General features: G+C 42.4%; 1 protein-coding gene and 1 long non-coding RNA gene across 3 annotated transcripts; both read left to right on the top strand.

Moving 5' to 3' along the window:
- Nucleotides 1-5804: 5804 nt before the first annotated feature.
- Nucleotides 5805-27991, top strand: valopa (vertebrate ancient long opsin a). The gene is made up of 5 exons (XM_056609732.1): nt 5805-6713; nt 9489-9699; nt 19754-19871; nt 20689-20922; nt 25207-27991. The coding sequence occupies exons 1-5, from the start codon at nt 6338-6340 to the stop codon at nt 25441-25443; spliced, it is 1176 nt and encodes a 391-aa protein (XP_056465707.1). The 5' UTR covers nt 5805-6337; the 3' UTR covers nt 25444-27991.
- A 15009-nt stretch (nt 27992-43000) lies between these two features.
- Nucleotides 43001-45277, top strand: LOC130404861 (uncharacterized). 2 transcript variants are annotated; one of them, XR_008904273.1, is made up of 4 exons: nt 43001-43020; nt 43171-43234; nt 45044-45107; nt 45214-45277. It is a non-coding gene; the product is annotated as an uncharacterized LOC130404861 (long non-coding RNA). The 2 variants fall into 2 exon arrangements; XR_008904272.1 differs by lacking the exon at nt 43001-43020 and having other exon boundaries at nt 43092-43234.
- The last annotated feature ends 18809 nt before the right edge of the window (nt 45278-64086 follow it).

The raw sequence follows: 64086 nt of genomic DNA, 5'->3' as shown, positions 1-64086 counted from the left end.
CGTAGCCGCAACCACGGCGTTCCTGCATTGTTACTAAAGGTTAGCAGCGCTTCAACTGGATCGGGGGACAGCTTGGGGTGCTTGGCTCAACCACAATGCTGCAATTACAACAGGGCAATTAGCATAGAGATGGGATTAGTATGAGGTGGGGGGTTGGGGGGGGGGGGGCTACCTTATTGAGATGTCCACGCATAGGAGGAATGAGGAAGGTCATGGATGACATTTATCATCCATGACCTAATGGAAACATTCAATTTAGTAAATTGCTACTTGTTGTAGGTGAGTGAATGAACAGCACTGGTGTTGCTGATAGTGACATCAGAATCTGAATTTGAAACAGAAACTGATTTATTGTAAAGTAGGTTTTTCACCTGCAAGGAACTTGTTTTGGTCTCGGGGTGCATCACAAACAACCCGTAATGGGACAAGACAGGCGAAAACAAGGTGACTAGTAACACCAATAATAACACCAATGATAATCAATAACAGAAAGATGATAAATAGATAATAATGGAAGAGATGAAGTATTCATAATGGAAGTACCATAACAATAATAACGGCGCAAGTGTGACATGGGAGCAGTGCGATGAGACGGTATGTAGGGTGTAACCAGTGGTTTACTGGATACATGACAGCCAGTGTCAGTGTCAGCAGGGGACCGGGGCCTTGTCACTGAGGAAGAACCGCTGTCGGAAAGGGGCTGTTGTTTTGGCGGGAGGTGTTTGGTCTTGATGGACCGTCCGCAGCCTCCTTCCGGAGGGGAATGGTTGGAAGGGTTTGTGTCCAGGGTGGGAGGGGTTGGCCACAATCCCACCTGACCGCCCCCGGGGGCGTGCGAGTCCTGGGGAGATGGCAGTTTGCAGTCACTCCGCCTCGCGGCGGAGCGGATGATACATGGCAAGCCGATGGACCCGAGAAAAAGGGAATGCATGTACTTGTGGGTTTAGCGTCCCATTATTCATGAAGGACATTTAACCGGTGAGCCAGGCACAGGTTCCTGTCTGCTGAAGTGAACATGGGCGAGTATCAAGATTCTGCCCGGACGCGCACCCCTGTTTGCTTCCTTGACTCCCCTATCTGCTTTTGCTAATACCAACAGACTAATGGGAGGAATGTCCTTAAAGGCCAGTCTGTCTGCTTTACCTGCATCTCCTCCTGCAGTTATCAACCGCTGGTGGGTGGGATGGGGGAGAGAGAGAGAGCGAAAGGGAGAGCGAGAGAGAGTGAGACAGAGAGAGAGAGACAGAGAGAGAGAGAGAGAGAGAGAGAGAGAGAGAGAGAGAGAGAGAGAGAGAGAGAGAGAGAGAGAGAGAAGAGAGAGAGAGTTCTGTCTGGGTCTCTCATGTGGAAGATAAGAGACTATGAAATTAAACTACCCAGGGAGAGAGAGAGAGTGACTCACTCACACATGGACAAACACACAAACACATACACACACACACACACACACACAGGCAGACAGAGAGAAATTTACTTTTAATGCCAACCAGAAGGTCCTGGGATGAGTGGCATCAGAAACAAGGAAGACAGAATCACACACACACACACACACACACACACACACACACACACACACACACACACACACACACACACACACACACACACACACACACACACACACACACACACACACACACACACAAACACGCACACACGTATAATCAAACAACCCTAAACACAACTAACACCCTCATTGGAAAAATTGCTATGTCAGTACACAGACAGCAGACTGGGGCCACTGCCATTGATGTGCAAAAGGTATGGAGGGAAATTAGCTGAAGTTTAAGGTGACACTTGTGAGTCAAAGGTCAGTTTCGCCTCACGCAATCAAGGGAAAAGTAAAGTCAAATAGAGTTCCTTCAAAGGATCAAAAGTCAGTCGCCGGTGTCCCTCCTTTTATCTCCCAGGGACCGGGGAAGGTCTCAGTCTTTTCCAATTCTGGTTGAACTTATGAGTTGTTGGTGCAAAGGTAACCTAGGGATACTCTTTGGTGTGTACGATTTAATGTTCCCTCCCTTCATGCGGCTCATGTTATCATTATCTAATGACACAACACACGCACACCCACCCACACAGCTATGATCTTACAGTAATTGCCTAATGTCGAAAACCGACGCCAGACATTATTCACATTTGAAACTGGTTAAATGGTCTTTTAATATTTGGCACTCTGATTTTGTGTTTTCACAAGGGAAATCTAGCAATTGGAAGATATGATACACCAATGTGTTCTGCCATTTCCACATTACAGAATAAACAAGTAACGCAATCAGTGTCCCAGTTGATGCATAAAGCAACAAAAAAACACTGTTCTGCCGCGGCTGCGGGGACTACATCTGGGAGGATCTCATTATCTTAGGATCTCCTGCCCATTTAAAGCCACTATATCAGCCTCATCTTTTGGAGGAATCAATAGCGGGCTGACCTCTTCATCTATCATCCAAGTATCGACCGATCCAGGATCGATGGGGCACACACTCGATTGACTCAACACACAAATCTTGCGCCCCCCTCAAGGTCTCGTGTTTCAAGACATATCGGAGGGGATCCCATACACCTATACACGCTACACTTTGCGCATCGACGTCCATCTGAGAATACACAGCATGCCCCCGGGAGCTTGCTGAGGGGCCTTCGGGTGCAATCAACATGGATGTGTCCCGTCAGGGGGTTGGGGGCTGGGCAGGGGCTGAGGCTCGGCTGGGCCGAGCTGCGCTGGATTTCACCTGAGCTGGGGCTCGGGAGTAATCAAGCCCAGGCAGCACATGCAATTCTCCACAGCCCCGACCCGTAGCCCTGGCACGCTCCTCCCTCCCTTAGGGGTGGTAGTTCATCAGACTCTGGAACTGGTCAATCTGCCACCCAATTGTGGTTCTCATCCCGCTGACCCTCATGTGCTTAGTTCTTCCTCTTTATTGCACCAGGTTGAAATAATTCTCACTAACAGCAGGTAGGCCTCGGGCGGACACACGCTGATGAGGTTCTGGTTCGGATTGGCAATGATATACTTAACTGTATAGCTGACACTATCTTCCAATATGTATTAGTACATACATACATACATACATACATACATAGTACATATTCCTTTGTGAACAAGTAAAACAAAACAGGGTTGTTTCTTTCAAGGTGAAGACAATTCCTGCAGAGGTGAGCCTGAAAGTTCAGAAACAAAAAAATGATCGAATCAAATCTGAAATTAGTTTGTTGAGTTGGCGCCCTCTTTGGCTATAGTAATAATAATAATAATAAATTAAATTTATATAGCGCTTAATATGGTACTCTAAGACGCTTACTTGCTATGAGGACCGCAAAACACACTACAGCCTATAATTCTCCCGTGGGATCCATGCCTCTTGCCGCTGCTGTTCAGAAGTTTGATCAACAGATATTTGATCCCAACAGCCTTCCAGTGAGGAGGCTGGATGGATCAGTCCTTTTTCATTCCGATTGAAGGGGCTGCATGTTCAGGGAGAAGTCAGTCAGTCAGTTTAGAGGATAGGCTAGGTGAGGGATCGGGGTGCTGGGGACCATGAGAGTTTTTGTTTGACAGGTGGCAGAGGGTGAATACACTAGTCCTGGGAACATCAATGGGCTCCTGCTGGTACCCCACTAGCATGTTGAATGGATGTGCACTGAGTGTGAGCGAGCTATACCCTCTGAACCGCTTAAACCCAAGCCTTTTTGAAGTGAGAAATTAGATGCATGTTTCTCCAACTGTGTGCGTCCAACTGAGGGATTTAACAGACGGAGCAATGCATTAAACTTCCTACAAGGCAAAGAAAAAAGGATGTTCTGTCGTTCTCTGCTTTCAAGATCAGGGTCAGTCTTCCGATACTTAACATTAAAACAAATATCTCAAATCTCTTGGCCCAAAAAATTAAAAGCCGTTCAAACGGTTCCAAACAGCCAATAACTTTGGACTGTTTGCCCGAGCTAAGCAGAAGGTTGGGCACTTTTAAACCGTCTGCCAGACCAAGGCGGTCAGGAGGTATGGAACCATCGCAGGCGATAAATCTCAATCTAAGTGGATGACCGCTGAGGTGTGACAGGTTGGCTTCCAGAAGAGGGAACCCGATCAAAGAAGGGGAGGAACGGAGGGAGAAGGGCCTGTGTTTCACCTCCAAAGAACAAGATATCTTCATCTGTAATGATCCAGATACATCATCTATACAGTATATATATATATATATATATATATATATATATATATATATATATATATATATATAAACACAGCTTTATCAACTTTTTTTTTTTCAGATATCTTTCTCAATTTGAGTTTTTTGTGAGTAAAACTTCTTATTTTTTCTGGTTAAGAAAGGCCTGTTAAACCCTGAATTTTTTTAGTCCCTAGTGTTCCATAAAGTGGCAAACAACAATAAGAACATCAAACACATCTTTTGAACTGATTAAAGTTTCTTCAAGCTGCTCTATTTTAATAGTGTAAAATATGAACTCCTAATAGACTCTTTCACAGAGACTCATTATGGGTCTGCTTCTTATATGCACCTGGGCTCTGGAACTACATTTACCTTCCCTGGATTGGAATACTTCAGTGCCCTGAACATAGAAAGATGCCTACGATGACGCCTCAGAGAAAAGGGTATATAGGACAAGCACACGTGCCACTCATGACACTAATGATGGATCTGCTCCTCTTATGTACGAGAGAACAGAGTACACTACACTAGCTTTACTACAAGTTCCCTGGTGCATAACATGAGGAGACCCATAATTAGTCTTATGAGCGACACTCTTGTGCGTCCTAGGATGACAGCTTTGTCAGGTTCATTGGTGTTAGTGATGGACACTTCCTTAGGCATTCCACATCACATTTAGAGACACATTCGATCCCTTGATACTGGTAATGGTGTAAACTAAGGTTTAAACGAACGTAAACCGGTTCAGGTACAAATAGCGTAGTCAAGATAATCCACCTACCTCATGGTGGCCGATAGACATGTTTGAAACTGCTTATTATTGTTATTTAAAATAAGTTCTGCTAAAAGCCTGAAAATAGAAAGACAGAGGATTTATTTTCTCTAAACCCATCAGAGCCAAAGTTATCCGGGCCAGAAGCAACATACGGAGGCACTGTGTTTGCATAGCCACAGCAGAAAACACTAGATATCGTGCAGTATGTCTGTGGTTATTAAACACCTGACCAGTAATATCAAAGCGTCGTTAATTTTGGAGAGGTGGAACATGAAGCAGATAAAAAACGTCTTGCTGAACTATAGGAGCATTATGTTCTCTAGTCATGGTTGGAACAAAGTCTTAGCTATGCTTAGAGCTCGAAACAACTTTTGATGTATTTCTTTGTCATACTGTTATTAATACATTTATAATCCCCTTTAGATTTCAAACATGTTTAATTGTGTCATGTTTCTTACTTTTGTTTTATATAACTGAATCCATTTCTTCTAGAGTAACAATAGGTTCAACTGCTTTTTATTGCAAAATGGAAGCCAGCTCTAGTTGAAATACTCGAATAGTAAGCCTATTATCAAACAATAGAGAACCTTTCATTGCTGCACAATAACATTACATTCCTGCTCCATACTAACTCATTAATGGGACACAAGAGATTCAGCGCAAACCAAAGATGAAATACAAAGTTGCAATTTTGTGTACTTTATGGATTTATAACTAATCACGATGAAGCGTGTGTGGTTCAGTGAAAGCAAAACAATAACGAACCACGGCCAGTAACACATGATATGTTTTTAATTGAATCGGAGCGCGGAGACCTTGTTGTCCGGGCATCAGCGTGAACGAGGCTCGGAGGGGGGGGGGAACGGGAGGACGCACGCGCCTCGCTCTTCCTCGAGGGCAGAGGGATGCTCGAGCGGCTGCGACTCTAAGGCTGTGTATATAAGAGCTTCCAAGATGCCACTAAACAGTCGTTTGTTCTGTTGCAGATATCGCTTTTCGAGACTTCGTTTCGGTCCGCCGCACCAAAGAAGGCTTTACTCTCTAGGTTTCGCGTTTAGTTTCCCCACGCTAAGATCTAAAGATCTGGACTGAGAAAGAAGAAGAAACGCGGTGGGTCTGCGGACTCCCGGGTCCACCATGCGCTTCATGAGACGCCCGACTCCAAGCGAGGAAGTTATCCAGACAAAAAAAGTCCTACTTGCAAGAGTGTCACTTTTTTAAAACATAGACTTTAACCTGAAGCGTAATGCTACGGCTTTGTTATGCAGGAGTCTGCTAAAATGAGAAACATGAAACAAGTAGCCCTAATTGCAGGTGCGTTTATGGTTCATTTCTTGAGGGTTTGAACTTCATTTAGGTGACTCAGGCAAAGTCCAGAGCGTCTGGATAATGAACAATGGATACCGTGAGTCTTTCAGTGAACGGCGTTTCCTACACCGAAGCGCCCAAGATCTACGAGGCGGCCGACCTGCCGGACGACCCGTTCACCGGGCCCATCAAGTCCCTGGCTCCGTGGAACTTCACCTTCCTGGCTGTGCTCATGTTCGTGGTCAGCTCGCTGAGTCTGAGCGAGAACTTCCTGGTCATGTTCGTCACCTTTAAGTTCAAACAGCTCAGACAACCGTTGAATTATATCATCGTCAATTTAGCCATCGCCGACTTTCTCGTTTCGCTCACCGGCGGACTTATAAGTTTCCTGACCAACGCTCGCGGGTATTTCTTCCTCGGGACCTGGGCGTGCGTGTTGGAGGGCTTCGCCGTTACTTTCTTTGGTAAGTTGATGGAGTTTTCTGTATAGATTTTCAAATGAGCGTGCTGTTTGTGTGTGTTACTGCTGTCAGCCTACTTATTTGTTGAAGCCCCTGTTGGTGTCATCATCAGGGCCGTTGAACATGAAAGAAAAGTAAAGCATCTCGACTAACACCATATATTATCCAGCGTTAGGACAACTTCTGCATACTAGATTGTAACTTCGATCGCAGCCTGACGTCAATTCTCTGTCCATTAATTAGACGTTTGGGAATGGTCTAATGGCATTTTTCAAACCGTGCGCTTGGGTTGCAGGAAGATTATATTTATTTGACAGGGACTGAATACATTTTATTTTGTGTGAATGCATAGCCCTAACATGTATAGGCTGTGGCAGATCAGAGAGAGCGAGTGGAGTGGTAAGGATTATTTGATGACAAGTGGTGCATAAAGGGGTCTACCACATGGTTTGGCGCGTGTTCTCAATGTATGCTCATGCCGAATGTGTGAGAGCAGCATGGGCAAAGAGAAACACCACCAATTAACCATTTTGCAAGGGTGAATTATCCATGCATCCCGTATGGAGCAGCATTTATGCATATCCCAAAAAACAGTTGATTGAGTAGAGCCTATTTTGGCCCTTTATTAAATTGAAAGCGATGATAAGGTTGGACTGCACATATAGTAGGCTATAGTATTAGCCTGGCTATTGCCAGACCAAGCTCCATCGTAGATTGCAGCATGTTGGTCTGAGGAAGCTGCTGTCATTTTCTTTAGCACAAGAGGCGTGATCAATGGGCCTAGTTCAAATGACTCAGTACGCAATTGGCTGCTTGCCGTCGATACTCTGTCGCAAAAACGTATCGAAACTAGTAAGAAAGGTTGCCATATCTCCGTGTGGTTAATTAAAATGTGGTTATATGCTATAGATCCTATAGTATCTGTGGTGTAAAGGCTGGGACGAATTCTTAATTATAAATATTATAAACACTTTATGTTGAAAGTATGGACGTCGCGATTTCCGTTGAAACGATGGCGCGGTGATTATTCTTCAAAACGAGAGCTGGTTAATTGTGAAAAATGAATTAAACTGTAATCAGACAACTCGGTTATATGCTATAGACCCTAGGGTATCTGTTGTAGAAAGGCTGGGACGAATTTCGAATTATAAATATGTAGGTTGAAAGTATAGACGTCGCGATTCCCATTGAAATGATGGCGCGTTATTATTCATCAAAACGAGAGCTAGTAAATTGTGAAAAAGGAATTAAACTGTAATCAGACAACGCGGTTATATGCTATAGACTCTAGAGTATCTGTGGTATAAAGGCTGGGACGAATTTTGAATTATAAATATGTACAATCCATAACGCTAGCTCTCTGGCTCATAGGCATAGCTCAGCAGACTGAGCTATGCCTATACCTCCCGTTGCCAAGTCGTAGCAAGAGTCCTTCCTATTTATAAGAAAAACTTTATATTTGGATTTTAAAACGCATGAAAATATAAATGAATTATCTCAATTTCTTTTCTTTGGCAAGTGACCATGGTATAAGCGGGATAATGCCCTTCGAGGTGTCTACTGCACTACTTTTTGAGGGAGATGAACTCAAACAGAGTATACATTTAATAAGCATGCAATACGAATAATAAAAGCTTAATTATGAAAGTATTTGAATTGTTTTATTGTGTTGGCAAGCAAGAAGTAGAATAAATGGGATAATCAATCTTATTAAAAGGGTTTGTGCAACCAACCGCACAACAAGACATGATTGCGGCTCTTGTCGCACTGTCTCTTTCTGCAAACGACATGCGCGTAGAGCGGGGAGTGACGTTGAGTGACGTAGACTGATAATCCTTCTACGGAGTGGCGAATTCACGCCCCTTACGGTAGAGCCAATGGGACCTATGAGATTGAAAAATATGAATGGGTTTCAATGGAGAGAAAGTAATTTTCTTCTGGTCCTAGTCTCAATATGCCCGGATTACACATACGTTGTTTGTGGATTTAAATGATCATTTTTCATGTCAAGAGTTTGACCATTTATTGTGCAATTGTTCTGTTAAAGGCTGTAGCGAAAACACAATGAGAAGACTACACGACTCGTATGTGACGTCACGCTCCATGCGACTGGTGTGGACAAGACAGACAATCTCCCCATCGGCATAACTTAAACTCTCCACATGCCCCGATTTACAATGGTTTTCATCTCTTTCGATTCTTTTATCCTCCCTTTGAAAAAAATCGGAGCAGAGAGATCGCCATGTCTGTACCGGAGTTCCAAGTGAGGGTGGTGACGTATATCATTCGCGTCGAGAGCAGCGAAGAGCTGTAGTTCACAAAGCGGCCTCACACAAAACCTAACCTTATCAAACTTCTTCGCGTTTCTTTGAATGGAAATTTTTAATTTAAATCCACAAACAACATATGTGTAATCCAGGGCATATAACGACAGGGACCAGAAAATAATTACCTTCTCTCCATTGAAACCGATTCATATTTTTCGATCTCATAGGTCCCATGGGCACTACCGGAAGGGGCGTGACTTCGCCACTCTATAGGTAGTAGACCGTGATGGGGTTTTCAAATTGGCAACTCATTGCTTGCAATTATTCAATGCTGCTGACAACATGCCAGCCAGCATACCGCTACGCCGTCCACCCTTTGGGGCAGAGACCGGGGTTGGTCAGTCCAATAAACATTATGTGGTTTACTGATAACATTCTTCACGCTTCGCACAAGTCCAACCCAAAGTGGCAGAGACAACCATCCCAGCATCCCGTCTTGTCTCTCTTCCAGGGATCGTTGCCCTTTGGTCCCTGGCCGTGCTGTCGTTCGAGCGCTTCTTTGTGATCTGCCGCCCCCTGGGGAATGTGCGTCTGCGGGGCAAGCACTCGATGCTGGGCCTCCTCTTCGTCTGGACGTTCTCCTTCGTATGGACCTTCCCGCCCGTGCTGGGCTGGAACAGCTACACTGTCAGCAAGATTGGAACCACCTGCGAGCCGAACTGGTAAGCAGGGGGACACAGTGGGAGGCGCTGATTTTAGGGGTGAGTGGGAAACTATCTAACTTTCCATCTTTCGCGTGTGATCACAAAGTGGGCCACCTTGGATTGAAGGGGAATTTGGAGAAAAAAACGGCGCTGTTTCATTTCAAGGTTGTCATGAATCAAAGCTGTGACCTGTTTGTGGAACGAAACCTTGGTTTCACACACAGAGCCACATGGATACATGGCACAAACACACACACACACACATGCACACTCAAACATACTCATTCACAAATGCACCCAAGCACAAACAATGCAATAGATCGAGACACATTCTTCTTCCTCTCTGTTTAAGCTGTGTTCTAACACCAATGGTGTAAAAGGGCCTTGTATATATTTTTAAGTATCTCAAGAATCATGTCAGCGTTGACCTTGGCCTAAGGGTGCATTCTGGGAAATGCCATTGAACCGCCAACAACCACAGATAAAGGAGAAAGAGGGTTATTGTGGCTGGTGGTTATAGGAGGGGACCCAGGTGCTGTCGTTCAGTTAAGGAGAGCTATTGCACAGATGAAACACAATGGGGGAAACCGGTTGAGACATCAGCATTAGGGAAGAGGAAGCTGGTGGATTGTATGGATGACCCAGTCTGCCTCTGGCTACACTACACACCGCTTGGCTACTGTCACCAATCATTTAGCCATCATTGACTCCTCGGCAGGTTCTGCAAACAAAACTGGTGTTCCGGGAGGGGGAGACAGGGGGAGAGAGTTACAATGAGCCTAGCCACACAAAGAACTGTCTGTGACTGTTGCTGATCCAATTAGAATTTGTCCTTTCATGCCGGTCGAAGCGTCCATATGCCGTCTGTGCAGAAGGTAACCGGAGGGCAGGTGAAGAGGGCAACAGCAGAGGCACATCTCCCTTTTGTGGAAGCTTTGAAAGGGTGAAACATGTGAGGGACAGAACGAGTGACATCCAGTAATAATAATTAGGAAGGGGCCGCGATTGATATACGGTCTCACCCCCAGGGTTTCCTATTTGCATCCTCTTCAAATCCAATCCATCACATTTGACCTGCTGATTAACGTTATTGTCACATTTGAAAGAGCATGTTGATCGCACACTAACATGCATGCGTGTGTGTGTGTGTGTGTGTGTGTGTGTGTGTCTGTGTGTGTGTGTGTGTGTGTGTGTGTGTGTGTGTGTGTGTGTGTGTGTGTGTGTGTGTGTGTGTGTGTGTGTGTGTGTGTGTGTGTGTGTGTGTGTGTGTGTGTGTGGAGTAGATGGGGTAGATTAACACTTGTTTTATTTAGAAGTTTATTGAGCAGGGACAAATACATTGTACATTGTTTCATACAAAATATAAAATAGATGCCATGCATGCAGGTTTCTAGTCAAGACTAATTTGCAACCTCTTTCCCTGGTTAGGCCTTTACTAAAAGTTACACATGAATAAAAATACAGAAGACATCATATACAGGAGACATGAAGACAAAAACAAGGACAATGATTGCGTGTGCGGACACGCGCGCCCATGTGCGTGCGTGTCAATGTTCACAGGGTTTATTCAGTTTCAACCATTGTTTTACTTGTGTGTTAAAAACCTTGAGCTCTGTCAATGTTTTGATTTCTGATGGTAGTGTATTCCACAGTTTAGTGCCTATTGCTACAAACGATGATTGTCCGAATGTGGTTTTGCGCTTCGCTGTTCTACAATTTCCGCTCGTTGCACCCCTAGTTCTAATTCTACTGTTCAGTTTGTTTATCAATTGGCAGAGTATTTCTGGAGCAAGGTTGTTCACACAATTGAAAATTTGTTTTAAAAATGAAAAGCTAACAAAGCTGTCAAATCCCAGTAAATTGTGTTTCTTTCAAATTTGGCAATGATGCCATCTAGTAGGTTTCTGATCCATTGTTTTAAGTGCCTGTTTGTATAATGGTTTTATTGGTGTCATTGTTGTTTGGTTGGCTTGACCCCTAACGGTTATACAATATGGGAAAATATCATCTGGCATGCATAAATTGTTGTGCTGCCTTGAGAGGTATATATTTTCTTATAAGGCGAAAGCAATTTAAGTTGGTCTTGACAGTCTTGCATAGCTTCTTAACATTTCTGTTTAAATTAAGCTGGGAGTCTAAAATAATACAATTTGAACTCATCTACTTCGCATCAATCTTAACTCTGGAATTTTCATTGGCTTTTCTTTTAATTGAAAAGCACATTGACAGTGTCTTTTTATAATTTTAAGTCAAATGATTGTTTCTGAGCCACTGGGATACACCAGACATCTCTTCTGACAGAGTTTTGGCTGCCAACTGAGTCGTTTTTGCAGACACAAATACCACGCTGTCGTCTGCATCCATTTGGCATCTGGCTTTTTTACAACTGTCTGGTAAATCATTAATATATAAGCTAAAAAGTAAAGGGCCTAAAATAGAACCCTGTGGAATTCCCATTGAACAAGTCTGTACAGTTGACAGGGTAGAATTTGATCTAACTAGAGCTGTCCCAAACGATTATTTTTCAAACGATTAATCTAGCGATTATTTTTTCGATTAGTCGACAAATCTAACGACTAAATTTACGATTCATCTAATGATTATTTTTTCAGTTACCGATTATTTCACATTACTTCATCAATGTAACTTTTCACACAATATGGATATCAAAACATTTGTTGTTAAAATATCAACATTTATTAAACATTTCTTTAACATGCCACTTTTTTGTGCAATAACATTGTGCAAACACAGCACTTAAATTGTGCAAACTGCAAAATAGTGCTTTTTGATGCCATATGTAGTATCTAACAAATGAACAAAATAAGTCAATCAGGAGGAATATACCAAATATAAAAATACTCCCTCTCTCATTGTGCAAACTGAAAAATAATGCACTGCCACCTCAGAGACCCAACTTCGAAAAGGATTTATGTAATTTAAATTGTCAACTTGTAGTGTGTGTTTACTACTTAGAACTTGTTGATAGATCGTGGAATTTCGACAGTCAACTGCTAGACTAGAACTACATAACATGACAAAAGTTCTCTTACTATTTAGAACTGGTTGCTAGATCATGGAATTTCGACAGTCAACAGCTAGACTAGAATTACATAACATGACAAAAGTTCTCTTTTCACCAGAGTATAAAATCCGAACCCGACAAAGTCTATTCATAATATTGTAATGACCACGGAAGAGGCAGTGAATGAAGTGATTAGACAGCTTATTAGATACCTAATAAACCATTGGAACATGCAAGACCGGTCACCATAGCAACGCTGGTAAACAAACCCTCGGAGCTCGGCTTTTGGCCGAGTTTTATACCACCAGCCTCTGTACTCCTGCTACTGCTTGCCGCCGCCATTGTTATGAATATAAACGATTGGCGACTATCGTTCTGGTGCATATTTACCGCCACGACTGGAGTGAGTGGGGGGGGGGGGGAGGCGACGCGTCGACGCAAATTATCCATGTCGACGAATTTTTGAAGTCGATTACGTCGACTAGTCGTCCCAGCTCTAGATCTAACCCAGTGCTCTCTATGTTTAAGATATGATCAGAACAAAGCAATTGGCTCATCTGAGAAATTAAATGTTTTGAGTTTATTAAGGAGAATTTCATGGTACAGTGTCAAAGGCTTTTTTCAAATCCAAGAATACTGCCACCACTACATTACCCTCATCTAACAACTGTTTTATAGTTTCTGTGAGGTAGCAGTTTGTCAACTCTGTTGAGTACCTTGCTCTTAACCCAAATTGTTTGGGGTGCAGTAGATGTTTATTTATTTATCAAGTAATCAACAAGTTGTTTAGCAACTTCCTGCACATTAACATCCCCACCCGTTCCCTTCGATCCTCCTCCTCCATCCACCTCTCTGTGCCCCCTGCCCGCCTCAGCACTATGGGGGGCAGAGCCTTCAGTCGCTCTGCTCCCCAGCTCTGGAACTCTCTACCACCCGACCTCCGAAACTGTGACTCTCTCCCCATTTTCAAAGCACAACTAAAAACCCACCTGTTTCGGACTGCCTACTCTCTCTAACCTCCATGCTTCCTGCCATTCTGCCCTATGTATTTTAACTTATTATGTTGTCCTTTCTATGTCTATTTTATCACGTTTTTTGTATATTTCATTGTGTGTTTTATTGTGTGTGATGTACAGTGTCCTTGAGTGACTTGAAAGGCGCTTTTCTAAATAAAATGCATTATTATTATTATTATTAACTGTTTTCTCAAGAACTTTTGAGAGTGCAGGCAAGATAGAAATCGGCCTATAATTAAAAACCAGGTCAGGTGAACCAGACTTGTGAATGGGAGTTAGAATTGCCTTTTTCCAGGGCTCAGGAAATGCATTACTTCTGATGGAGCAGTTGACAACATGAGTCACTGGCACTTGGACAACAGAACTGTGTTTTTTAATAATTAAAGTATCCAATCCAAACTAATCCTTAGCCTTAGATTGCCGTAACTCCTTAATAACATTACCAATCTCACTTTGATTTACCTCTTTAATATGAAAAGAAGTTGAGAGATCTCTCTGTATATCATCAAACTCCATTGGTCGAAATTTAGTTGCCAGTTCCCTAACTGATTTAGTGAAAAATGTATTAAATTCATTTGCAATTTCCAATCCATCATTATTAACTGGTTTTTGCCATACACAACTCCTTTGTTACCTAATTTCTTTAACCTTTGAACATAAGTGTGTCTGAATTAATTCTGGTTACCAATGACTGTTTAAGTGCAAGATCCCTTTTCTTCATTAGTCGGTGAATATCCTTATTTAACCACGGTAAAACCCTGGGACGACGTGGCTTTCTCAATTTCTGAGTGTATTTCTGGATCAGATTAGTAAATATTTTCATCATTGTATCACAACAGGGGTTAACATTGTGAGATTGTATAGCACCATCCCAAGAAATATTCCGTAAGTCGTTTTCAAATTGTGTTGTTTTGATCTTTGGAATACCTACAAACTCTGGTTTACCATTGCACCAGGATTTTAGAACTTTTTTGGTTAGTTTTCTAACTATTAAAACCATATTGTGGTCAGACAGGCCTGTGATTAAATTGTATGTCTTTGTCACTCCCTCAATTCTATTTGTAAAGACCAAGTCAATGAGGGTTTTGCTGACTTTAGTTAGTCTCGTTGGTCCTTTGATCATTTGCTGAAAATTATGCTTTGAAGAGATTGTTTTTAATTTTTGCTTGCTGCCTTTGTGCAACCAGTTTATATTATAGTCTCCCAAAAATATAGTTTCACAACATTATAGCAATACACTCCAAAGGTGTGTCCAGATTAATTTCCATACATTTAAAACTCTCTCCTTTATAAATCATTGCTCCACCCCCCCTACCAATCAATCTATCTTTCCTAAAGCATACATAACCTGGTACATCAATCATATGTGTTGGGATATTACAGTTAAGCCAAGTTTCAGTCAAACATAAATAATCTAGATTGGAGTCTGTTAATAGGTGTTGAACCTGATCTTGTTTTGAAATAATACTTCAAATGTTCAAGTGTCCTCCTACAATTCCCTTTGGTTTGGTCTTTGCATCCCATATGACCTTTGCATGATTTACAGTCTGGAAGAATCTAAATTGTCTCTGTTTACCTTCAGCGCGACCACTGTGTTTGCAGGATTCACTGATTGCATGTTTCACTGCATATTTCCTCCATGTTGTCGTGTGTTGGTATGAGCAAGATGGTTCTGACACTGTTGGTAAACTAAAGTCGGCAGCATGATGAGTGGAATCCTGGGTGTGCTGTTGTGGGTCAGGCAGCAGTTTCAAATGAAGCAGGTCCGTGGGTTCCTTCTCTCCTGTGGAAACCTGCTGCACCTGCATTGTTTCAGCTTTGTCCAATGTTCCCTGATGATTGATTGATTTTCTGGGTGAGAAGTGAAGTCACTGTTGGCTCTTGGTAGATCAGCAAACGACTCCATGGGGAAAAAGTCCATTGGTTCTGTTCCTCCGGTGTTGACATGACGCACCAGCGTTGTTTCAGCTGTGTCCAGTTGCACATTCTGAACAGGGCTTAAATTTGTTGCTGGACCAGGGTTCAGCTGGATATCCCCACTTAGTAGCTGCAAAACCAAGAGAGTGCTGTAAGCATGCCATTTGCTCCTCTTCGTGATTTGTTTACTGCCTTTTCATTGCTGTATAACTTAAATTTTGGTGTGTTATTCAGAGGAGTAGGAAGTCCAGAGGTAGATGACTGATTTCTAGCCAAACAAAGACCTTGAACAGGTGGAGCAATCAGAAGCCACAGGCAAAGTAACAGTGTCCAAACACATCCATTTTCTCTGTACCTGTTTATGTGAATCTTGGCTTGGATTCAGGTTTTTCTTTGAGGTAGAGCATTTTTGTTGAAACACATTGGTTAAAACTGTTAGAAACTGATTAAAAAAGTAAGGAGAGGTGTGGAGCCTAACAAACCACACCTGCTCTTGGCCGCGATTTTTTCTGATCCCCAACTGGACTTACTGTTCATCTTGTTTTTACATGCACACACAGACTCACCAGTTCCCCTTTTCCCGGGGAAGATGGATAATACAATTTGATCTATTTTGGTTGTACATAGGTTGTCATGGTAATTACATGATTAGATTTCATCATTCCCCCTGGACCTTTAATAGTGTCTGTGGGGTTTGCCACAGTTGTTAAAAGAGGCGCCTTGGTTAAGAGGTTGACTGATAGTAGGGATGGGCGGTATGGCCTAAAATCCATATTGCAATATACATTGCAACCTATTGCGATAACGATATATATCACGATATATAAATCATAATAGAACCATTTCAGAACAGGTTACATAGACTCTAAGGAAAGCCAAACTGCTAAATGTATAAAACAAAAGAAAGAAACTTAGTAGGCCTATGTCGTTTTGAGAACATTTATTGTGCAAAACTGTAATCATACAACATAATGTTGTAGCTGCAGAGACTTTAACAAAGAAAAAAATCTTCTGTGTAATGACGTATACTTCTCTTAATTAAATTAAAACTGGTGGTGTCTTGTTAATATAGAAACGGATACTGTGAATTAGGGAAATATGTATTAGGCATGGCTATTTTAAATAAAGAAAAATCTTCCAAGTGTGTGCACAGATACTTGATATTAAAACATAAAAGTGCAAAGTGAACGCATACAATTTTAAAATGAACATGAAATGAGGGCAATCAACAGCTCCTCCGTTTCGCTTTCAGCCATATTTGCTTAGATGACGATGATGCGTTGAAGCCGGTTGCAGCTCATGGCTCTTTAAATTTTGCGGGTCGTGGATGATCCGTTGCAGCCGGTTGCAACTCGTGGCTCTTTAAATTTTGCGGGTCGCGGATGATGCGATGCAGACGGTTGCAGCTCGTAGCTCTACCCATGACCCGCTCTTTATATTTCGCGGGTCATGGTCAGGTTTGCAAAATAAGACCCGTGCAGGACTCTGGCACTGGCACACTAACCGCAGGTCGGAAGAACGAGTCAATAGTTTGCGAATTGTTCAAATACACATAGCAGGTTGTGAAATCTTTCTCCTTCTCACAGAGATGTTTGCGCTCGCTCGATATTTAATCTCTAGGACCCTCCCCCTCCACACATTGGCCACTAAGAGTGGCCATTCCCTATCCTTCTCACACTCATTGGCCTGCTACAGATTCCGGATTCGTTGACGCACCCCTTACCCGTTTAACGTGTAAAAATAAATCTTAGGCGTCCTCTACCCCTATAGTATAACACTACGGTGTGATGAAACGTTATTTTAATCCTTTATGGTATCGTTACGTCTGGATAGGTATGACTTGGAGAGTGGTTAATGTTCAACACATGTTTTTTTATTAGAGCAGGGGTCGGCAACCCTAGGCACGCGTGCCACCACCTTAAAAGAAAATATATATATTTTTTTATAATTATTATTAAAAATGTCACAGCACAATGTGGCAGCATGATCATTACTACCGATTTTTTTAACCTATGTTGTGAGTAATAGAGAAGAAAATATTTAAAATATTGTTGCAAGTGGCCTGTATGCATCGCCTTCACATGGTTTTACAAAGCTGTACATTTCTTAAAGATATTGATGTGGATGGTTCCAGCATTCTCATATGTTCTCGTTTTTTACATTTCTCACGGTGCAAATATGTTTCTGAAAATTGTGTTTTAAGATGGGACATATGTAATTATAATTTGTAAACCGTTGTTGCAAATATAACAACGAAAAAAATAATTAAAATGTTGATGCATGATTGTGGACTATATGGAAATAGTAAAATTCCAGGTCTTCCAAATGTTTTTGGTCGCTGTGTCATAATTCAGCTTAATTTTTCATATATTGTTGCTTAAGGCACACCCATTAACGAGAAAATGTCAAACTGGCACTGCATGTTGAAAAGGTTGCTGACCCCTGATTTAGAGAAACAAGGTTGCACTCTGGAGGTGGTTCATGAAGAATCTCTCGTGGCTGCTAGAGAAAGTGTCATGCACACAGGTACAAGGCCATAGGCCAACAGAAAATCTAATACAAGGCAAGATATTTACAACACAAAACATTAGAATGTCGGCATCTCTAAATGGACCGCGCCTTCAATTTCTGTGCCAAAGCTCATTGGGTCAATGGAGGGCTATACTAAAAGGAGAGCATCACTTTCTTGTATTTCACACCATTTCGATTTCTTTTCTGAAGAATTTTGGTCTACAATGGATGATGTTCTGTGGTTTATCCCTGGCCAGGATCGGATACTTCTGTTGTGTGTCCCGTTTTATGGTTACGCCATTTACAAACCATTAATGTTCCCGGGGAACATTTATTTTCATGAATGGATTGTTTTGTGGCTGGGTTATTTGGAAGAGGGGACACCAAATTGTTAAGTCAAGTAAAAGTTGAATGTTTGATTTTTCCTCCCTTTCTATCCGTTTTTTATCTTGAACAAGGAGCTGATAGTGTTGTATATTCGAGAGATGACGTTTGTGGTGGGAAATAAACTGAAAACAGTTCAGAAATGAATTTACTTGAATAAGCCCACATTTTCTAACCCTATCGCCAGAATAATGCGTTGAAGGTTTTTTCATTAAGTGGAGAATTTCCTTCTGAAAAAAAGATCTCTGATGTAGCCTACATTGAAAAAGTAATTCAAAGTCTGACATGCATTTTAAGCTGCCCCACTCCCAGTCAGGTCCACAACTATAAAAAACTCTTCTCAGGTATACAATGACTATACACAATGCCTTTGTGTATAGAGCCTCCATGCAAAACGGAGATGAACGTTCACAATAGTTTGTAAAATGTCCCATCTGTGCTGAATAATCGGTTGAACTCTAACTCATTTAATCCAACTCAATTGATGTGCAACACAATTGAGCTCCTCTTTCTAACCAGCTAAAGGCCATAATTGCCAGAAATAGCCTCTCCGGTCCAGAGCTGTACTGTAGGAATCACGGGTTCTATAAACCGGCTTTCAGCCCTTGAAGGAGCTGTTGATGAGGAATGTGCTTGCTTTCTGGGGCTGAAGCAAAGAGATCTGAGGACCACATCGTCTCACGACATGTGTTGCGTGTGGCATGGTGGAACAGTGGTTAGAAGTTACATCACCGATGGCCTGGGTTGGAGACCTTTCTTTGTGGAGTTTGTCGGTTCCTCCCTTGTTAAGGTGGGTTTCCTCCTGGTGAGTCAGTTTCGTCCCACACCCTGAAGACACACATGTTGGGTTCATACTCCTGCTTTGGCACTTGACCAAGGCAGCAGCTGTAGACCTGCAGTGGGTCGCCAGGTCTGCAGTATGAAGAGCTGCCCGCTGCTCCGAGTGCTGTAGCTAGTGCAGGGTCAAATGCAGAGCACTACTACATGTGAAATCATCATTAAATTATAATTGAACTAAAAAGGTTCAAATACACACAATATTACAAAGAGAGTTTTATCACTTGTCTTTATGCTGTAGTGCGTGTGTCTCTCCATCTGTCGAATACTCCAAATTCACTGCACATTGTGATACCGTCAATGATGCAGTTGACCATAAATGACCATTGCATTGAAGCGCAATTATGTTTTTCTGCTCCCCCCTTCCCCGCCCCCCTAACAGGTACTCAACCAACATGGTGGATCACAGCTACATCATCACTTTCTTCGTCACATGCTTCATTCTGCCTCTAGGAGTGATCATTTTCTGCTACGGCAAGCTCCTACAAAAGCTCAAGAAGGTCAGTCCACAACATTTTTAGGCTATTGCTTATAACTATTACAGAGATAAATGAGGTATTTTCAACATGGGCCTCTATAGTTCAAAGTGAAGCCCTTTTTTTGGCCAGTTCAAGTCTAGTTTAAGGTTGATAAAGTGTAACCCTATTTTAATTGGTGTAACTCTGAACAAAACAACTTGTATAGATGAAATGTCAGTCACAGAGAACTATGTTCTCTGAACAAGGGTTTTCAAAGTCAAAGTCACCAACTGGTGACAAACAGTGTTAGTTTTGCTGCTGGCATGTTTTAAGTGGTTCTTGTTCAAGATGTTATCTATCACCTCAAACAAATGTTAGAGATGCTGGACCACGTTTCATCTTGATGTTGTCCCGATTCAGAAAGCGCTCGCAAAACAATGTTTTGTTGACCTCAACTGTTATGGCAAAAGCATGACAATAGAATACACAGTAGCAATGACAGACTCTAATTCACCCCCATTTATTACAACAGACTATCTTTCTATCGACTATTTACTACGAAGTATATACATTTATTGCAGACACGATTTATCTTAAGCGACCGAAGCAAATTCAGTTGCAGTATAATGAACCCTTTTTGTTCATTATACTGTGTCATCGATGGACAATCACAGGTGTCGCTCATAACTCTAATCACGGGACTGCTCCTATGCACCAGGGCACGGGTAGTAGGCTCAACTAGTAAAGGTTAGTCTCCTCACCGTGCCCTTACATTGAAGCAGGTATGGTAGGCCACAGAAATCGGGATGGAGCCCACCCTTCCCTGTCCCACCCGCCTGTGTCCCGCCTTCCCCCCCAGGTGTCCCATGGCCGCCTGGCCACGGCCCGGAAGCCGGAGCGGCAGGTGACGCGCATGGTGGTGGTGATGATCGTGGCGTTCATGGTGGGCTGGACGCCGTACGCCGCCTTCTCCATCGTGGTGACGGCGTGCCCCACCATCCAGCTGGACCCCCGCGTGGGCGCCATCCCCGCCTTCTTCTCCAAGACGGCGGCCGTCTACAACCCTGTCATCTACGTCTACATGAACAAACAGGTAGCTGTGGCCCGGGGGCCCGCGCGGCGCTCTGTGCTTGTGTGTGTGCTGTGTCCCTGTGTATGCGGCGGGTCTGTGCGGGTGGGTGTAGCTGTGTGTGTACGAGGGGGATTGCCTGTATGGGGGTGTGTGTGGCAAATGTCATCCACGAGTAAATGAACCTGTAGCCTTGGGGTTAGTTGTTTTCTCTCTCTTTAGTTGTATGTACGTTTGTACCTGTGTGTGTGTGTGTGTGTGTGTGTGTGTGTGTGTGTGTGTGTGTGTGTGTGTGTGTGTGTGTGTGTGTGTGTGTGTGTGTGTGTGTGTGTGTGTGTGTGTGTGTGTGTGTGTGTGTGTGTGTGTGTGTGTGTGTGTCAGAGACAGTGGAGGGAGTCTGTGTCCTACATCCTGAAAAAAGAAGGACTGGAATGAGGTGGGAGGGTGAGGATGCTGTGTGGCCTTAACCCCTGGCTCCACAGCTGGTCTCGTGATGTCTGTTCATTAAAGTATGGAAATGTGCTTTGCCCCTTGTCCATGACACCATTTGCTGCCTGGCTGGAAACACTGTGTGGATCGGTGCACACGTACACACCAGTGTACGTGTGCACCTAGTTTACACGAGTGTGCCGGATAGAGAGGGCGAGACAAATGCTGACCCAAGGGAGGCACGGTACCACTGTTTGTACGGAACACATTAAAAGGCCTGTATGGAAGGTGTCGGTTGATGGATTTTCTTTTACGGTAGTTGCTGAGTTTTAGGTTGTTTCTCAATAATGCATGGTGTATGAATAAATGAAATGTGAAATCCAGAGAGTACAATTGTCCAAGCCTGGTGCTTTAATAATATATTAGATCCCTCTAGTTTGCTGCGGAGGTTTGGAGATTGTAACCGAATTGGTGCTCACGGTCTGGTTCGATAATTACTGTGCATTATTTGAGCTTGTTGGCTTGTTCAACGTTAGGACGCCAAATTACTCTGAACATTTTAATTGGGGGAGTTGAGTGCCCCGACAGAATCACCTGCAGTTCAGATTATGCTGAAATACAACCGTGAAATGTTTTACCTCCAAACCAAATAATGCTTAAATAAGTTCAAGGCATTAGAAACGGGCACGCTATTGAAACAGGCTTTGTCAACGCAAAACAGCATATGGGACAAAGTCATGTAGTTTCCTCTTTAAAACCACATTAAGGGTCTATAAAAGACTTAAGTACAAATACTGTGGATTTGGAACGTATTTAATCTCCCCACTGTGTACTAGTGGCGCTCACTATTTATCCCCGAAGGCTCCCAGATGTCCTTATTAAGGAGCAAATGGAATTCAGACTTAAAACAGGCATTAGGATGTCTAGACAACACTTAATTGACAGGGGAAGTCCCATGTCCAGGTACAGTGTCCTTGAGAAGACATCCTAAAACAAGGGCACTTCTGCTTTGAAGCGCTGCCACATAGACCCTGACCCACATGGTAGAAACACACAGACACTCGCACACATGCACTCACACAAGCATGTCTCAAGGACGATGCAACACTACTAGAGAGCACAGCGCTATCGTGTCGACGCGTGTATTTCAGCCGGTTTGAACACTGCTCCCCGGTTGTGAGGCGTGTGTGCATTGCAAGGCTCCCTGTTTTATTCATGAGCATCCATTATAGGCTTCCCAGGGTTTGCAGTCACCAAGCTGTCAGAGTTGGTTATCAGAATATAGCGAGAGCCCCGCACATCCCACGGGAGGGTAGAACAGGGTCACAGGGCTGCCGCTGCTTGTTCTATTTCCTCTTTATTGGACATGTGTGTGAGGAGTGGGTGCCATGTGAATGGTACCCAATCCATTGACTTCAGCGCCGCTGAGTCCATTTAAACAATAAGGGCAGCGGGAGGGAGGAAGATCTTGGGCTTCTAAGCGTGGTCAGAGCTGGCCCAACTACTTACCACAGACAAAGGACGTAAATTCTCTCTTTCTTTCTTTTTTTTCAGTCTCCTCTTATCTTTCCAGCATCTCTATCCAGTGCGCCGCTTCACGTTCTCTACGCTGATGGAGTTATAAGTATAGGGCTGTCAAGTCCTGGTCGATTGGTCTCTTGGTTCATTGAAATGCCTTTCTTTAATCAAAATTTCATTGATCAGACAATCGCTGGTGTTACAGTCACAAGGAGAAAAACGCTTCTTAATCCATGATTTTTCTGGGGCGGGAGGGACATAGTCGTACTCTGACCAAGAGCGGATCCGAAACCCACATGACATCCTCCTAACAGCACCTCCCTGATATTTTGGGTACCAGCCAGAGTAGATGGAACCATGGACAATTTAGTTAATCTACAGATAACGTGCAGATTGTTTTTTATTTTTATTGCATCCAATCGATTGGTCGAAGTGTTGGCCGACTTCTAATCGACCAAGATTTTCTTTGGTTGACTCCAGCCCAGTTATGTACCAAGGCTGGGGGTGGGCGGGAGGGGGTTATTCTGCATGCTGCGATTGTCCCGAGGGTTTCCATGTTGTTTTGCTGCCCGCCTCCCACCACATATCTCGGTACTGTTGTTGTTTACTCCAGAGAGTCTAGCTGAGCACACCCAAGCACACACACACAAACACAAACAAACACACACACACAGCAGGACATCTACCTGGTGTCACACTGATGCCAGCAGGACAGGAGCCCAGATGGAAATATGAGGTCTGCTCCTGAAAAAATGTATTTGGGTCAATTCTGTATTTGCTTCAGGGAGGAGGCTAGGAGCTGCAGAATAATGCTGTGAGATCTGCTGGTGCCTTGCTCAATTTGCTGGGAAGGCTCAGCGGAAGACGTACTGCTAATCTGGGGCAGGGCTGAATGGCTCTGCATTCACCTGGTGCCAGAGTTTTTCCTGCTTACCTCAGAAGAGCAACCCATGCATATTTTCCACTTCTACTAACATGCTTAGTTTAAAAGTAATTTGCATACTTCTGTATGCACAGAGGAGTCGACTACTGATGTGTTTCTCTTTGTTTGTATTAAGTTAAAGTAAGGATTTTATGTCTTTTGGCATTCCTCATTGTTCTGCCTAAGTCTATTTTTTTCTACGAAATCCATTTGAACCATTTGACCAATAGATTTCCTTTAAAAGGAAAGTGTGACAGACACAGAACCAGGGCTCTCATTTATCAACGTTGTGTACAAAGAAATCTGCGTACACCATGTGTTTTTGACAAAGCTTTGAATTGATAAATTGGTTCAATTTGTTCTGTTCAGATAATGCTTTTTAACCAACTTGTAGAAATACAATTTCCTGTAAGTAATGAGAATTGTAATGGTAAAATTGGCGAAGTCCTATTCCTCAAGTAGGCCTGTACAACAATTGAATCAATAAGATTGATAATTGCCCATTTATTAGATAATTTGAATATGCTGAATCTTAAGTTGTGTTTGTGTCTGGGTGTGTGCCTGGATTTGCGCGCGTGTTGCGTGTGATTGAATTAACATTGTATCAAATGAGAGCAGAGAGAGAGCAATGTGACGGGAGGTGGTGGGGACTGGCGGGACACAATTGCAAACCACTCTGGCTTATTTTTTAGCTTTGATCGTAAGTGTTACAAGAAACGTCCTACTTTCATAATAACTTATATCGCACTCTGTGATAAATGTATTTTCTATAGTTATCATTTGCATTTTACCGTCCACATCCATTTAATTAATCAACAATTGAATAGTCTATTTCCATTTTGGTCATATTCATTCACACATTTCCCATGACGTTTAATGACCATTAACGGTCATATATAACGTCATTAGGCGTGAATATATGGTAATGAGCTAAGCCGGGCATGAGCATATAGGATTTAGAACGAGTAGCGATTAATATATCAAGGGTAGTTGTGCAAGCATAAGAACTCCTCATGAACGCCAACTTTTTAGTGCGTACGAACATTCCTAGTTTAGGGATTAAGAACTTCTTATACAAAACGTTGATAAATGGGGGCCCAGATTTGGTCAATGCCTATTTTGGAAGTGTTGTTATGCAATTGTGTGGCATTTCTAGAATGCTGTTTTTCTTGGCGATCTGAGACAAGTAGTTTTTTATGTGTTATTGGCTTCATTGCAGCAAACCAGCAGTAAGGTTCTTAATCAGAAATATTGGTGGTCAGGTCATCCTAGCCTTATAATAGTAGAATATTTTGATTCAAACAGTTAGAAAAAAAGACTACACTTGATATCTTTGTTCTGTTTTTTCTACATGATAAATTGTCGGGCATTTGTCTAACAACATCATCATTTCAGAGCGTTAGATGTTAATGTTCCCAATGTTCCTTCTCTCATTCCAGTTCAGGAAATGCCTCATCCAGCTGTTTACCGGCAAGGGAACCATCCCGGAGAACAACATCAACCAGACATCGGAGCGGCCCGGCTTCACCGCCGAGAGCCAGACTGGAGAGATGTCGGCAATCGCTGCCCAAATCCCGGTGGGGGGCCGGGCCGGGTCCTCGGGCGAAGACCCCCCCAGCCCCTGCAGCTCTTTCGCCCAGCTGCCCATCCCGGAGAACAAAGTGTGCCCTATGTAGCGGTCATCCCCACGGGACACCTGCATCCGTGTGTCTTATGTGTGTGCCCCCCTCCATTGTTAACCCCATTGTTGCCCCTGCCTTGCCGATGTTCCCTCTGAACTGCCCCCGCCCAAGCTAGCCGCCACAAGTTGTACACTACACTGTTAGCCTAGTCCGCCTAGTCGTACCTGTAGCCTGTCATCGTTAGCAGAGAGCCGCGCAATGGTAACGAGTGGCGAGGGGTTTCTTTAAGTCAGGGAATAAGGTTGGGGGAAAGCTGGCTTCAGGCTCACCCTGCCCACTATCCCCTAACACCCATCAGAGACTCTTAACGGCTGGGCTGCGTGTTGAGAATTGAGTTTATGTACGCACCCACACACGCACAAAGGAAACATAGATAAGCTTTGATTCAGCCTGCCAACAATGTTAATGGCTTGTCCTACTTGATGTGTGGGTACGGGGGGCGTGTGGGGTGTAGGGGAAACCGCTTTAAACAGAAGGATTTAAGGATCTATCAACAAAATTCCAGGGATAACCGGGCCTCTTCTGGGTTCTGTGTTTGCGTAATTCCAGATAAGATTTGAGTAACAATCATTATCAAACAATAATGTGGGGCAAAGCCCCGTTTATTAGCGAGTGTGGAAAAAAGGTGACAGACACACGGCAGAGCAGGTGTTACATGCCCACATGTCAGAGTTCTTCATTGAGTGTGTGACACGATGGCTGGTCTATACTGTATGCCTCGATTATTCTATGCACCACCGGTGTGCAACCTCACCAGGTGAGGCTGCTTTAACCAAGCATAAACCACACACTACACGAGGAAGGATGGTTGTCCAGAGGCAGCCACTGTAAATAGTTGCCTGCCAGCATGAGTAAGAGAGAGGGAGACAGAGTACAGTTCCTTGTTGTAAGGGCTCAGCTCTCCCTGCCCAGCATCAGCCTGCAGTTATCTAGTGTTCTTCAAATGTCTTCAACCACACTTTTATCTCACCATGTCTTCTCTTTTGAAAAATCCGCCCCGTCCCCTGGCCTTCACAATGGCAGTGGCAGAGGGAGGCATTGTTTTGCTATGCTCTTTCAGTATCCCCTGCCTCGTCAGAGTTTGCTTATACATCTCAGCAGAGCGCCAAGGCGGAAGGAGGTCACTTTGTGAATCTGGAATGAGGCGATGAGATCTGGAAATGTCCTTTACCTGACTGTGTGCTCTATGTGCTCCCTGGATGTCTGTGTGCACACAAGACTCCTTGTCAAATCCTCTATACGCGGTGATTGGAAAATGTTTTGAATATGTAACACTGTTGTTTCTGCGTTATACCAAGACCCCCTCCAACTGTGTGCGAATCTAGGGATATTTTGATGTGTAACTATTGGATCTTGCAAGTACGTGTGTTCTGGGGAGATGTCTGATCAGGCCGGTTTCGCTCACAGAGTTAGTCAACTTAGTAATGGATTTCTGTGTTCTTGCCGTGCTGAAATATGTCTGTGTAGCATGTGTTGTCTTCTTTTAAAAAAAAAACTGTTTTCTTGTAGACCCTCACCTCAATCCAACTGCTACCATTTTGGATCCCAGGTTTAAAGAAATGTATATTAAGTAATTGGTTGATTGAATTATTATCCAATTGGTTCATTTAGAAACAAATGGTTTGTCAGTTGCCATAAAAGGGTTAGATGATGCAAAATGTATCTATGATGGAGACTTAAATATGTCTTGTATATCAACTAGAAATAGAACAGCATGACAAACAGTCAGCCAACCTGCGAGTAGATACATTATTGTATTCTCCCAATATTACTTTTTAAAGGAAAACAGAAAGTGGTCAAAAGTTAAGGTTACAGCTTTTAGCCATTCTAATCATAGTACAGGACATGCAGAAAATAACCGAATAGCACTTTGGTGTCCCAAATAACATTTCCATACAGTGTTACTGTCCATAAATGTACCCATTATCCAAAACCCAAATGCACAGTGCACTTACAAACACGCATACACAAAGCAGACTCGCACGCACACACGCACACACGCACACGCACACGCGCGCGCACGCACGCATGCACACACACACACAATGAAGCTTAAGTCAGGGGGAGAGTGGTAAAGGAGTGTAGAAAGATTACAGATTGCACTGCATGTTGATAAGTGGAGGCAGAAAATCCAATATGTATAGATAGGTAGAGTTCCCATAATTCTCCCATTCCTTTCCCTGCATATCAACTTCCTCTGAAAACTGGTTGATGTGCTGTACTTACAAAGGCATGTTGAGAATTGTTCTGCTGTACGTTTTATGTATGTTTTGTTGTTTTTTCTTTGTGTAAGGAGTATTTCTTATCATGAGATTTATTTACAGTTCCTAAATGCACGCTGGTAATGATGACCATGTCAGTATTAAAGTATACATGTATAGATATATTTTTAAAAAAACAATTGTGCTCTGTGATTTCCTTATGGAGTTGGAGAGTTGGATCCAGACCTAGCAGTGTTAATTGAGCTAATGTGTAGCCCTCACAACATATATTAACATCGGAGGAGGGGAGCTAATGTGTAGCCCTCACAAAATATATTAACATCAGGGGAGGTGAGCTAATGTGTAGCCTTCACAATGTGTGTGTGTGTGTATATATATATATATATATATATATATATACACACCAGGGGAGGGTTGTCCATTCATTTTGCAAGTTTAATATTCTGGTAACACACAATTATGTTCGGGACAAATTTTACCCATTTAAAGTTTATGTATCATAAATATTATCCAGGTCTTTTCTGGTACATAGAGCTCTGTTGACAGGACCTTGGGAAAGCACATATGTAGAATGGGGGAAAATAGGACCCTGGGAACATAGGAACGTCTACCTGATCCCTCTGTATTGAAAATATGTTAACGTTAGGGGGAGGGGTGACCATCGACCGAACATGGGACCAGTGTATAGAGCTGAAGCAGGGCTGTCCGCGTTCACAATCACGTGTGATTGTGAACGGTGCTCATGCCCTCCCATACGGTCTCCCGATCAATACCCGGCCCAGTCACATGGTGTATGTTCAGCCTTGTTGAGGGCGCCACTCAGACATGCATCACAAGAGATCGAGTGGTCTGTACATTTACGTCACAATATCAGCCTTGACTGGAGAGCATATTTGTGTTGTCTACATTACTTTATAACTTTGTTTCTGTTGCACTGAGTTTGTGAGGCTAAATAAACATTATTGCATTTTGTATTTCAGCTCCTGATCAGGATTTGTACTGCTACACTAATGCATTGACAGGCCCTATTTTACAAAACACACAGTCACACACACACACACACACACCCCCATACATACAAACAAACAAAGTACCACACGCATGTATGTTTTGATAGTCTTGATATGGACTACTTTGATATCCTGTAATTCTAAAATAAACAAATTCTACATAGGACTATACTTAGTCCATAACCTAAGTATATATTTTCCATTTGATAACTTTTTAACTAAAATGTTAATTTCATTCAGTTAGCATTGCAAACAACATAAAACAGAAATTCACACTTCATCGCTCAGCCTTCAAAATGATCGGATGGATTAACTAGAGCTGAATCTAGGGGTCATAACAAGTACAACTAGTAGCTCTGGCCTCCTTGTAACTAATGAGCATTTCCAGAGTGGATTAGCCATGGCGTTGTGTTTGCATAGAGTCAACCATACAGCTGTGTGTATTACACTCTACTCTAAAGACGCTGGGCTTGTTGAAGTGTGTGTGCAGAAAAACCTGAAAAAATACCTATGGCCACACCATCACGTGAACAAACGAGATGCAGAAACACAAAGAGATCACTAGACATAGATAAAACAAAAGTAGGGATCAAACATAGAAGTATGTTAGGTGGTGAAAGAGAAGACAGTTATTTCATCCCCTTCAACAAGCCCATTCAAATGAAGAATTTAGCGCAGCGATCGAAAGCTCAGTCTTTCTCTTAAGCTGTGTCTTTATCGTGGTCCTTCAACTCCATATCCTTGAAATCTTCCAGAGGAAGATTTCTTGATAGGAGATCTTAAGAGGATATCTTGAGAGGATCTTAAACTCGTAAATCAAGAACTCTACTAAAGTTTGAGCTGAACATTGAGGCAGTGAGGGGAAAGGGATGTCCTTGGAATAGGAAGAAAGGAAGCTGCCAAGGCTGAATTGAAGAATAGTTTGTTTGACATGCAGGCCTTGGTATAAATCTTAAAAAACATATTTCAGGACGGAAAGGTGGAGAGATTTGATCTTTAAGATACAGAGACTGAAGCAGCAGAGTGGCAACCAAGTATTCCATGGCTCTCCAAGGGCCTCATGACGACCTCATGAACCCATGGCCTACAACACTCACTTCATACAAGCACATCAACAGTTAAGTACACAACAGTTATAACTGTGTTTGGGATTAGGCAACGACCTGGATGACATTTCATAAGGGCAAATTGGATTTATGGTGCCTCTGAGCTGGGGTCCCAGCCTAAAATATCTGAAATCTAAAATATATTGCTTACCCTAGTTTAAATAAGTATTGAGAATTGCTTGCTTGCTGTGAAGAAACTAAGTATGTGGCAAACCGCTGATGACTGGGCCCACCGAAGATCCCAATGGTGCATTATTAGGACTGTATTGCGTAAATCAATTGTTTTCAGAGTTTTCATCTCCCAGGGAGATATTTAACTTTATAAAAACATCAAAATATTGTTTTTTGAGGTTTTAAATCAGAGTTGTACGGAAGAGGATTAGGGCCACACAGAAAAAAATAATTAACTGACTTTAATCTCAGAATTCTGAGAGTCAGAACTACGGGTACCTGTAAGGACCAACCTCTGAGAATTCTGACTTTAAATTCAGAATTCTGAGATTAAAGTCAGAATTCTGACTTTAAAGTCAGAATTCTGAGATTAAAGTGAGAACTATTTTTCTAATCCTTTTCCGTAGAGTTGCCCCACACATTTACATTTTTTAAGAAATAATCAAACAGTTAGATAAAATAACACATATAACTACACAACCCAATGACAATGATCCAAACACCTTGCAAATATGTGGTTTCATCGGAAGTAGCATCCATATCAATCACAATAGCAACGATAGAAAATGTTACATTAAGTATAACCTGAACAGGTTGACTGGGTTCTTCGATGAGCACTGAGTATTGAATCTGAAACAGGAAAACGTACATTTGAATAAGAAACTCCTGGAACAATCTGGACAAATTAGTTCTGGAACCAAGATAGTACAATAACTAATTTAAAGGAGGATTGAGCAGTTATGATACTAGCATGTCTGGATGTAATGGCCCCCATGTTGTCACCCAGTCCTCACCCTGCCTCCGAAGCTATAATCTTTTCTGGTAAGAGATATGCATTATGTGTGATTGCCTTATTTTAATGTCAGTGTTATGACCATGGCTATGTAATATTTAGCCCTTCTCTTAGACTATGTCTCCCTGTGTCTGTTTTAGACCTGAGCTGAAAAAGTGTTCATGACTCTTCTAATATCATGAAGCTTTTGGAGATGTAGGAGAAGAACAAGCCAATAGTATTTATATCACTGTATATGTCCTAATGTATCCTAAGTGGATACAGTGGATAAAGAATTTTGTCCGTCTTCATAATGTCTCTGTACGCTTCCTTCACAGGGACAGCCAACGCGGGGCGTTCTTTTACACGTGTGGACAGTTGATGATGCAGTGGAAAGAGATGAAAAATTAAAGAAGAAAATCCACCCTCTCAGGCTCCTTGCACTTAATAATGTATCTCGGCGTTGCTGACCTTCTCATAAATCACTGTGGATGTCCAGACTCTTATTTATTCAAAGAAGTGACAGGTGCCGTCCATCAACCACTGTGGTTTATTACCATGGCAACGGTGTGGTTATGGGATGATGGTGAGAGCTTATTGACAGCACTCAGAAGGAGTGACTGAATAATGAGCCGCCACGAGCATCTATCAACCCCTCCCTCTCACCCCCGCGTCCCTCAGTGAGGACCAACACAAACAGCCGCTCAACACTGGGCCGTCCTTCGGGAGTTGATGAAGGTCTGAGACTTAACACCAATGTTGTGGAGCTGAACATTTCCATACGCACACACACACACACACGTGATGGGTGTGTGTTCAGAGAGACTTTATGAGGGCTTCTGGCAAGTTTTCCCAACAACGTCCCACCAACAAGCCTAATAAGCCGATGCTCTACTCTAAACCTCCATTGTCTGTTTGGATGAAAACGGAACATGTTAACTTCATATTAAAGGTCCAATGGCATGAAAATATCTCTTTATGAGGTTTTCTAAGAATAATATGAGTTCCCCTAGCCTATCTATGGTCCCCCAGTAGCTAGAATTGACGTTAGGTGTAAAACGAGCACTAGGTATCCTGCTCTGCCTTTAAAAAATGAAAGCTCAGGCACTCCGATTTCGAATTTTCCCCGTATGTCATCATACAGGGCCATGTTACCTCCCCTTCTCTGCTTTGCCCGCCCAGAGAATTTGGCCCGCCAGTGAGACAATGAGCTCAGACTGTACACTTCTTTATTATTTGGATAACCATTCTGCTGTTTGTGTTATGGCACATAACACGTCGGGTTCTCTGACGTCTCTGGTATTACCACAACGAGACTCGCAGTGGGGGTTGTCTCAGCCATGGTTGAGAAGGAATTGGGGAAAAATAACTTTGGCTTTGTCTCTCTGAAGTACATGAACCACCACATGGAGGAGAAAGGGATTGTTGCCCGTGATTGTCTCCCGCTGGAGCCCTGCTGCCCGCTGCCCACCGCCGCGAGGCACCACCGCCGCAAGGCACCACCGCCACGCCCGCTGCCCACTGCCCGTTGCCCGCTGCCCACTTCCGATAAGGCGTGCCTCGGCAGTGGGCAGCGGGGCTCCAACAGGAGACAATCACGGTCAACAATCGTGGGCAACAATCCCTCTCTCGCGGTTCAGTCTATTTCCGATTGATGTGGAACTGGAAGAACCAGAGACGTCGGAGAACCCAACGCAGTCGTTATTATTTAGATATAGAGCTCCAGGACTCTCGCCGGAGCACCTGGAGTGTATTTACAGAACACGGCCAAAAGCTGTGTGTGCCTCGCCATTGTGATACATCCACTGTAAACACAAGCGCAGGGCCGCAAGCTGCTTAGGGCCACACCCCTACCCTACACCTTGAACCACCTGTAAAAAACTGCACGTTTGAAGAAAGCTCATTGTGGGACTGGCTCGTAGTGGCTGTAATTCTGCACCAAGGCTGAATTTCTTGAACTTCTTCAAATACTGTATTAAGGGCCCACTAACACATATATAAGCATCCATGAAGTAGCATGCCATGGGACCTTTAACATGTTCAACCCGGCTCATCCAAGTTTACTTTGACATGAATACACATGAACACTCCTCCTCTTCTTCTTTCCCCTCTGCAGCTCCTCTTTGTGTACCCAGGCAGGGGGCGTGTCTTGAAGGACTTGTGGGTAAGACAGTAGTGCTCCAAGGTGCACTTATTCTTACTTGAGAATTTATTGACTAGAAAGATGATTAAAGTCAAATAGGAGGGAAAGCCTTGTAAATACCAGTTCATATTATTTTCCATGTTGGGTAAGAATCTGAATAGATATTTGACCTCGCTCTATTTCCAAGAATGTGGTTGGCTTAAAGAAGTGATTGTTTTGTCCAATTTTATTAGAGCAAATAATAATCTATCATGGTGAGTAAAGCAAAAACAATTGGCTTCAAAACATACTTTTAGGATGCTATTGTTGGCAGCAGATTCCAAGTGTTTGTATGTTGCGTGATTATCGATGCACAAAAATATATGCTGCAAGGCAAGTTCTTGCCTTGAACCCAAGAACCCCATTTTCTCATTGTGTTATTGAATTTCAACCACCGAAACAGTATTATCCGGGACTGTACTGCAACCAAGATTAAATCTGCTTTCAACCCCGCCTCTATAGGCGTTCTCATATACATGTCGTGTTTGTTCCGGTTATAGATCTCCGATGAGGCTTGAACCTAATTTCATAAATGTTTTTTTCTTATTTTTTTATGTATGACGTTATCATTCCTGCGCTTGGAAAGTGCATTTTAAAAACCCATGTAATTTTTCTGCCACAACATCCTCACTCTGTGCGAGAGAAAGTCCTTCAAAACTGGTTTCTCCTACTCATTAACTCTCTATTTACTCTCTAAGGCTGCATTAGAATACTTAGTACATACTATTTCTGTCCAGTGTCTACTACTTGACCATACTACACTTGACTGTGTAGTACGGTCTACAGCTATGCGTAGAACGCCTCCGAACGCTTCCGAACACCGCCGAAACACCAGCGGATGTTTGGAGATGACGTATCTCCCCCCAGATGGCGGCAAAATTTACCTGTTTTCCGTCTTGTTATCGTTGCTATTAAATAAAAAATGTCTCTTTCTACGCGAATGGCTCTTGAAATGGATATCGCTGCTAGAAGGCGTCGTCGTCGGTCATCTCGTAGAGCGACTTACCAGCAGGTTATGATGTATATATGTGGACATTTGGTAAGTCATTTTTTTGGAATAATAATACATTTACAGTTATTTGTTACTCCGTGAAAAAGACGATTGAAGTTAATTTTTCCTTTTTTATTGAACACACACACACACACACACACACACACACACACACACACACACACACACACACACACACACACACACACACACACACACACACACACACACAAATAAAAAGCCGCTGTTGGTGGTGTCGGGTCAGCCATCTCTTCTTCGTTTGTTACCAGACTCCGGTAGCATTGTGGGATAGCGTAGTGAGGTCCGTGGTTTACTTTGGCGGTAGTACGCATTCGGAAACGTCTTCCGTACTACAGAATGCGTACTGAGTATTCGGACGCGCTATATTTTTCGCATACTACAAAATGCATACTATATGTATGCAAGTATGAGTATTCGGATTCAGCCCAACTCTCTGCCCTTTCAAGGTGCAGAACAGGCCGCCCTTCCCTTTGATAAACTCACTCTGTTGATTTGGGGATACTTCTTCAACAGCTATTAGTTTCCGGTCATCAGCGTCAAAGTTAAACCCACTGGTGTTTCTGGGCGCATCATGATAATCACATAGCTGCGGCCCAATGGCAGTTGTGTGTCGCTTGGTAGAGACGATTCCTCATTGCCAGGCAACACAGGGATATTGTGAGCAAGCAGCCAGTGACCCAAGAATCAGCGGGTGGGAGAACGTTTACTGCAGTGGTGTGTCCTATAGGCCGAGAGCAGGCCATGGATTGTATGGCGTACAGGGTCTACAGTATCTCAATTTCAGTTCTCTTACTTCCGATAAGGGTACATCTGTTAGCAGTCCACAGAGCGAGAGGAACAAGAACTCAAATATGAATTTGACGAGGCAATGCCGAAACATGTAATGAAAACGGATATCCCTCGATTGAAAGTCATAAATTCAAATCCCATCAACTGCCAGATTAAGTTGGGTGGCACGCAGGGTGATTTGTCACCCCGTTACATGTGTTAGAGGGAGTCACCCAGGACAGGATGGGAGATATTGACCAAGACATATGAAAAGTGTAAGAAATCATCCATCATCCAGTTCCCTGATCAATGAATATTTCCATGTGATGATTTGCTTTGAATGTAGCAGCACAGATGGGATGAGACGCTCATCTGATCACACAGTATTTGATGTGTCAAGAGAGCAAGGCCGGGTTGAAAGGAAAAAAGATGTGTGCTTAATGGTTGAAAAGAAGATTTAGCCTCTTAAAAGTAAAGGCAAGGCATGTTTATATATACAGCCGCCTTCAAACACACTTTTTAAAAGTCATTCAAAGCAACAACAGCCAATAAAAGACAATGCAATCAACGACAATGCAATACAAAAATGGGAAATTGAGGTTATTAAAATACGAGATATGCCGATGCAGACAGAGAGGTTTCGAGCTCTGATTGATTGAAAAGTCAATAGTGTGGAGGTAGACCTGATCATGTTCCAGAAGTTTGTTCCAGATATGTGGTGTATAAAATCGAACTTCTGTACTGAAATGAAAGCTCTAGTGGTTTACGATATCCAGGATGTTTTACAAAGACTAAGGCCCAATCCCATTTCTACCCTTTACCCTTACCCCTCCCCCTTGTTTTGAAGAGGTAAGGGGAAGGGGTAAGGGGTAGAAAGGCCCAATCCCATTTCTACCCCTTACCCCTTCCCCTTCCCCCTTCAAAACAAGGGGGAGGGGTAAGGGAAAGGGGTAAGGGGTAGAAAAGGAATTGGGCCTAAATCATCAGTCTCAGCGGTGTTTGAACATAGTTATCTCGGAAACCATTCAGTAGATGGCAGATAACCAAGGAAAAAAAGAGGAAATTATGGTGGCAATGTTTATAATCATACTGATTATGTAATTGCTTAACAAGCGCCCTGGTTTTCTGTGGATTAAGGATTCATATTATCCTCCAGTATGGATTAAAAAAAAATGAGAGCCAGAAATAATCTTCTCTGATCAAACCATAAATGATGTACATTAAACCCATCGTCGTCCAACTATTTGTATGAATGCGGGAAAGTGAACAAAGCCATAGAAAAAAGCCTAGCACAGACGTTTTTTCGATCTCCATGTCATTTGACAGCTACAGATATGCTCTCTCCCAGTCCGCAGCATCCAAGGACATAATGGCTTTCATTTCCCCGGCACTTTTAAAAACATCATTAATGGATAGGATGTCATGATTTTTTTTGTCAGGACTTTGCGTGTTAATATTTTATCTTGGAGGCGTAACATAAAGTGACAGGAATTTGTTATTTTTGCTAAATGGATGCCAGGCTGCAAGGCAGTTGAGACACACACACACACACACACACACACACACACACACACACACACACACACACACACACACACACACACACACACACACACACACACACACACACACACACACACACACACACCACACACACACCCTTGCATCAAATACACGCACACACACAACCTCGCATCAAACACGCACATGCGCGCAGTCCCCCTATTCGCCGTTGCATTAGTCATAGGACTAAAAATAAAACAAGGTGATGTCCGTGATGAATTTGTCCAGGAATAAATTATAAGGTTAACTACCTGTCTGATGAATTGGGCTCTAAAGTAATGAGTCCTTAAGGATCATTAGAGTAACAGCCTCCTCACCGACACAGGGCCGAGGAGGTGGCATCAAGCAGCAGTCTTCTGATCTTTCATGGACTATGTTTTTCCCTGTGCTGTTCCTCCCCTTGTTTTTAGTCATCTCATCATCTTAGTTTTCAATATAATTGTTTGTACTAATCCTTGGATTACATAATCAGATCACAAAATACCCTGATCCCCTTCTGTGCCACAAATCCTCTGCCGCAGTTTTCATAATATGCATAATATAACAACGTTTGTTTGCATAAGAGAAAAAGTCAGTCGGAGCAAGATTAGCGACATTATAATGGGTTTTAATAGAGACATATGCATATTGAATGAAGCTAAGCGGTAGACTCCACCCAGGGTAATAGGTCTTTATATATAAAGTTGATGAAGATGTATCACCGTAACCTGGACCAAAATAGTCCCATCATTTAGATAGTCCCTTGCTAACAATAGCCCCAGTCTAATAGTTCCTCCCTAAAAAGACTCCAGAACTCACTTTTAATTAGTCTCAGATTCCATGCATTCTTGAACTTTAGCATATCATTAGATTGGCTTAATCGATATTTTGTTTATTTCCACAATCAAATATGAACGTAGACAATTGAGACATTTGAAAAGACCGTCGGGCTATTCTAGAGTTATATTTGTTATGTTTGGAGCAAGGATTCTATCAACTATCTGGGGACAAAATGTAGAATTGAAATGCGTCAACTGATTTATAAACGTGTGTATATTGTCTGATCACGTTAGAAAACTCCAAAAAGGCAGCCAACAACTGACCTTCTACCTCCCCTTTCCCCTCTCCACGCCACGGACCAGCACCAGATCACCTGTCACTGCGACCGACAGACAGAACCTGACCTGACACACATCTGGCGGGAGAGCACTTCTGAAACAAATCATCTGTTGACAACGTCGTTGACAACCTCACAAACAACCACCAGCGGAGAGAGAGAGAGAGAGAGAGAGCGAGAGAGAGAGAGCGAGAGAGCGAGAGAGCGAGAGCGAGAGAGCGAGAGAGCGAGAGCGAGAGAGCGAGAGAGAGAGAGAGAGAGAGAGAGAGAGGGCTGTGACCTGTGGCCGCTCAGAGCCTAATAGAGATCAATCAAAAAGCCAGGCGAGTCACTCCAGTCGATTAGCAGAGAGGCTGGGGCGCCTGGCTCCCTGACTGACGCTCGCTGCTGACTGTAGGGCGCTGCTCAGACAGGCAGCCGGTGTAGTATATCACACCACCGCCCCGGTCACAATGTGGTGCCCGGGCCAGCTGGTGTACCATGCACACACACAGACACACACACACACACACACAAACAGCTTTATCACTCCATTTGTTTTCTTTGGTTGGTGGTTATCCCAGATTGTCCTTGTGATTTCCTCCCTCTCTCTCTCAGAGCTCTGCTGGGAGCCTATGGTGACTAGACGAAACCTAGTTCATGTTTCATCCTCGTTGTGATTCTGTGTATTCCTGAGTAGAGGAAACGTGACCACGCAGACACTGTACATCACACGGCCGATATCATACACACAAAATACAACCAACCCGTTTGAGCCGCTTTGTCAAGCCCAGTTCTGGCCGAGGGCCCTGGATACACCCTTGCCAAACGGTGCCCTGGGATCTGTCTCTGGGGCCAAGTGGGGGTTGGGGGAGGGTGGGGCCCCTGGTCAAGTGTATAGCTAGGATCACCTATAGTGTGTGCGCCGGGATTGATGGCTGTGACAATAAGGATTGGCAGAACCTCCATGCTGATTTGTTTTACACACCCGAACCACCCAACAAAATGTCATCTGATATGATTTAAGTCTCAAGGCTTGATTACATTTTAACCCCTTTTCAGGGAGGGTCTGTCTCCCCCCCCCCCCCTCTCTCTCGCTGTCTCTCTCACACACAAATGGTGGACTGGTGAGCAGGTACCTGGTGACAGATGCAGGCAAATGAAAGGCATCTGTTCAATCGGCTGGCGAGAAGGTGGCCAGAGAGCAATGAGGCCACTTACATTGCAATTATTTCCATGAATCACCTGCGATCACACAGAAAGAGCCATGAACATCAGAGCGAGCGTGTTGCATCTGAATGGTCAAGAAGAAATTAATGAAACCACTCTCCGCCAAACAATCTTATCATACATTTTCCCTCAAGACTGCAGATGGAAACGTCTTTCTTGGCCTGAAATCATCGTCAGATCAATATCTTTTGTTTGGAGGCCGGGCTGTAAAGTACGTTGCTATGCCTGTGTATACTAGGTCACCAGTGATGCAGCCAGTTATAGCATTGTTCTATTGTGCTGAAATCCTTGTGTTATACATGAGTGATGCTGTGGTCTGTCTTTGGGTGCCATTGATTAGTGTCGAAGTTGAAGAAAATAATGGCTTTAGAATGAGTTTAGTTGAGCAGTACTTTAATAATAGTGTTCATAATCATACAACAGCAATGTGTGGAGTAAATCTTTAATGTGATTTTTGGACCACATTTGTAGCACACAAATACAGACAGATTGTCATAGTCTGACTATTACTTTTGTTATTTAAATTCCATTACCCACCTGTCCACCAGATGTCCTTTTGTTCCTGCTGCTCCGCCAGTACAGAATATAACCGGATACAAGCCAGTCATAAACTAAAGCCTGAGCACATTTGTTCGAGATCCCAATAGCTGATTTGATAAATAAGGACCTAAATCCTTGGGAAGACATACAGTAACCAGAGCCAAAGTTACTCACTGAGGTGGCTGAGAGTCCAATAAAACAGGCTTTACTTTTTAAATGGGTGTTCCTTTGTACAGATAGGAGAGCTCTTAGAGACTACCACCTTAAACTACGGACTGATTATCCATGCACCAGAGTGCCCAACTAGGTGATCAAAGTTAAACACTTAACCCTATAAAAGTGGACTAAAACCCCTTTATCACCTTTACAAAAACGTAAGAACAACCTTTATCTGGACTTCTTATGATTGGAGCTTGATTAGCTATATTGAAGTTCAACCAATCATTGTTATTGGTCCAAGGAGAGTAGGAGTGGGAGAGCCCTCCCTCCGGTCTTTTAAGAAATATAAAATATAAATATAAAATTATCCTTTTGAAGGTTCAGAGTGAGCTCCAGGAATTATTCTACTGCTTCAGGAACTATTCTTGGCCATAGGAAAGACAATGCCAAAGATTTTGGCGAAAAATAAGATGATGGTGATTACGCAAATAGTTTGGTTTACAAAACATTATTTTAGGATCCTATGGTTGGCAACAGCTTCCAGGTGTTTGTATGTTGTGTAGATTATCTATGCACAGCAAAATATTTGCTGCAAGGCAAGTCCTCTCTAAGGTGGGAGATGATGAACCCCTTCCTTGTTGATCATATAGCAGTGGGTTACCAATATGTTGCCCTTAAAATACATTCTCAGGTAGTCACATACATATAAATATAAAGTAGTTAACATCTTCTCTTTATTTTCATTTGCTGGAGGAAATGTTACAGGAGTGGATGTATTTAAGGTGGCGATTATGGAATGCAATGTTCTCGTTGTGTTATTGAATTTCAATCACTAAAACAGTATTATTTGGGACCGTACTGCAACCAAGATTAAATCTGCCTTCAAGCCCGCCTCTATAGGCGTTCTCATATACTTCACGTGGTTGTTCCCGTTATAGACCTTGGTTGTTGGCTTCACCCTAATTTCATAAATGGTTTTAGCTTCTTTGTTACGTTTCCATTCGTCACCTGCAGAAAAAGCTTAGATTCCCCAAAGTACGAGCAACCTTTCTCTTGTCTTCTTAAAGATTTGAGCTGTATTAGCGATATTGAAGTTCAACCAATCATTGTTATTGGTCCCAGAAGAGTGGAAGCAGGAGAGCCCTCCCTCCGGCCTTTTAAGAAATATGAGGCTTTAAACTAGACTTTTGAAGATTCAGAGTGAGTTTTAAGATCTGTTTTGAGTCTGATATGTTCTGGCTGGATTAATGGCTGAGGAAGAAAGGAGCATTCAGGGTTAGTCCTTCAGTGCTTCAGCTACTTCTTTGGCCAAAAGAATGACAAGTGTACGCCACATTTATCCCTCTTGAACGTTTTCTTGAACTGTCTGGATTAGGTACAATTGTATTAGTGGGTTGGTTAGTGAGCCGCTCAATGACGTGGGACCAGAACCCTCAGAGTAATGGTTAATTCAGGGGGGGGGGGGGGGGGGGGGTCAGGTTCAAACCATGTGTTAAGCATCATACACCATCAAGACACGCTTACCCTGCTGAGTCCGCCAGATTCCCCTCCTTAGACCTACAGTGCAGAAACAACCGCCACCAGTGTCTTGTATTATATATACCTTCATTAATAACCCAATACCCCTAATCCAACCCCCAAGCAAATGCTAAAATGCATATTACGGCATTAACTAATATTAACTTATGGCTAATTCATTACCAAATGGAACCCCTGTGTGTGTGTGTGTGTGTGTGTGTGTGTGTGTGTGTGTGTGTGTGTGTGTGTGTGTGTGTGTGTGTGTGTGTGTTTGTTGATCTGCAACCATCTCCCGCCTCACATCCCAGTGACCAGAACAAGGGTATCCTGAGGACAGATGTGGCAGTGAAAGGTCTCACACACACACACACGCACACACACACGCACGCACGCACGCACGCACGCACGCACGCACGCACGCACGCACGCACGCACGCACGCACGCACGCACGCACGCACGCACGCACGCACGCACGCACGCACGCACGCACGCACGCACGCACGCACGCACGCACGCACGCACGCACGCACGCACGCACGCACGCACGCACGCACGCACGCACGCACGCACGCACGCACGCACGCACGCACGCACGCACGCACGCACGCACGCACGCACGCACGCACGCACGCACGCACGCACGCACGCACGCACGCACGCACGCACACACACACACACACACACACACACACACACACACACACACATAAAGAGACACAGTCATTCCATTTTGTCCCCTTCTGTCCTCATCAGTCCTGTAAAACCCAATTTGGATGCAAAATCTAGACATGATTTGTTTTTGGCAACTATATATTGACATCCTGCCACTCTGGATAAAAACCTCACCAATTAGCCCATTCCTTAAATGGTTTTGTTAATGAGATGATAAGCTAAAAAACCTACTTCTAAATTAAAAATAAAAACATATCTAAATCGTTGCAAAGAAGTTGTAGAAGAGTTGAAGAATAGTTGGTAACCCTTCCTTTTACAGTCCCCTAATTACTAGGTATTTACCCGGTAAAAACTTGGTAAATCATAGTGTATTACTGGGTAATTACCACTGGTAATAAGAAGGTAAATACAGAGGTAGTTACCCAGTAAATACATGGTAAATCATAGTGTATTACTGGGTAATTACCACTGGTAATAAGAAGGTAAATACAGAGGTAGTTACCCAGTAAATACATGGTAAATCATAGTGTATTACTGGGTAATTACCACTGGTAATAAGAAGGTAAATACAGAGGTAGTTACCCAGTAAATACAAGGTAAATCATAGTGTATTACTGGGTATTTACCACTGGTAATAAGAAGGTAAATACAGAGGAATTATCCGGTAAATTATAGTGTGTTACTGTGTAATTACCACTGGTAATAAGAAGGTATATACAAAAGAATTACAGCTGAAGTACCAAGTTAAACCTCCACTATTACCCATCAACTCAACTAAGTACTGTGTAAATTACTTTTTCTTAGTTATTATTCATAGCTACACCCATTCAGAAAGGGTTTATTCGATTTACCTTAGAAACTACGGAATTACTTACCTGGTAACAAGCTTTGCAGGAACAGTTTTCCTCTAGTTTCATGGTACATCTTCTTAAATACTGGGTACAAAGCCGTTTGTTTCCATGGTGTTACCACGTTATTACCATATAATTTATAATGGATACATTCCATTGTCCATGCAGTCAACACAAACTTGTACCATGTACGTTCTGCGACGTTACCAAGTAAAACGCGACAATTTACCTGGTAAGTAACCTGAAACTGTACTGTAAAAGGAAGCCTTGTTTGTTTCCATGGTATTACCAGGTTCTTACCATATAATTTGTAATACGTTATTCCCTTTTCCATGCAGTCAACACAAACTTGTACCATGTACGTTCTGCGACGTTACCAAGTAAAACCCGACAATTTACCCGGTAAGTAACCTGAAACTGTACTGTAAAAGGAAGCCTCGTTTGTTTCCATGGTATTACCAGGTTCTTACCATATAATTTGTAATACGTTATTCCCTTTTCCATGCAGTCAACACAAACTTGTACCATGTACGTTCTGCGACGTTACCAAGTAAAACCCGACAATTTACCCGGTAAGTAACCTGAAACTGTACTGTAAAAGGAAGCCTCGTTTGTTTCCATGGTATTACCAGGTTCTTACCATATAATTTGTAATACGTTATTCCCTTTTCCATGCAGTCAAAACAAACTGGTACCATGTACGTTCTGCGACATTACCAAGTAAAACACAACAATTTACCCAGTAATTAAGCTGAAACTGTACTGTAAAAGGAAGCCTCGTTTGTTTCCATGGTATTACCAGGTTCTTACCATATAATTTGTAATACATTATTCCCTTTTCCATGCAGTCAACACAAACTTGTACCATGTGAGTTCTGCGACGTTACCAAGTAAAACACGACAATTTACCCAGTAAGTTAGCTGAAACTGTACTGCAAAAGGAAGCCTTGTTTGTTTCCATGGTATTACCAGGCTCTTACCATACAAGTTGTAACTGGTTATTCCCTTCTCCATGCAATCAACACAAACCATAAATGTTCTGCAACATCGTTCACCAGTAGTTAAGCACTTTCGGTTTAGGACGGTTTAGGACACCGTATCGCGAAAATCACAAACACATGTTGGCGCCATCAATGTCTGTGCAACAACGTAATTTACGTTCTGGCTGCTACCTGTTTTAGGGACCGTCAACAAATTACACTCACCGACTGGTGGCAGAGACGTTACCATGGAATTGTTTCAGGAGATTATTCACACAAATATATTGCAATATAGTTAATCATAATGAAGTTAATAGTTTAATATTCGACAAAAATCGACTAAATTATATTTGAAATTATTAATTGCATCCCGTTTAACAATAATATAATATATTAGCAAAGTTACCTGCAGTAAGTAGCAGCCCACCATTGGCAACTACTACTACAATCAGGTGACAAAATGTATTTTTTAGTGATTGCTATATTATTTTATATGATTTATTTCCAGAAACAATTCCATGGTAACGTCTCTGCCACCAGTCGGTGAGTGTAAGTTGTTGACGGTCCCTAAAACAGGCACGCACGCACGCACGCACGCACGCACGCACGCACGCACGCACGCACGCACGCACGCACGCACGCACGCACGCACGCACGCACGCACGCACGCACGCACGCACGCACGCACGCACGCACGCACGCACACACACACACACACACACACACACACACACACACACACACACACACACACACATAAAGAGACACAGTCATTCCATTTTGTCCCCTTCTGTCCTCATCAGTCCTGTAAAACCCAATTTGGATGCAAAATCTAGACATGATTTGTTTTTGGCAACTATATATTGACATCCTGCCACTCTGGATAAAAACCTCACCAATTAGCCCATTCCTTAAATGGTTTTGTTAATGAGATGATAAGCTAAAAAACCTACTTCTAAATTAAAAATAAAAACATATCTAAATCGTTGCAAAGAAGTTGTAGAAGAGTTGAAGAATAGTTGGTAACCCTTCCTTTTACAGTCCCCTAATTACTAGGTATTTACCCGGTAAAAACTTGGTAAATCATAGTGTATTACTGGGTAATTACCACTGGTAATAAGAAGGTAAATACAGAGGTAGTTACCCAGTAAATACATGGTAAATCATAGTGTATTACTGGGTAATTACCACTGGTAATAAGAAGGTAAATACAGAGGTAGTTACCCAGTAAATACATGGTAAATCATAGTGTATTACTGGGTAATTACCACTGGTAATAAGAAGGTAAATACAGAGGTAGTTACCCAGTAAATACAAGGTAAATCATAGTGTATTACTGGGTATTTACCACTGGTAATAAGAAGGTAAATACAGAGGAATTATCCGGTAAATTATAGTGTGTTACTGTGTAATTACCACTGGTAATAAGAAGGTATATACAAAAGAATTACAGCTGAAGTACCAAGTTAAACCTCCACTATTACCCATCAACTCAACTAAGTACTGTGTAAATTACTTTTTCTTAGTTATTATTCATAGCTACACCCATTCAGAAAGGGTTTATTCGATTTACCTTAGAAACTACGGAATTACTTACCTGGTAACAAGCTTTGCAGGAACAGTTTTCCTCTAGTTTCATGGTACATCTTCTTAAATACTGGGTACAAAGCCGTTTGTTTCCATGGTGTTACCACGTTATTACCATATAATTTATAATGGATACATTCCATTGTCCATGCAGTCAACACAAACTTGTACCATGTACGTTCTGCGACGTTACCAAGTAAAACGCGACAATTTACCTGGTAAGTAACCTGAAACTGTACTGTAAAAGGAAGCCTTGTTTGTTTCCATGGTATTACCAGGTTCTTACCATATAATTTGTAATACGTTATTCCCTTTTCCATGCAGTCAACACAAACTTGTACCATGTACGTTCTGCGACGTTACCAAGTAAAACCCGACAATTTACCCGGTAAGTAACCTGAAACTGTACTGTAAAAGGAAGCCTCGTTTGTTTCCATGGTATTACCAGGTTCTTACCATATAATTTGTAATACGTTATTCCCTTTTCCATGCAGTCAACACAAACTTGTACCATGTACGTTCTGCGACGTTACCAAGTAAAACCCGACAATTTACCCGGTAAGTAACCTGAAACTGTACTGTAAAAGGAAGCCTCGTTTGTTTCCATGGTATTACCAGGTTCTTACCATATAATTTGTAATACGTTATTCCCTTTTCCATGCAGTCAAAACAAACTGGTACCATGTACGTTCTGCGACATTACCAAGTAAAACACAACAATTTACCCAGTAATTAAGCTGAAACTGTACTGTAAAAGGAAGCCTCGTTTGTTTCCATGGTATTACCAGGTTCTTACCATATAATTTGTAATACATTATTCCCTTTTCCATGCAGTCAACACAAACTTGTACCATGTGAGTTCTGCGACGTTACCAAGTAAAACACGACAATTTACCCAGTAAGTTAGCTGAAACTGTACTGCAAAAGGAAGCCTTGTTTGTTTCCATGGTATTACCAGGCTCTTACCATACAAGTTGTAACTGGTTATTCCCTTCTCCATGCAATCAACACAAACCATAAATGTTCTGCAACATCGTTCACCAGTAGTTAAGCACTTTCGGTTTAGGACGGTTTAGGACACCGTATCGCGAAAATCACAAACACATGTTGGCGCCATCAATGTCTGTGCAACAACGTAATTTACGTTCTGGCTGCTACCTGTTTTAGGGACCGTCAACAAATTACACTCACCGACTGGTGGCAGAGACGTTACCATGGAATTGTTTCAGGAGATTATTCACACAAATATATTGCAATATAGTTAATCATAATGAAGTTAATAGTTTAATATTCGACAAAAATCGACTAAATTATATTTGAAATTATTAATTGCATCCCGTTTAACAATAATATAATATATTAGCAAAGTTACCTGCAGTAAGTAGCAGCCCACCATTGGCAACTACTACTACAATCAGGTGACAAAATGTATTTTTTAGTGATTGCTATATTATTTTATATGATTTATTTCCAGAAACAATTCCATGGTAACGTCTCTGCCACCAGTCGGTGAGTGTAAGTTGTTGACGGTCCCTAAAACAGGTAGCAGCCAAAACGTAAATGACGTTGTTGCACAGACATCAATGGCGACAACATGTGTTTGTGATTTTCGCGATGCACCGTCCTCAACATACTAAGCCCGTAATGTATTGCACTTATGTTGATGAATCCGATTGGGTGGTAAACCGAATATCTGGCGAATATCAAACCGGAGGCTAACTTGCACCTGTTGAGGTGGCATGCTCCGGTAGAGCTGCTCTTTAGCATCGCGCTAACCGGGGCTAACAGAGCCTGTCTCTTCCCGTCCTATTAACTGTACTTATGGGAGAGAGCCCGATTAAATCCGGATATTTTAATAAATTCGGTGTTATAGGTTTTAAACAACATGTCCGAGTTAGTTGAATGACAGAAGCTCCGCTAGCTCGATGCTAAAGGGCTAACCGGAGGTAACAGCCTGTCCCCTCCCGTCCTATTAACTGTATTTATGGCTATGCCTTTTTCTCTTTTCAATATGACCAAACACAATTGCCAGAGGACCAGCATCCTTTTTTAACTAATAAACAAAGTAATCTTTGAGTTCTACATGTTCTAGAAATGTTAATTAATTGACAGTCCTAATGTTTATTTTCTTGTCTTCTGATTCTTTATTACAGTATGGAAGGGGAGATTTGGAGGTACCTGTTCAGGTCTTGGTCAGCCTTCAAATCCCAGATGTGGAGACTGCAGGGATACCTCACAGAGAAGACACTAAAGAGTCATCTCTCATTCATCGAGTGGACTCATTGGTTTGCGAATGACCACAAAGATGCTCCATTAGGCAGATTGCGGCATTCACCGCTTATTCAAATTGAAGAGGTTGAAGCAGTCTTCCTTGTGGTCACTTGCCATAACAATGTCATGTGTTTTATGAAAACACCATCAGTAACATTTAAATTGAGTTGATGTGGACGGCTCATTTTTTTGTTCCATTTCTTCAGTGTTCAGTGCCTGTTTGTGAGATATGCATTGTTTGAAAGATAAGCCTTTGATTTTGTTTAATTTTAATATGCCTTTCATCAACAGTGGTTTGGGGTTTTATAACAACAATTAAAGTGCTTAACTACTGGTGAACGATGTTGCAGAACATATATGGTTTGTGTTGATTGCATGGAAAAGGGAATAACCAGTTACAACTTATATGGTAAGAGCCTGGTAATACCATGGAAACAAACTAGGCTTCCTTTTACAGTACAGTTTCAGCTTACTTACTGGGTAAATTGTCGTGTTTTACTTGGTAACGTCGCAGAACGTACATGGTACAAGTTTGTTTTGACTGCATGGAAAAGGGAATAACGTATTACAAATTATATGGTAAGAACCTGGTAATACCATGGAAACAAACGAGGCTTCCTTTTACAGTACAGTTTCAGGTTACTTACCGGGTAAATTGTCGGGTTTTACTTGGTAACGTCGCAGAACGTACATGGTACAAGTTTGTGTTGACTGCATGGAAAAGGGAATAACGTATTACAAATTATATGGTAAGAACCTGGTAATACCAGGGAAACAAACGAGGCTTCCTTTTACAGTACAGTTTCAGCTTACTTACCGGGTAAATTGTCGCGTTTTACTTGGTAACGTCGCAGAACGTACATGGTACAAGTTTGTGTTGACTGCATGGAAAAGGGAATAACGTATTATGAATTATATGGTAAGAACCTGGTAATACCATGGAAACAAACGAGGCTTCCTTTTACAGTACAGTTTCAGTTTACTTACTGGGTAAATTGTCGGGTTTTACTTGGTAACGTCGCAGAACGTACATGGTACAAGTTTGTGTTGACTGCATGGAAAAGGGAATAACGTATTATAAATTATATGGTAAGAACCTGGTAATACCATGGAAACGAACAAGGCTTCCTTTTACAGTACAGTTTCAGCTTACTTACCGGGTAAATTGTCGCGTTTTACTTGGTAACGTCGCAGAACGTACATGGTACAAGTTTGTGTTGACTGCATGGACAATGGAATGTATCCATTATAAATTATATGGTAATAACGTGGTAACACCATGGAAACAAACGGCTTTGTACCCAGTATTTAAGAAGATGTACCATGAAACTAGAGGAAAACTTCCTGCGGAGCTTGTTACCAGGTAAGTAATTCCATAGTTTCTAAGGTAAATCGAATAAACCCTTTCTAAATGGGTGTAGCTATGAATAATAACTAAGAAAAAGTAATTTACACAGTACTTAGTTGAGTTGATGGGTGATAGTGGAGGTTTAACTTAGTACTTCAGCTGTAATTCTTCTGTATATACCTTCTTATTACCAGTGGTAATTACACAGTAACACACTATAATTTACCGGATAATTCCTCTGTATTTACCTTCTTATTACCATTGGTAAATACCCAGTAATACACTATGATTTACCATGTATTTACTGGGTAACTACCTCTGTATTTACCTTCTTATTACCAGTGGTAATTACCCAGTAATACACTATGATTTACCATGTATTTACTGGGTAACTACCTCTGTATTTACCTTCTTATTACCAGTGGTAATTACCCAGTAATACACTATGATTAACCATGTATTTACTGGGTAACTACCTCTGTATTTACCTTCTTATTACCAGTGGTAATTACCCAGTAATACACTATGATTTACCAGGTTTTTACCGGGTAAATACCTAGTAATTAGGGGACTGTAAAAGGAAGGGTTACCGAATAGTTAAAGAAGAGTTGCAAGGAGAGGAATGAGAGGAACCGTTCTATGTCTACATTGAGGCGAGACATGGATGAGACTGGGAGACTATGGATGTAGCTTTACCTGAATGACAAGGGCTGACCCTGCATTTCACGTTGTCTATAGTGCAGTTGTCAAGACTCTGTGAGTCTGTGAACACTGGCAGGTCTGAATGGAAACCCTCTTCCTATGTCCTTGAATTTACAATTCCCCCACTTGTCAGAAGCCACATTGCAGATTAAAGGTTATATTTCATGAAAGATACACATTTGGAAACACACAGACACACAATCACACAGAACTTCGAAAAATGAGTGCAACTTCACCCCTTCACACTCACGCACACACGCACACACACACACACACACACACACACACACACACACACACACACACACACACACACACACACACACACACACACACACACACACACACACACACATTTAGACTGAAATATAATAGACCTTAGACCTGCTATCTTGGATAGACCATCTCCAATGGGGTGGAAGGAATGTGCTGACCCAGTTTGTATATAACGTTAATGTTATCCTGTAATATTTACCAGGATTAATCAGGGTTTCAGGATGGGGGGTAGAGTATGACACAGGGCTAGGTTTCTCACATTGAGCTCTTTAGTGGCCATAACTTCCACACACCAGACAGGCCGTAACACCGGAACATCCGGTCCCACCAGGCCGAAGCACGACTCCTTGTACGTGTGCAGTGTGAACTAAAGCTGTATGAGAAACTATTGAAAACTATTTAGATTATGGAACAGACATTCATCCTTTAGCTTATGGAAAAAACGGAAAAAAATACCAAAAAATAAGATCATCTTACATTTTTCTCTCTCTTCAATAGACATGGCCTCATTTCAAATGAAGAGAACAATTTAATCAATCGCTTTTCAAGAGGGTCATAAAAGTGCAAACTACTTCCCAAACTCCCAAAACTTTAGCGTTACATTCACATTTACATTTACATTTAGGGCATTTAGCAGATGCTTTTATCCAAAGCGACTTACATCAGTTAATACACACATTGACAGACCGACGGCAGAGTCAACCATACAAGGCGACAGCCAGCTCGTCAGGAGAAGTGTCTTGCTCAGGGACACATCAACACTCAGCTAGGAGCTGCGTTAAATACCATAACAAACCAATGTATGAAGCATAATGAGTATGACACCCCGTTACCTTTGTTAATTGCATAATTCATGAAACAGATTACAAAAATTACTCCATTAACATTCTTGTCCAAATCCTTTTTTTGTTTGTTTTTTTGTTTGTTTTTTCACAAATAAAGTCCATGTGACCACCTGATGTCCAAGTCATCTCATCAAATGCATGTTTCCATGTGTCCATGCGTCAGTAAACGTGATCAAAGCGTGAGACAAGAGCAAAAGCAATCTGTTTCCAATCTGTAAACAAAAAGGAAGGTTTGTTTGTGATGTGGGAGTGTGCCTATATGGGCCTGTGGGCTTGTAAAGACAGGAAAGTCCCCAGCTGCAGGGACCTAGGGGCAGGGGCAGAAGGGATGGTCCATTTTTATATTGGTTGGGTCAGTTAGCTTTACAGTGATAGCCTTTGTGGTTTCTGAACAACTCTTCCCTAGTGAGTTCTGAGTTGGTCAGAACTTTCGATGCTCTAACAGTGATTTTGTTTTGCATGAGCCCGTTTGTCCTGCCCTGGTGGACCAGAGGGACCGGAGGCCTTTGCAGCGGGGGAACGGGGGAGCTGGCAGGAGCCAAACCCTGTCCCATTTCAGGCGGTCTGGGATACAAGTGGAGGGAACCGGACAATGCTGTGTATCTGGGATGAGTGTCCGTATTCTCTTCAGCTGAGGGCTGATTCATTGCACTAGTGTTGAGGACCCTTGACAATAGTTTCATCCCTGCAAGACCGGTATAGTTTCAAGCAGCCGTACTGAATAACTTTGGGGAAAGCTTGAGACTTCCTTAAGGAGCCGGTGAACCAAAACTGTTTTGTTTAGTTTTTTCTTTAAAAGTGGTCACATGTCTTATACGATCGTGAACATAATAATCAAAGCAATTTTGTCGCTCGTAAATAACACTGTATTTTACAGAAAACAGGTGTTAAATCGTTCCACTCTGCGACATGCAGGCAGCTCGCTCCCACGACAGAACTTTTAGTTTACCTTTTAACCCTCTCTTTTTCAAGTATTTTTGTCTTCAACCGTCTAGTGTTAGTGTGTTAACCATTATTAAACCACGGCAATGTTTCTTCAGAACTTGAAGCCAGTGAACCCATATTCAACCCTATGCAAAATGAGTGTTATCGTTGATGCCTATTATTTGTGCTTGAAAGCAAGGTGAGCTCTTACCCTTTTATGGTTCTCTCATTATAATATTATGCGCTTGCAATGGGTGCAGCTCAACGTGAGGCTGTTCATTTTGAGTCGTTTGCAGACGTCTTCTTCACATATGTGCTATCTATAGTAGCCTATTGCTTCGAGTTTAAACGTTAGATATTCATGTTCCAGTGTTTCATCGCATTTTCAATAGACGGACGTTCAAAATATGTGTTCAAAATAATGTCTGCGAATGATTATGCACTAGTTTATGTTCCTCAGGAGGTTTTTAAGATGTAATGTTTATCTTGAAGTTTATTAAGTCGTCGTGGGTTCAGTGAGATAGATTTAGGAAGTATCAAAGGATGCTGATCAGTGAATCAGTGAGTTTCACGTTACTGCTGGGTCTTGCAGCAGCAATGGGGTTTGGGTTGGGGGGGCGCAATGCTTGGGGGGAGAGAGGTGTTGTTTTTTTTTACAGTTTTTTAAGTTTTGTTTTATTATGCGTTTTGTCAGTGTATTTTCCTCTTTTTTTTTTTTTTTGTGCTACTGCTATAAATCACAGTGTTGGACCCAGAAAGGTGCTTTATTCCCTCTCTGGCGCTGATTCTGTCATTCCCATCATTTGTTGGCTAGAACATTATCCTTATCTGCACCAAGTGGTGCCGTTCGATTCACTAGTTGGAATGCTAAAGGCCTGAACTCTCCTGTCAAGCGCAACAAAGTGATCAACCATCTTAAATCCATTAACACTAAAATAGCTTTTTTACCAGTGATGTAAGCCATTAGATCACGCTAAACTTCACAGAGGTTCGGTGGGCCAACTCTATCACTCCTCATTTTCAAGCAAGGCACGCGGGGAGGCAATTGGCATTCATAAATCAATCCACTTCTCACTTATGGACGGATGGTTTTATAATTGTTACAAGTAGAATAATTCGGTTGGAAAATGTGTATGGCCCAAATTGGGATAATGAGAACTTTTTTAAGAATTTATTTTTCTCTCTTCCTACCTAAACACTCACCAGCTTATCCTTGGTGGTGACTTCAACTGCTGTCTTGACCCCTTGCTTGATCACTCATCTAACAGGCCTCATGCTCCATCTAAATCATCCAAAGCAATCCAGCTTCTCATGGAACAATATGCCGTCTCAGACGCCTGGCGCTTTTTTAATCCTAGCACCAAGCAGTTCTCATTCTTCTCTCCTGTTCATGGCACGTTCAGACGAATAGACTTCTTTCTCATTGATAATAAACACCTCTCCTCTATCACATCATATTCTTACAATCCAATTGTAATTTCAGATCATGCAACTGTCATCATGGATGTCTCCTTCACAGGCAGATCTCTTTCCCGCTCTTCCTGGCACTTTTATTCGTTGTTACTTGGTGACACCAACATTATTAGCACAATTAACAGTCGCATTGATCTTTTCATATCTACCAATGCTAATCCAAATGTATCAGCAGCAGCCATATGGGAGTCATGTAAAGCTTTCTTAAGAGGAGAAATAATATCTTATTCTGCCTATCAGAGAAAGCTTGCTATGGCAAAGAAAGTCTCTCTCTCCAAAGATATAGCAGAGCTGCAGTCAAATTGTGTAGACACACCTGATGCTGATCTTTTCAAATATGTACTCACAAAGAAGGGAGATTATGACATTGTGGTCTCCAATGAAACACAGAGTCCCTGCTAAAAACACGCCGTCATTTCTATCAGTTTGGAGATAAACCAAGTAAATTGCTTGCTCACCAAATTCGCTAGTCCTACTCATCAATGCACATCGCCCAGATTAACACAGATTTCGGAACAACCATTAACCCTTAATTGATTAACAATCAGTTCAGAGATTTGTATGCTTCATTATACTTTTCTGAAAGCTCAGATAACGAAACTGAGATATGGATGTAAAAGTGTAAAGTGTAAGAGCGCCTGCCTGCAGAGCCTCTACTACCCCCGTGTTAATCAATGAGCATTTCCACGCCGCGGGAGAAGCCCCAGCCCACCGCAGGGCTGTTTGTACCGCCTCCACCTGCTGTTGTACACATAGCTATTGGTTATCTTCCTGAGATATCCCTTCCATCAACTCTGAAGTGGCATCTAGTCTGGATGTACCATTTACAATAAGCAAATTTATGAGTGCTTTAATGTTTATGCAGACTGGGAAATGCCCAGGCCCTGACGGTTTCCCTGACAATTTTTTTAAAACATTAGCAGATACACTGTCCCCACTGCTACTTAACACGTTTAATGAATCACTGCAAAGTGGCTCACTCCCTCTCACGTTAAGTGAGAGGGAGAGGCTACTATTTATCTTATATTGAAAAAGGATGAGGACCCACTGTCCTGTACTAATTATCGCCCTATCCCTCTGCTTTGTGCAGATGTAAAAATACTAGCTAAAATTCCGGCTAGACGGCTCGAGTGTGTCCTTCCAACTATCGTCTCCGAAGACCAAACAGGGTTTGTAAAGAAGCAACATTCCTTTCATAATGTCAGACGATAATTTGATATTCTGTACTCACAACCTCTGACCACCCTGAGTTTGTAATTTCAATGGATGCCGAAAAGGCATTTGACCATGTGGAGTGGCCCTACCTGTTTTACACATTGAAACGTTTTGGCTTTGGATATATCGATATCACGGATTAAGCTTTTGTATTGTTAGATTTCAGCTTATTTCTAAACTGTCCGTATAGACTCTGCGTTGTGTATTTTCCGTTGTAGTAGTAATTCTCGAAGTCGAAATCAAAGCAACTTGACAGGTTGGATCAGAGGGTTGAATAGATGGTTTATTCCAGCATGTAATACAGCGAGATACAGATTTAGGTTGAATAATCTATAGTGGACGCGGTTGAGGAGCAGTTTTGAGACGTGTTCCTTGGCTGTCGAACCCTCTTCTCCCCGAACCAAAGGGTTGGGGCGAGTATTATACACAGAGAAAACATGAATAACATGTAAACAGAAGCACTCTCAGCCTTGATAAGGTATATGGCCCTGGCTATGTCCCAGAGGACCAGGTCGGTTCATCCTTGTTGAGACATAACAAATGGCAGATGTTGGAAATAACACCTTGTATCAGTGTGAGAGGCATTGGCCTGTTCCTAGACTAGAAATGTGAACACAGAGAGACACTAAAATACACCAACATTCTACAGTATACATCCCCTATTGCCTGTGTCCGCACAAATAATGACTACTCTGACTATTTCTCTCTCGAACGTGGTACCCAACAGCGCTGCCCACACTCTCCATTACTGTTTGCCATTGCCATTGAACCCATAGCAGAAGCCCTCAGGTCCAGTCAAATGCTGGGTATCTCAAGAGGTGGCATAGAACATAGGGTACAGGTATCCCTGTACGCCGATGACCTCTTGGTATTTCTCTCTAGTCCAGAAAAATCTATCCCCCTTATACTAACAGTATTGAAAGAATTTGGGCATGTCTCAGGTTATAAACAAAATTTTCATAAAAGTGAACTTATGCAAGTTAATGTGGCAGCCACAGCCTATCCCCTCTCAAAGTTAACATTCAGAACCAAGGGCGTCAGTTTGTTTTTAGAAGTGGTGGGGACAATAACCATAAGCTTGAGTGTGGTTTGAAAAGTGCTGGGTACCTTTATGTAAGCTATTCATCCATTCAACGCTGCATTACAATATGCCCTACAGTGTATAGTCAGGTGTTGAAAATCCTATTCGAACAATAAGTTGAAAACACAGTTTGTGTTTTGGCTTGTTTTGCAAAACGGCGTTGGAAACATCAGGGTATTGGCTCGGAATATGTAATACTAATGCACACAGGACAAAGAACAGTGTTGGCAATTTAACACTTATCTTGACATCAACAAAGTGTACCAGACAAACAATGCCAGACTGTAAAGGGGGTACGAAAGGAAACGAGGTACTGAGCATCAGCCTTTTGAAGACAAGCAAGGGCTGCTGGTAGCATATGTTATGCTGCATTAAAAAAAAACAAAAAAAACAAGCGCCCAGAGGAGAATTGCATCTGCCAAATCTTGACCACCAGTAAACACTTGCGAAGGACCAATGTAGACTTCACTTGTTGCAACATCATAAGCAAATTCCCCACAAATAAAATCCCCTACAGTTTAGGATAATCACACAGGTTATGCAAGAACATATTTATGTCAGGATAGGCCTACCAGGCTCCAAGTCGTCACATACCTCAATCAGACAAAACAACTATAACCACATTGGCATAGCAATCGCACCGTGTGTAGCTGCTACTAGCTGAAATCTATACAATGCATACTAGCTGGAGCACCAACCAGAATCAGATCACAATCGCTTAGGACCGTGGATAACCTTTTGCCAGGTCATCACGAGCAAACAGAACCAGCAGCAAAGTTGACGTAAACCAATTTCTTACCTTATGTGGCCCTCCACATGCAGGCTAAATGATGTATCCATATCGTGTCACAAACATGCTTTTTACAGGAAGCAAAAGGACCGGCAATTTTCTGAATAAAAATGTAAATTTTGGCTGTCTATCTTGAAACTTCTCCAGTGCGTTCACACCAAACGCGACGGGGCAACAAGATCTCATACAAAGTGAACGTATAGACGCGTATCGGGGGAATTTTTTTTGATTTGTTTTGATTTGTCGCGCCACACTTTTGCCGTGCACAGGCGAGCGCGTTCACGAGGATTTGTGGCGCGACAAATTCGCTCGAGTTGAAATATTTCAACTTTGACACGAATTTTGCGTGATGACAGCCAATCAGCGTTCAACAGCGTGGCCACTGAGTGACATGTGTAACGTAACAGCCAATCAGCGTTCAACCGTCAAACTCAGTGCAGTGCAGTCCGGGGTGAACTGCAGCATGGAGGAGAAAGTGATTGTTGCCGTTTGCGACTCTCGGAGCTCTATATATAATAGTATATAATATAATATAATTGTATATATAATATCACGGCCAAAAGATCTGTGCGCCTCCGGATGGCCGTAGCGTGGGGAGCTCATAGGGATTGGGCTTCTCGGATTGGGCGTTGCTATGGGTTCTGGTCTTGTGTGTTCCAACGGTTCATTAGGTAGGCCTATTAGGTAGGCCTATCTAATAAATGATGTCTTCGTGCGCGCCTATCGCATGATTTTAGACTTGACGATTTCGGTTGAGTATGTGGGAATTTTTTCAGTTGCAATTGGTTTGCACATTTTTAAAAGTGGTGGGGACAAAATTCGTATTTCAAATAGTGGGGGGGACATGTCCCCCCCGTAATCGACGCCTATGTTCAGAACGTCTCTGGAGCACTTTAAATATCTGCGTGCCTGTGTAACTAAAAACAATTCAGAACTATTTAAATGTAACTTTTCCCCTCTTTTAGCCAGGCTGTCCCTAGATGTCCACCGGTGGTCATTCTTGCCTCTGTCTCCTGCTGGCCGAATAAATTGTATTAAAATGAATGTACTGCCGAAGTTCTTGTATCTTTTCCAATGTATACCTATTTCCCTCCCTAAAACATTTTTCCATTCTCTTGATAGCTCACTCTCACAATTTACTTGGAACCAAAGCAACCCTATAATCCAAAAATGAATTCTACAAAAACCTAAACAGTTAGAACAATATTGCATTAGTGCAGCACCAACAGCTAACCTCCATCATGGCTGCAGGTTGAGAAAGCTTCATGTAGTCCCTCTTCTCTGATGTCGCTGTTGTGCCTCCCCCCGACTTCGTCGCCAACCACGCACTCCAGTAGTGTTGTAGTGAAGAACTGCCTTCAAATCTGGAAACAGTTCAGACGGCACTTTGGGCTACAGGTGATGCCTGTCTCGGCCCCAGTACATTCCCACTCTGTTCACTCCGTCAGTTATTGGCAAGGCTTTTTGATCTGGAAAGAACTATGGATTTTGTCAATAATACTTTACTTTAAATTTGTGGCATATTTGCCTCCTTCGACCAGCTAACTCAGACTTTCAATTTGCGGCCCACTCATCTCTTTAGATATTGCAAGTCAGAGATTTTGCTCGTAATAATTTTCCTGGCTTCCCTGCCCTCCGTCCCCCCACTCTTGTTGATATGATCCTTGACGTTAACCCCAATCTCAAAGGTACCTTTACAATACTGTACAATACTCTTCTCGAAAGTCAGACAAAAACCTCTAATGCTTTGCGCAATGCTTGGTCTGCAGAGCATGGGGAGGACATAGGTCCAGTCGCATGGGAGCATGCCCTGAGGTGGGTCCAATCATCCTCTTTCTGTGCTCGTCATAGAGTTCTAACCCTTAGACATTATAATTCAAGTGACATTCACATGACTCTGATGAGCCAGGACGTGTGTGTGGGCCCCCTGTCTGTCACAGAGGCCCCTATGGGGCTCTATAGGAAGGGCTAGCCTATGCTTGCACTAGCAGTCAGGCTCATAGTAAGAGTCTTGTCTGATGAGTCTCATTGAATGTTGAGTGGTGTACCGTCGAGAGTAGGGCTGAGATGATTTAACCTGCAGTTTGATCGACTGTGTTGTGTCTGTCGTCTCTGGCGTTGGACCTGAAGCTGTAGTTGATCCGTACAATCTCAGGGATTTTACAGCATCCTCTGTATTTTCCTGAGTTCTTCTGAGTGGGCGTATTGAGCACTTAGGGAAGGGGTCGGCACAGGCAGGTGAGTAGGGGTCAGAAGAGGGACAGTGAGTAGGGCAGATGTCGGTGAGAAAGAGTAATTTTACTGGCATTATAAGCATTCTCAATCAGTAGTGCAAACAGAAGAGCCGAATCAATCATCAGCCAAATCTATAGATCAATTCCGTCACTGAACCTCCAAAACCTAGCTCCAGCTAAAGCATTTTGTCCATATGGGTTAAAAGGTTCCTCCACTAATGGCAGATTTCTTTAAAAAGCACATAAAGACTTGCCTGGCAGGCGAGAGCATGCATGGACATAACATTAAAATGAGTCAAGCAGTCTGTCCGAAAACCGCTTTCAGTTTTGCGTTCTCTTCCACATCCATGACAGTTAATGTGTTGCCTCAGATAAGAATGCAAGGATCAATTGATTCTTTTCAGCCCCAAAATTGCTTATGGACATGCAATCGTTGTGCACCTTCCAACAACTGTATGAGAGTGTGTATGTGTGCGTGTGTGTGTTGCGTTGCAAGTGTATATTCGTGTGCACCATTGTGCAGGGGGCTTTATTCCGGCCTAAGCACGCAATAGATAAATCCATAGACATGGCAGGTCTTTTCGGTGCTCAATTGTGCTAATTTCGATTACCGATCAATGCCCAACAAGGCTTTTCTCTTGGCACAGAAACGTTCAAAGAGCTGTATGTATTCGGACATCAGACTACTGCCAAATACGACGCAAACATGGCGCTTGAAAAGCTACAGGCTCCCTTAGTGCATCATTAAATCAGTCCTTTTTTGTAGCAACTTCTCGCATGAAGGGATGGGTAAGAATATTGCTGTCTGTGTTCATCCAAGGAGATGTCTTGAAGGCTGAATGTGAAAACTGATCAACATATAATGATGCTGCAATTTGTGATTAGTAAAGGCTGTTTAGAAAGCATTAGTGAGGCCTTTGTGTGAGCTCATCTGAAGTATATGTGCCTTGCAAAGCATTTATAAACATATAAAAGTCTGGATTGATCAATTCAGGTAGTGAGGAAGCAATATTTATGACTTGTGTGAGATCTAAGCTAAGGACTTTATTTATAAATTACATATAGAGGACTGTCTATGCCTAACTAATTAATTAAACCCCTTTAGGGCTGGCCCAAATGCCATTTTTCAGGCTTCGAATACTCGAATAAACACCATCAAAAACAACATTAATAATCACTATATACTCCCTGGAACCGATTTTGACAGTATCTGCATATTTTGTTGAAGATTTAATAGCTTTTGAACGTTAATTAGTAGGCCTAAGTAGGTTGAAGTTCCTTAGTTTTTCCCTGTGAAAGCGAACAGCTGTTGCTCCGTTCCAAATCAGCTGTTCTCTGCCATCTCAGCCCTTACGGGAGCTTTTCAATTCATCCTGGAACGTGCATCTTTTCAGGGAATTTGTACAATAAATCCATAACAAATACCGAATATTGATTGTCTTATGTGTCCATATTATATCCATTATATTGACCGGGTATTCCCAAGACGCTCACGCTCTGCAGCAAGCCAGTCACAGTAGATTGGCGCGGCGCTGTACAGCGAACGTAAACAAACAACTAAGCTAAGGTTTAGTTGTTTGTAAACCTTAGCTTTAAGGTTTACAAACCTTAAAGCTAAGGTTTGTAAACCTTAGCTTTAAGGAAGAGAGATCCCACATTAGCGGGATCTCTCTTCCTCCAGAGATCCCGCTAATGTGGTGTTATAAAGTAAAGGGAAACAAGATATCTATTCTTCCTCCACCTCTCTCGCTTCTCTGCTTGGTGTCGCTGACGCTTATAGTTTGCCTCCCTGGCTCTGGTAACGTCACGTACGTGGAAAAAAAACTAAAACGAAGCTCTGAATACTGATTTAAGCTTCGAATACTAATTTTCCAAACGAGTATTCGAATATTCGAATAATTCGGGCCAGCCCTAAACCCCTTTAGATTTTCAACATATTTCCAGAAATCATAGAATTGCTTCATAATGAAATGCAGTAAATCTTTTCACCAGAATAGTAAAAATCATATCAATATATACAGAATTTATTTTTCCTCCTCAAGCTGTATTCCCTTTAGGCCCGCATCCCGCATTCTGACATTAAAAAAGGAAAAAAGGAAAACAGCATGCAATGAAGCCATGGAATAATAACTATTGATGTGAATTTGCAGCATGAAAAGTCAAGGTAAACGACACCTACTAATAGGAATACTCTGAAGACAGCTTTGCCCTTGAAAGCTGTCTTTAGTTACTATGCAACAAATAGCTGGAATAAACTCCCAGAGGATTTAAGACTTGCCCCAACTCTGAGCACCTTTAAAACAAGACTGAAGACTTTTATGTTTGCTATAGCTTTCTGCTAAAATCTTAAATACATTGCACTTTCTAAAAAGCTTTTTTAACTTTGCCTTTATTTTCTATTTTAATATTAAAATGCCTTTTTCGATTTTACCCATTTCTTTGCATATGTTTTTCTTTTACTTATCTATTATTTTATTTTATTGTATGACAATGTTTATATGTGAAGCACTTTGAGTCTGCCTTGTGTATGAAAAGTGCTATATAAATAAAGTTGCCTTGCCTTGCCTTGCCTTGACCTAAAGTTACTCCTCCCGTGTTAATCAATGAGCATTTCCACGCCATGGGAGAAGCCCCAGCCCACCGCAGGGCTGTTTGTACCGCCTCCACCTGCTGTTGTACACATAGCTATCGGTTATCTTTCAACTCCCGCCAAGCATGCTCTCCTTGGAAACCAAATTAGTTTTTCAAATGCCAAGTAAGTTGTAATGTCAATTATAAACTCCTGACTACCACATGAAGAATCAAATGGAGACCAAATGAGAATGATGTGGGAAAATGTTACAAATGATCACAATGCCAATTACAACCTCAGGTTGTAACCAGCATGTCTTTGTCATAACAGAGACTGTTGTTAGTTACCATCTCTGCCGAGCTAGATTCCAATCCTGCCAGCGGTGATATCCATGGAAACCTAATATTATCTTGCATTGACAACATTGAAATGAAATAATTGAGAAATGTAACGTCATTTGAATTATAATGCCACTGATAACCTCTGATCAGGTTGTAGCCAGCGACTTGGTGGCACAGTGGAGATGGTTGGTTATCCCTTCTGGAGACCGGGGTTCAACTCCGGCAGTCTTCATGCAATTTATGAAATGTAACAATGTCACGTAAATTGTATGCCAATTACAACCTCTGACCAGGTAATAGCCAGTGCCTTTGTAGCACAGCAACAATAGTGCTGGGTCATCATCCCCGGGGACCTGCATTCAACTCCTGGCGAGGACAGTCTCCATGGAAAACAAATGTAATGTTAGAAATATAACAATGTTGTATTAATTGTAAGGTCAACTATAATAGCTGAGCAGAGCAAAGCTGGTCCCCGTTATCAGTTTCAGAGCTTCAATTCCAGTAGAGGGCTCCATCGAACGGACATGTAATGTAGAGGATGGATATTGTGTTGGTGATGACTGGAACAGATTCAGCAACATTTGATAGCGTTTAAGTTGATTATCTCTTGATTAACATAGCACTAAGGATATCGCAAGGGGGGGTTGGGTACTCAGATAGTACTGGGGATAGATCCCTGAAGCTTTCGGTTTGATCCTCCATGCCCTCAGCTGTCCTGTCAGCGTCCGGTAGCGAGGTGCTCAGCCCCTACCTGCCCCTGAATTCCATGAATCTCTGCTCCCTTTAGGACACTTTGGTAAAATGTATCAAAGCGTTTCATAGGAAGATGTTATACCTTTCAATTAAAGTGATGAGGAGGTGGAAGAGGAGAGGGCATTTGTGTCCTGTGATAAACAATGTCAAACACAAAATGAAGAGGCTGCCAAAACATCCGCCAAAACACTACATTTCACACCATCTTTCTCTCTAATCCATTCTCTCACACACACACACTCATGCACAAATGCACAAACACACACACACACACAAATTGAAGCAAGTCCACAGCCTTCATTGCATCTTCAATATAAATTAACAAACACACTTCTTTACCAGAATAAATGTTTCTAGGAAGCCCTTTGTTTGTTTCAAACACATCAGTCACTCAAAACAAACACACTTCATCTCTCTCTCTCTCTCTCTCTTGATCTCGGCCATCCTTGGAGCAGTATGCTTAGTACTCACACAGATAAAGAAACACTCAGACACACAGTTTTGCTGTCCTGTTTCTACGGTTTCCTCGGATAGAGAGAGAAAGAGAGAGAGAGAGACTACAGTCAATCCTCCTTCTACTCCCAGCTTTCAGCTGAAACCCTTGGGGAGGGAGAGAGGGGGGAGAGAGAAAGAAAGAGAGAGGGAGAAACTTAGGGACGCACTTGCCATCTGCTGATCTGGAAGAGTCCCGAATGGCCACTCCAATCCAGACAGTACTGGCCGATGGGACAAAATGACATGTTATGACAAGTAACGTCAGACGTGTTTCTCCTTATTTACCGATCAGCCCAAGGTAATTTTGGACCTGAGCCACGACAATATCATTCCATCGACATAAGACAGGCCTATGGAGAGCTGACAGTGACATAAGTAGGTCATTTAGGCCACTTCTCAGTTATTCCAAGTCGTGTTTTTAATGGCTGCAGACCAAAATGCCTCTGAACACAATTGGATAGTCGAGTCCTACAACCAATCAGAGCGTCGAAAAGTATGACGCATCAGGGGCAGCCAAATCCTGAAACCCGACCATATTAGATCAGTTGTTGTGATTGGACAGACACGGGCCAGGTCTGCTGGACATCTGCCCCAAAAGGAGAGCAGCCTGAGCAGATAAAACATGAGCTCACAGATGTGTCTTGTTTCCAGATCATAAGAACGTGGTGAGCACTTTAAAATCTGTTTGACTGTCAAGCGTTGTTTTAGGTGAAATATGATAAATGGCAAATAAATCTCAAGAATGGCACCTTTGCACATAGTAGATGTGTACAGCATAAAGATTTTATGTAAAAAAAATAGATGTCACACTTGTTTATTATTGGTGCCCACATCCTATGCTAAGATACCCTAACGTTTTAGTTTTGAGTAGGAAGAAACAACACCTTTACATACACTTTTATAATTGTCAACCATTTGCCTACAGACCAATTTGCATTAATATTCATATTGTGACTTCAAAAAGCCCAGAGGATTCATTTAAGTTTTCAATGAACAAAAAGCGACCACATAGAATGAAAAAAATCTATTTTATACAGTCTACACTCCAGGTAGCTCCACATGTGCTTGATTTGTATTTTCCTTCTCAGGAATGCAGCATACAGTCCTTATTCAAACAATTAACTACCTGAAAAAACATACATATAAAACCGTTACTGTAATACGAAATAGCCAGCAGCAGCCCCGAATATTAACTGTTATCTGATTGTTTAAAAAAATGAATAATTGCTTGTAAATCATTTTCCAATTGTAAGTTATAAGTGTTGTTATATAAGACCCATCAATATTGAAAAGGTGCACTTGCTCCTGAAAAGTAACTCCAATGTTTTGTATTTTATTTCCTTCCTTACAGTGTTTTGAAAGCCCAAACAAGACCTGCTCCATTTCCTGAAGCCCCCTTCCTGTCCCCCGCCCTCCTCCCCAGACACCGAGAGCCATTGAGAGAGAAAAGAGAAAGGTATATATAAAGCAAGAGATACATAGAAAGAGAGACATCAACAGAGAGACATCAACAGAGAGAGACAAAGAGAGATATGCACAGATAGAGAGAGAGATCAACAGAGAGAGAGAGATCAACAGGGTGAGAGAGACGGAGAGAGAGAGAGTGAGAGAGCGAGAGAGCGCGAGAGAGAGACAGAAGCAGAGAGAGCGAGAGAGAAAGAGAGAGGGAAGTGAAGAGAGACGCGGGCACCTGGCGCCTGACACCCTCCAGGGGTGTCCCCTAGTGCAGCTTTTCGCCCTGGGCCACTCCTCCATCCCAATTGTGTCAACCGCGATATGTCAACCGGATCCCTTCATAGACATGAGTGACAGGCGGTCGGCCAGGCAGCACCCCCAGGCGGTCTCTCCTCCACCGCTCATATAAGTCGCATACAGTC

This window comes from Gadus chalcogrammus, chromosome 15 (assembly GCF_026213295.1).
Source record: "Gadus chalcogrammus isolate NIFS_2021 chromosome 15, NIFS_Gcha_1.0, whole genome shotgun sequence".
NCBI lineage: Eukaryota > Metazoa > Chordata > Actinopteri > Gadiformes > Gadidae > Gadus > Gadus chalcogrammus.
The sequence above is the reverse complement of the archived record's forward strand: the minus strand, read 5'-3'. Positions and strand labels throughout refer to the sequence as shown.

Coding starts and splice junctions, on each gene's coding strand:
- valopa (XM_056609732.1), top strand. CDS start 6,338: ATGGATACCGTGAGTCTTTCAGTGAACGGCGTTTCCTACACCGAAGCG. Junction 6,714..9,488: donor CTTCGCCGTTACTTTCTTTG/GTAAGTTGATGG, acceptor TCTCTCTTCCAG/GGATCGTTGCCCTTTGGTCC. Junction 20,923..25,206: donor ACGTCTACATGAACAAACAG/GTAGCTGTGGCC, acceptor CTCTCATTCCAG/TTCAGGAAATGCCTCATCCA.